At 43.2% G+C, this 63,688-nt stretch overlaps 1 protein-coding gene across 1 annotated transcript; it reads left to right on the plus strand.

Moving 5' to 3' along the window:
* Positions 1–11,796: 11,796 nt before the first annotated feature.
* Positions 11,797–60,319, plus strand: LOC138815467 (uncharacterized). Its single transcript, XM_070004895.1, has 7 exons — positions 11,797–12,079; positions 12,175–12,462; positions 30,991–31,030; positions 32,055–32,127; positions 57,522–57,635; positions 59,850–60,219; positions 60,279–60,319. The coding sequence occupies exons 1-5, from the start codon at positions 11,797–11,799 to the stop codon at positions 57,627–57,629; spliced, it is 792 nt and encodes a 263-aa protein (XP_069860996.1). The 3' UTR covers positions 57,630–57,635; positions 59,850–60,219; positions 60,279–60,319.
* Positions 60,320–63,688: the final 3,369 nt, after the last annotated feature.

The raw sequence follows: 63,688 nt of genomic DNA on the forward strand, positions 1-63,688 counted from the left end.
TTGGCGTTCTTGAAGGTAACTTTCTGATTGACAGGTCTCCTTTCTGTTTCCTGTAAGGCCCTGATGGCAAAGATTTACTGCCTAGCCCTTATTTCCTCAGTCTTTTGTCCTTACTTCCTTCTTTTTTGGTAGTCTCTGTCCCCCCATTTCTTTGCCTGGCTAGGTTTGGTTTATCAGCTCATCCTGCCATCTGCAAGCTGAATAGGCCACAATACCTGGCAAGCTTTTCTTCTACGCAGTATCACACTCTCCTCAGGCCCTTTTTCTTTCCTCCATACCCCCATCTTCTTTCTTTTATCCATTAAGTTTTTTCCAGTCCTAGGGATGGAACTCAGGGCTTGGGCCCTATCCCTGAGCTTCTTTTGCTCAAGGCTAGCACTCTACCACTTGAGTCACAGTGCCACTTGCACTGTCTATGTGCTACTGAGGAGTCAAACTCAGGGCTTCCTGTATGCTAAGCAAGCACTCTACCACAGTGGGAACCTCACTATTGTTAAGTCCAGGTTACCTATAAACTCAAAACCTAGGAAAGGTTTCCAAACTGAAGGTGTGTCATGTTCATCATTGCCCACGGTGGGCTGGGAGTGCTTCTCTGAATTAATAAGAGAATGCTTCTGGGTAGAATTAAGTGTCATTTCTTTTTTTTTTTTTTTTTAGAAATGAAAGACTTTATTTCAGCTTACTTTGTACCTAAACTTGTCTTCATAGACAAAGGCCTCACTTGAAATTATTAAAATGATGGTATATTACTCCAACGCAAATATAATTCCATATAAAATACACCAAGTATTTTGATATTCTTTTTTTTTTAATTGTATTTTATTTTATTTGGGAACATACTGTACAGAGGGGCTACAATTACATGGGCAGGATAATGCATACTTTTCTTACCAAGCATTGCAGCCTCCTCCTTTGTTTACCCTTCACTTCCCTTCCCCGCCTCCCCCCTCCCCCCACCCAATTTTACCCCCCTCCTCCCACCCAATTATACCCCCCTCCCCCCCCCACACCGACATTGTAAAGCTGGTTTTGACATGACATTTTGTACTTCTCATTGTTGCAACAGGTCCACCTGAATCCTTAAACGACTTGTTTGCCCCCATCTCCTCCACATGTTATACTGACATCAAATATAGTGAAAGCGGGGGTTACACTGTGGGGGAGGGACATACAAAGCAACAAAGAAATAATCTTATAAATGCGTTAGAAACATATGCATGAAAGAAACGAAAACATTAAAATACATATTTAAGGGTTCATTTTCCTAACATCACATTATCTGACCTTTTCTGCTTGACTCATACCTATACTAGATATTGCAAATAAGGGAAACCATGGGACCTATGCTTCTTTGGGCCTGGTTTACTTCACTTAATATAATTTTTTCCAAGCCTTTCCATTTCCTAACAAATGGGGCAATGTCATTCTTTCTGATGGAGGCATAGAATTCCATTGTGTATATATACCACATTTTCTTGATCCATTCATCTACTGAGGGGCATCTGGGTTGGTTCCATATCTTAGCTATGGTAAATAATGCTGCAATAAACATAGTTGTGCTGGTAGCTTTAGTGTGGTCTTGTTTGTAAACATTTGGGTAAATGCCCAAAAGTGGGATTGCTGGATCATAGGGGAGATCTATGTGAAGTCTTTTGAGGAACCTCCATACTGCTTTCCAAAGTGGTTGAACAAGTTTACATTCCCACCAACAATGAAGTAAGGTTCCTTTCTGTCCACATCCCCTCCAGCATCTGTTGTTGTTAGAGTTCTTGATTTTTGCCGTTCTAACTGGAGTGAGGTGATATCTGAATGTTGTTTTGATTTGCATTTCTTTTATGGCTAGGGATGTTGAACATTTCTTCATGTGTCTATTGGCCATCCTTCTTTCTTCTTCAGAGAAGCTTCTCTTTAAGTCTTTCGCCCACTTATTTATTGGGCAGTTGTTTCTTTGAGGATTTGTTGTTGGGTGGTTTAATTTTTTGAGTTCCAAGTATATTTTAGATATGAGACCCTTGTCCGTTGTATGGCTAGTAAAGATCTTCTCCCAATCGGTGGGCTTTCTATTGATCTTGCTAGCTATGTCATTTGCCCTGCAGAAGCTCTGCAACCTTATGCAATCCCATTTGTCCAACCTTTCTTTGATTTGTTGTGCTTCCGGGTCTCTATTCAGAAAATTTCGGCCTGAGCCAAGGAGACCTAAGGTTTCTCCTATTCCATCCTGTCATGTTTTCAGAGTGTCTGCTTTGAGTTCAAGGTCTTTGATCCATTTGGAGTTGATTCTGGTGCAGGGTGATATATAAGGATCTAGTTAAGCGTCATTTCTAACTCTTCACATACCAGAAAGATAACTTAGATCTGCTGATGACGGCAGGGGAGTTCTGTCCATCTGGTGGTGGAAATCCAGCCTGGTGTGTCACAGTTGTTCCTATTGATCGATGAAAACGCAGAGGCTTAGAGAGATGGGTGTGCAGGAAGTTATTTGCATGGTTGATATTACTGTTTTGGATATGAAGTCTTCCCTCAAAAGGTTCAAGTATGAAGTAGGTCATGAGACTGTGTCCTTGAGGGCTTGTCCTGGGGGGGCACTGGTCCTGGGAGGAGCTGACATCGGAGGGACTTGTCCTGGAGGGCCTTGTCTTTGAAGGGGGCTTGTTCTAGTGGGGGTAACGTCCTCAGCGATGCTTTCTCAGGACTCTTCTCCATCTGTTTCTCTACTTCCTGCTCTCCAGGTGGAGTGGACCACCATGGAGTCCAGGGGTCTAAACACAGTCCATGTGTGCACCAGCCAGCTTTCTTCCTTCCTCCCATGATGCACTGCCATGGCACAGACACAACAGAGCCAGCTGACTATAAACTACTACAGCCCCTGAAACCATGAATCCAAATTTCTCTCATCCTTTAACTTAGATAGCATTGACAAATAAAGTATAGAAAAAAACCCTGACATCAGTTTCTGGGTTCCCAAAACAGCAATTGCAAGCTTAGGAAAATTCAGTACAGATGAAAATGTGAGAGGAAGAGGGAATATTTGGCCTTGTCAAATAACAAGCTTTGTTATTGTCCCACTGGTACTGAAAACTTGCAAAATCTGGTTCTTTGTCTCTGTGGTCTCAAGGATTGATGGCCACAGACACAGAGGGAGAAGTAAAACCACCAAAATATAAAAAACCAGAAAAATATAAGCAGACCTCATTCTAGACAAGAGGGTCCCAAGGGCAGGCAAGGCCTGGGGTGTGTTGTGCAGGAGTGAATAAGGTACAAGGACTCTTGAGATCTGCATCCTTACTCCCTCTGACCAGGTGCTCGATCCTCGATAACTCTGGGGTTCCTTCAGTCTGCTGTTCACTTGCAGGTTTTCCAGGACAATGGGCCATGATGTGATGCCAAGTGGACTGCACATGTGACAGCTTAGAGCCATGGTGCTGTTGGGCCCACGGGCTTGCACCCAGAACTGCTCAGGACCATGGTGAGGGGTGTAGAACCTCAGGGGAGGGAGTTGTCCTGATGGTCCTAGATGCCCCCTTTTCTGCTCTCACTAGCTTTTAGAATACATCTCTTCATTCTCAAGCTGATGGGATTGGATAGGAGAACACCATTGTATTTCATCCAGCAAATTCTGGTTTGCTGTGAGCTTAAAAGAGATTTCTTCATCTGTATCCCTTTCTTCTCTAGTTGCTAAAACCCCTAGGAGTTTTGCACCCCCCCTCTCTCTCCCTTTTATTTTTGCCAGTCCTGGGGCTTGAATTCAAGGCCTGGGCACTGTCCCTGAGCTTCTTTTGCTCAACTTGAGCCACAGTGCCACTTCCAGCTTTTTCTGTGTATGTGGTACTGAGAAATCAAACCCATGTGAGGCAAGCACTCTAACACTAAGCCACATTCCCAAGCTGTACATCTCTTTTTTTCTCCATTATTTTGACAAGCAAAGTTAGATGTTAGCAACTGGCAACTGGAACAGAACAGAAACATATGAAGTAGGAAAGTAGAGAATAGAAGAATCAGATGCTAAAGGGGAAATGTGTGTTGAGGAAAGTACTCAAGAAAACATACAATTTTAGTCATAGAACTCCAAATCACAGCAATTATGGGGGGGACCCTGAAAATTCAGAAAATCAAATCAGTGCCCTTGAGGATGAGAGTAAGAAATGCTCAAGAACACAGACAAAGAATAACAGAATGGAAAATGTTGCACTGGAGATGATAAAAGTGGTAGATAGAGAGAATTGAGAATCCATTGCGGAATTCTCTGTGCACCTGGTGGATTCTTGCACGATCAAGAATCACACACAAATGTAGAATTTTTCTCAAACTGAAAAAAAAAATCACTGGGAAATGAATCTTAATAAGTCTCACCACATTACATCTTGACAAATCCTCAATTTATAAAAACTCCGAAGAGATTAAAGACAAGCCTGTAATGGGTAAGTGGGTTATGTGGGATAGGATTGAAAAAAAGAAACACTCAGATCTCTGTGACACTAAATGCCAAAGACACATCATTGGCAGAGTTCTTTTTGAGGGGAGAAAATTGTGCCATCAGTTTACCATATGCAAGATAATCTTCCAGTGTGAAATCAATAGAAAAATAGTCTCATATTTGCAACTATTTAAAAAATATATTAGCCCTTCACTCTTAATTTAGAAGATGTATCTGAGCTGGAGTGTGACTCAAGTGACACGGTGCCTGACTAGCAAATGCAAAGTTCTGAGTTCAAACCCTACCATAGTCAAAAGAATTGTTTTTGTTTGCTCTAAAAAATCATGTATTCCATTTAAATGAAAGTTTAGAAAGTGAAGACTCGATGATGTATTTATTTACTCATTTATTTATCTATTTATCTATTTGTGTTGGTCCTGGGGCTTGGGTTCTGGGACTGGGCATTTCCTCTGAACTTCTTTTGCTCAAGGATGGCACTTGAGCCACAGCTCTATTTCTGGTCTTCTGGAGATTAATTGGAGATGAGTCTCATATACTTTTCTGCCCTGGCTGGCTTTGAACCAGGATCCTCAGATCTCAGCCTCCGAAGTAGCAAGGATTACAGGTATGAGCCACTTTACCTTATAAGAATGTATATTTTTGTGCCCAAGAGAGGCTGCAAAAGGGGGTACCAATTAATTCAAACAACTGCAGAAGATTTACTTCAAAAAACAAATGTAAATCTTAATAAAAAAATTAAAATAATATTATTTGTAAGGAAGATACATACTCCAAGAAATATTTGGTTGTTTGTCAAAATCTTGGTCACAGGAGCTGGGAAGGTGGCTCAGTGGGAAAGTGCTTGCCTCCCATGCATGAAGCCCTGGGTTCGATTCTTCAGCACCACATAAGCAGAAAAAGCTGGAAGTAGTGCTGTGGCTCAAGTGGTGGAGCGCTCGCCTTGAGCTGAATTGGTCAGGGACAGTGCCCCAGGCCCAGAATTCAAGCCCCATGACCGCCAAAAAAAAAAAAAAATCGTAGTCACAAACAGAATTATGTTACAAAAGCCAGAAATTAGGGTGATTATAACAGAAAGCAAAAGCTTTTTAAATTTCACCTTTCATGTAAAAATGTTTCAATCAATTGGTTTTCATTCTGGATCTTGATAGAAGATGATTCTGTTGTTTTATTTTTAAAACATAAAGATAGCAACCCAGTGACAAAATCAGAACACAGCATGTAACCCTTAGTTTCGCGGTATCATTCTACTTTTACTTTTCAAAATGCCTGTTAAAGATTTATATGTAAAATATGGGACGTTACACATATGGGTGTTTTTTATTTTGTTTACTTTTAACTTTTAGTGTTTTCTACAATAAGCATATATTTATTCATTTAAAATATGAAGTTTAATGCAATGCCTCCATGAATGAAAAAAAAAGTTGGAAGCCAATTCCCAAAGAGCCACAGTTGTTTGCCCTGTGACACTCACTATCAGAAATCGTTCTTATTACATGCTGATTCAATTAAATATGCAACAGAAAATGAGTTTAAGGCAAACTTCCAGTTAAAGCTTTGGGGAAAGAAAAAGTAACATGCATTGCCTTGAACAAGTAGTCACATATTTACTGAGATGTAGAGATTCTTTTCCCCCCCTTTTTTTTTTAAATTGGTCATAGGACTTGAACTCATGTCCAGGGTGCTGTGCTGTCCCTAAACTCATTTGCTCAAGGCTAGTGCCCAGACTAGCTTTGAACCTCGATCCTCAGATCTCAGCCTCCTGAGTAGCTCAGAGCTACCAGCACCTGGCCCCTATTTTTTTTTTAAGTCTTAGGATAATAATTTTTCTAAATCCTAAAATGGCAGCTATTTGCATACCTTATCTGTATTTAATTAGATGATAGTTTCTTGGAAATCCAAGGTAATTTCTTTGTTATTTTCTCTCCTTAACTCAGAGGCAATGTATATGTTGGTCAAATGAAACTGCTATAAATAATATTATTTTCTCAGATGGTTGTCCATTGTCATTATTGGCTAAAAAGCATTAAACTCGCTGGGTGCTCATGGCTTACATCAGTAATCCTAGCTACACAGGAGGCTGAGATCTGAGGATCTGGCTTAAAAACCAGATTTTGGGGAAAAGTCTGTGAGACGCTTATCTCCAGTTAACCACTAAAAAGCTGGTAAAGAGCTAGCCTTGAGTGATAAAAGCTCACGGACAGCCCTCAGGCCCTGAGTTCAAGCCCTAGAACTATCACAACATACAATAAAAGAAAAGCATTGAACCCAGGTTTATTTCATTTTCAGTGGAGCCCTTTTAAAACGCACTTCCCTCCATGTATTTAAAGTTGACTCCCACCTGGAAAACCCAGGTTAGTATTTCTGTTTTTAATTCTCAGTAGCTTCAATGAACCATAGTTGTGAAACTGCATTTTCTACTTAAAATTTTAAACTCTCTCCATCAAGTGACTTTATCTAAGTCTTGACTCCCCACTCCCTCAAGTTTTATGAATCTGCATTCATCTTATTTTCATTGGAAAAGTTATTCAAGAGTATGCTTACTTTTTTTTTTGTGCACTGGTCCTGGGGCTTGAACTCAGAGCCTGATAATGCTTTTGAAGAATAGACCTGTTCCCAGTTCTCTTTCTCTCTCCCCCACTCTCTCTCTTTCCCTTCCTCCCTCTCCCTCTTTCTCTCCCCCATTTTTCCTTCCTCCCCCACCCCACCAGTCAGGAGGTAAACAACCTCCTGTCCACATGTGCCCCAATCCATGATGCTTGCCTTCACCTCAGCCCCAAAGAAATGGAGCTAGCCAACCAGTATAGGCTGAAGCCATGAGAGAAAAGAATCTATCTCCCCTCACTCTTCCCTAAAGTTGTTTGTGTCATGTATTTTGACACAAAGTCAAGCAATTACAGGAACATCAATGGACCAAGGAGTACTAGCTCTAAACAATGAATGAATCCTAATGGCTTGTGGGGGAGTGTGGGAGAGGCCTTCTGCTCATTATATTCTTGTTACCTTCTATACTATCCTACACAACAGAACTAAGAATAGCTGACATTTTTGTGAGCAATTTACTTTTACTATTTAAAATACATTATTTCATTCAACATTTGGAACTATCCTGTGAGACTAGTAATCTGGCTCTTCTGGTTTATAGAATGATTAGGGATTAGCAGAGAGCCAGTGGTTCATGCCTGTAATCCTGACTATTAGGATTTCTGATTATTAGGAGGCTGAGATCTGAAGATCTCAATTTACACTCAGACCAGACAGGAAAGTCTATAGGACTCTTATCTTTGGCTGTGGCTCAAGTGGTAGAGCACCAGCCTTGAGTGAAAAAGCTAAGCAAGGCCCTTGAGTACAAGCTCCAAATTTCAGTAATCTTCCCCCAAAGGGAAAGATTAGGGATCATGATGTGAAAGAATGAAAAGATTGCATCAAGATCTGGCTACTGGTGGCTCACGCTTATGATCATAGCTACTTGAGAGGCTGAGAATGGGAGGATTATGCATCAATTCCACCACTGGCAAGAAAGCTTGTGAGACCCCTTTAAACCTATGCCTGTCATCCCATGCTATATGGGAGGCTGAGATTGGATGGGTCTTGGTACCTGACCAGCCTGGGACAAGCAAATCCCTGAGAACTCCATCTCCATGGAGGAAATTGGATGCAGTGATGCATGCCTGTTATCCCAGACATGATGGGAAATCTGTAATAGGATAGATCACACTTCTACCCTAAAAGTGAGTAAGAGTAAGAAGCAAGACCCCATCCTGAAAATAATTAGTGAAAACCAGGGTGGACAGACTCAGCAAGACTCAGAGCACAACCTGAGAGAATGAGAGAGAGAGAGAGAGAGATACAGAGAGAGAGACAGAGACAGAGACAGAGACAGAGACAAAGAGACAGAGAGATACAGAGAGAGATACAGAGAGAGAGATTGCACCAGGCTCATGGCTAGTCCAATGGTTGAGGCAGGATTAGGATAATAAAATCTAACTTCACAGTCCACATTCCCATTCTTTGTGAAATAAGAACTAAGGATAAAAGACAAGGGAAGGAAGGACAGTATAAAAATTAGAATTTTAACAATGCCTATTTAAAGACATATTATTCTCATTTTGCTACTGATTTGGTAGCAAAAGTAATGTCTTGTTAAATAACTTTTAGCACTAATTTAGACAATCTTGCTGATAGATGAGAACAAATCACTTAAAAGTTATTTTTTATGCAAGTGGGAGGGGTACTGAAGAAATATAATCAACAACCTCCACTAAATCTGGAATATTTAAGACTAAATATTCTAAATAAGGTGTCTGACACTATGCTCAAGACATTCAAAAAGAAAGTAACTGAGAGTCATTTATTCCTGCATACTAGAATTATGAAAATGTGCATACTGCAATAGCTTGTTGAGATGGCTTAAATCATAAAAAAAAAAAACCCAGTGAGTTCAACATTTTCCTAACCTTTGAGCAATCCATTGCATCTGCCTTGAAGACACATTCTAATAAGAAAAGCTGAAATCCATCCTTTCCCTAAGAGATCACTCAATGTGCACTCAATGGGAAAAGAGAAAGGAAGTTAGGAGGTGAGGCTAGCTCAGAATAGTGACTTCCTCAAGGCAAACACCATTGAGCTCGTACCTGTAGCTGTTCTGTTCTGAGAGCAAAGGACATAACTCAGTCATGCAGAATGTTTAGACAGGCAGACAGGCAAGCCACCATCCACGCAAATAGTCTTTTTTTCTGGTAAATGATTTTGGGTTTTTATGAATCACATAGCATTGCACAAGAAGTTCTGGATGAATTTGTGGTTTTCATGGGGAGATGGTTGCATTGGCTTATTTACCAAGTGCCACTGGAATGACAGACACTCAAACAGGAAGTGCGGAGACTGAAAGGAAAGATATGTCCAGAAAGGCTCATGGCCAAAGTGTTATAGACAACGTTTTCAATTTTCAAGGAAAATATGTGCCCATTATTTCAGTTACAAAGGAAAGAAGTAAAACGAACACAATTCATATACAGAGCTTTGATGCTCTTGCGTATATATTTTTTCATTTGTCAAGTGATATCCAGACAGACTTCTGTTCAGAGCTGTTTAACATTTCATTATATGGATGCACTGAGAATGATTATACTTGTGTGGGAGACCAATGTAGCCAAAGTATGGAATCATACTGAAAAACCAAAGAGTTAAAGCCATAAGGGACAGGCTGGCCTAGGACTGGAAAGGAATGAGTGTTAGCCAGTGCTTGGAAACATTTGTAGATAGTGGGTGTCTTTTAAAGTTTTAGAAATTAATAAAATAACTGACAGGAAATATTGGCCTAAAATTGTGCAATGGGAATTTAGAAAGACAGATGTGAATAGGAAGTTCATTTATTAATTTATTGCTACAGTATTTCAAGAAGACAGTTTTGTGATATGTACCAAGTATCCAACACATCCACTTTTTGATTCAATAATATCACTCCACAGGACTTTCTTGTTGTTGTTGTTGTTGTTGCTGTTTTGCCAGTCACTGGGCTTGAACTCAGACCTTGGGCACTGTCTCTGAAATTTTTTGCTCAAGCTAGCACTCTACCACTTGAGCCACAGTGCCATTTCCAGTTTTTTTAGTTTATGTGATACAGAGGAATCAAATGACTTTCTGCATGCTAAACAAGCTCTCTACCACTAAGCCACCTTCCCTGCCTCAAAGGTTTTCTTCGTTTTGTTCTGTCTCGTTTTTGGTGGTTGTGGGGCTTGAGCTCTGTGCCTGGGTGCTGTCCCTGAGCTCTTCAACTCACGACTATAGCACTCTACCACTTGAGTCACAGCACCACTTCCAGTTTTCTGGTGGTTATGTGGAGATAAGAGTCACATAGAGGGGCTGGGAAGGTGGCTCAGTGGTAGAGCGCTTGCATTGCATGCATGAGGCCCTGCGTTTGATTCTTCAGCACCACATAAGCAAAAAGAAAAAAAAAAGCTGGAAGTGGCTCTGTGGCTCAAGTGGCAGAGTGCTAGCCTTGAGCTGAAGAGCTGAGGGACAGCACCCAGGCCCAGAGTTCAGGCCCCACGACCAGACCCCCCCCCCCCAAAAAAAAGGTCACATAGATTGTCCTGCCCAGGCTGGCTTTGAACCATGATCCTCAAATCTCAGTCTCCTGAGTAGTGAGGATTACAAGTGTGAGCCACCGGTGCCCAGCACTGAAGGTTCTTTAAAATAACATTTTAATGTTTTGGTATTGGATATTGAACCTGGGACCTCTCATGGTATACAAGTTCTCTATCACTGAGCTAAAGCCCAAATCAATTTAGGATATTTTTGGAAAAAATAGAGAATATGTAAATAAAATAATAGAAACGTGTTTAAGCTGTATATGCAAAGATGTTCATTGGATCATTATTGACAATAAAGAAGAAAATTTTAACTAATTGATGATATAAAATTCTGTGGAGTAGTTAATTCAGATTAAACAATTTATTAACTCTGAGATAGCTTTCATATGTCACTGAAAGCAGAGGCCAAGGAGCAGCATAATCAGAGATCTTTCGCCTTTACATTCATCTATACCTAACATCTCTGTCAGCTTTATGTGGCTGTGACAACGTACCTGAGATGAGTGAGTTAAAGTGAGAGCAGGTTTATTTTGGCTCATGGGTGCAGAGGCTTCTGTCCATGGTGCTTGGCTTTTACTGTTTCAGGGATTGTAGAATGGTGTGTGGAGTAGAGGAACAGAGCTGTTTACCTTATGGCAGCTGAGGACAAGAGAGGAGAGAGAGAGAGAGAGAGAGAAAGAGAGAGAGAGAGAGAGAGACAGAGACAGAGACAGAGACAGAGACAGAGAGACAGAGACAGAGAGAGAGAAACAGACAGAGACAGACAGAGGGCAGACAGAGAAACAGAGAGAGGCACACACACAGATGGCTTGGAGTCCCTCAGGGCTTGCCCCCAATTATCTAACTTCCTTTCATGAGGCCACACCTCTGAGAAGCTCTCAATAGCAGGGCAGACTCATGACCAAGCCTTGAAAACACTAGTCTTTGAGGGATGCACCACATCCAAACACCCCATCCCATCCCAGTGATTCTTACAAAACTGTCACCACAGTGGTGGTTTGTTTTACTCAAAAAGTAAGGTGGCTGGGCACCTATGGATCACACCTGCAATCCTAGCTACTCAAGAGCCCAAGATCGGCCGGGCTCCAGTGGCTCACGCCTGTAATCCCAGCTACTCAGGAGGCTGAGATCTGAGGATCCCGCTTTAAAGCCAGCCCGGGCAGGAAAGTCCTGAAATTTATCTCCAATAAACCACCTGAAAACGGGAAGTGGCGCGCTTGAGCTGAAGAGCTCAGGGACAGCGCCCAGGCCCAGAGTTCAATCCCCACGATGGACAAAAACATAAAAATAATGGAATGGAAGCCTGTGCAGAGCTGCAGGCGCTGCTGGCGGCCCCGGGGGCTGAGGTGGCCGGTGGCAGGCCTTCTCCCTGCGCCCTCGGTGCCTGAGCGCAGTCTGGGCGCGGGCTGTGGCTGTTCCCTCTGTGTGAGGTGGGGACGTGGGGAAGTCGGGCCGCCCTCGGCTCACGGGCGGCGGGCGGGGGCGCGAGCGCAGCGCGCGCGGGCTGGCGGTTGGCTGGAGTTCGCCGGGGAGCGCGCGGTGCTCTGCGCAGGTGCAGACGGAGGCTGCGGGGGGGGGGGGGGGGGGGGGGGACAGGCGGGAGGAAGAGGAGGTGAGAGAGCGGCGCCGCCCGAGCCGCAGAGTGAGTGCGAGCAGAGTTGGGGGACCCGCGTGGAGCAGCGATTTGCTTCCCGGCCGCGAGCCGCCCGCCCGGCCGCCCGCGGGGCCTCAATGCACTGCGGGGGAGGGGTCGTCGGGGCTCCGGATGCCGGGAACCCCCGCCGCCGCCGCCGCTGCTGTCCGGAGATCGGGGCCCGGGCAGGTTCCTAGTTTTCTGGCCCGCGCCGCGCGGGGTCGCTGACCTCGGGCCGGTGGAGAAGGGAAAGGGCTCCAGGGCCGCCTGGGAGGTGAGAGGGCTCCTGGGCCGGCGGGGAGGTGAGAGGGCTCCTGGGCTGGCGGTGGGGGGGGGGGGCTGGGACCGGGTGTGGGCGTGGAGGGCTCCGGGGTGCGCGGGAGGGGACCGGCGTGGGGCGGTGGGGATGGCGGACAGGGGGCTCCAGGGCCGACGGGGAGGGGGTCGGAGCCGGGCAGGGGCCGGGTGATCAGCGGAGAGGGCACCCGGGCCGGTGCGGCACCCCGCGACGCCTCAGGGCCGGAGACCCCAGCGAGACGTGTGCACCGGGACTGGCTCACGGGGGCGTCGGGACCGCGAGTCCGGAGCTCGGGGCAGCTGCTCCGGACCCGGCTGGCCGGGCCTGGGGCTGCGCTCGTGCTTGTGTGTAGCCGAGAAGCGCCCCGGGCAGCGGTACTGGGCCGGCCGCGATGGATGAGGCCGTGGGGGCGCAGGGGGCGCCGTGGACAGCTGCGATCCCCGCAAACTCCTGCCCGTGGGGATGCGACGGGGGTCCCGCTGGGGTCCGGGCGGGAGGCGTGGACCCGCCCTGCGGACCCCGCAGGACGAGGCAGAGGGGTCCCGCAGCCGGAACGCAGAGAGAGGCCCCGGTGGCCGTGGGGTGCCTTCCAGGGCTGAGGAAATAACGCCCTCTGCTTCTGGCTGAGCTTGGGGCTGGGAAAGTCCACACGGAGCCTTGGGCGGAGCGTGAGGCCAGAGTGCAAGTTTGGCTGAGCCTCAGAGCAGGTGCGTGCAGTGGGGACGGGGGCGGGGGCGGAGGAGGGGGGGAGTGCTCTGCCTCCAGGGCCTCCCCTCCCACTGATCCTGTCGCCCATGAAGTTGGTCAGGAGGGTCAGGGGCCTTTGGTTTCAGGAGCAACCCTGGTTTATTGCCAAAGGGCTTTCCTGCAGCAGGGCAGGTCCCCGCAGGGCCAGCCCAGGGCCCTGGACAGCTCCCCAGGCCTCAGCCTGCACAGGCCTCCCACCTCTGCTGGGGACTCTTGGATCTCACTGTCAGGGGTAGGATGTCCCAGAACACTGGGGGGGGGGGTGGAGGGGGCTTTGTGGCCCCAGAGGCAAAGGCACCTGCCTGTGGCTTGAGGTTAGGGACAGTGGAAAAATTTGAGAATTAAAAGAAGATTGCTAGAAAACAAGAGTAATTGAGAGTCTGCATTGAAAGAGCCAGTCTCTGAGAGCAATTTAGGGACCCGAGGGCCTGGTCCAGTCCTCTGCACTTGGAGATTGCAAAGGCTGCCAGCAGCTACTGAGGTCTTTTCTGCTCCAGGTTTGCATGTCTCCAAGGTTGTTTCAAGGGCTTTTGTCCCCTCATTTACAGAACTGGGGAGCCTGCTAAGTTAGCCGGCCAGAGCTTCAGCAGACATACAACACACTTAATTTTAAGTCTCAGCTCTTGACAGTAATACTGCTGTATGTATTGAAGTCTGGGATTGAAAAGTTTGTGTGGCCAGCTGCCTCTCCCATTACACATGTCCGCAGTTTCTGGTGTGCTTGTTGTTAATTAGATGAACTGCTAATGTGTGAAAGAATGAGGGTGGGATCTCCAGCTGGGGCTGGGGCTGGACTTGTGGGGAAATGTAGGAACCACACTCTTGGGTGGTATCAGCTAGGGGCAGGCTCAGGCAGACGTCTGGGGAAACTTAGGACCCGCAACTGGCTGCAGTATGGATGGTCCCCAGTGCTGGATGGCATGTGCCCCACAACACACATAGCCCTTGTCCAGTACAACCATGCAGAGCACATCCCATTTTTCTTGTTCACTGAGCTCTTAACCTAGGACCTTTGCAGATTTCATTTTCATGCATGAGTCACTTTCTCCCACAAGACCAGATGGCTCATTCCCTTAATTCCTTTACTTTGGTCTGCTGAATTGTGGGTTTACACGGTAAACCACCCCATCTGAAACAGCTACCAGAAGTCAGGTGTCTGTGGCTCATGCCTCCAATCCTAGCTAGTCAGGAGGCCAAATCTGAGGATCTCAGCTCAAAGCTAGCTTGAGGAAGAAAGTCCTTGAGGCTCTTACCTCCAATTAGCCACCAAAAAGCCTGAAGTGGAAGTGGGGCTCATATGGTAGATCACCAGCCGTTAGCAAATAAGCTAAGGAACAGTGCCCAGGCCTTGAGTGCAAGCCCTATTAGTGTCCATAAATAAATAATCAACTGAGTAAATAATAAATAAGCAGCCTTGCATAGTCCTCTGCTGTTCTCACTTTTCTTCTCTTAGCATTTTTCCCTTTTGGCATGATACATTTACTTGTTTCATTATTGTCTTTCTTCCATTAGAATGGATGTTTCTAGAGGAAAATACCTTAAAATGTTTACACACTGGATGGATTCCTAGCCCTTAGTTTAAGGAGCACCCTTAGTAGGTGCTCCTTAAATGTCTGACTGAAGAGATGCCTGTTTAGGGAGAGACTCACCAGGGAAAGAGACCCAGGGAAGACTGTAGCATCTGGAGCAGATGGAGAAGCCTGACCCTTGTCTGTTGGTGGCCACTGTTCTTTCAGACCCTCTACTGACTTGCCCCCTCCTCCCTTAGAATCTCAGACAAGAAAGGGGCCAGGAGGTGATTTCCTTGGAGAGTGAAAACACATACTACTCTTGGTCTGTTATTGCATCCTTTATTTAGTGGACAGCACTTCAAAGCCAAAATGTGTCATGATTGTTAATGCATCATACCATGGCCATTTACCCACTGTGTCACATGGTCTCCCAGCCATGGAAGGGAGCAGGGAGGCAGGTGTCCAGGCTAGGAGCAGACAACTCCAGAGGAGAAGACAGGAGAGACGCCCCAGGGAGAAGAAAAATGAAAAGGAGAAAGCAGATAAAGAGCTTTGACAAGTGCTTCAAAGTCATAATCTTTCTGAAATTACAGGATTGAAGATAAGACAGTTTGAGTGTTTTGCTTATTTTGCCCCCCTTTGAGTGTGTTGGGTGTGAGTGGATTGGGCAGGAGTGGCCGGAAGGGAAGACTTTGAAGCCCCTGCCCAGAGGCTGCTGCTGGGGGTGGGAGCTGCCTGGAGCAGACACTGTCATCTCCTTGCCTAACACTGAAATTGAGAGAGGGGCATTCTTACAGTGGGAACTTTTCCCCTGCTTCTGCTGAGACAGTAGGTCCATTCAGCTTTGTTACCAAAGCTCAAGCAAGCACATTTGAGTGCCCCCAGCCATCCAAGCAGACATTCTGTTGAATTTGGAAAAGGTTGGCTTAGCAGACATTCTGTTGAATTTGGAAAAGGTTGGGAATTGTTCAACCTGGCTGCCTTGCAGAGCAGAAAGTGCTTGAGGCAGCTGGGCACATTCAGTTTGGCTTCTGTCTAGTCTTATTAGGCTAGAGCTTGCACACTTAAGGAGGACCTGACATAATGATGCCCATTTTGTCTGTTCAGACCAGCCATTTAAAACATGCAGTAGGCCTGGCCTGGGTGGGTGCTCCTGTAATTCTATTCAGGAGGCTGAGATCTGAGGACCAAGGTTTGAGGCCAGCACAAGCAGGAGAGTCCAAGAGACCCTCATCTCTACTTAAACATCAAAAAGCCTAAAGTGGAGATGTGGCTCTCAAGGGTTAGAGCACCAACCTCAGGAACAGGGCCTGGGACCTGAATAAAGCCTCAGTTCTGGCACAGTAAGCAAACACAACTAAATGATAAAACCTGCAGTGGAGGTGAGCAGAGGAGAAATTGTTTCACAAAATATACACTGGGTTTTTAAAAAAAATATATTATTGTAAAGGTGATGTACAAAGGGGTCAAGTTACATAAGTCAGGTAATGAGTGCATTCCTTATTTGGACAAGGTCACCTCTTCCCTTGTGTTCTCCCCACTTTTTCCTTCAGTCCCAACCCACAAGTTGTACAGTCATTTTCAACATTGTATAGTGAATACCGCTGCTGCATTTGTTCACTCTTTGTCCCTCCATTTCTGTGCTCAACCTTACACTCCCCAAAAGAGATAAATGAGCAAGACAAGAGGAAAAGAAAACAAAAACAGCAACAAAGAAAAAGAACCCACTTTTCCTGGAGTTCATTTTGATAAATATTGTTTTATATGACCAACTGTACATAGCTATTGAGCCTCTGTGATCCTCTCCTAAGAATATCCTCATGGTCTCACTCTGTGCACACACTTGATCTTAATGAGTACTGTATAGCTTGATATGGTGTGTGTGTGTGTGTGTGTGTGTGTGTGTGTGATACCATACTGGGATTTAAACTCAGAGCCTTGTGATTTTGCTTGGGATTTGTGTGCTACTGCTGTTCTAGACCTCAATTCTCACCTCTTAGCTTCATTAGCAGCTAGAATTATACTTGTGACCAGCAGTGTGTCTTGTTCTTTTCTTTCTTTCCTTTTTTTTTCTTTTTGTTTTTGCCAGTCCCGGACTTGAACTCAGGGCCTAGGTACTGTCCCTGAGCTTCTTTTGCTCAAGGCTAACATTCTACCACTTGAGCCACAGCACCACTTCTGGCTCTTTCTGTTTATGTGGTACTGAGGAATCAAACCCAGGGCTTCATGCATGCTAAGCAAGCACTGTACCACAAAGGAACATTCTAGGCCCTTCTTTTCTAAAAAAGAATTTTAATAACCCAGGAAGTTCTAAGAATCTATACTTTGTAGAGTCACAACTTTGTAGTGACTCCGAGAATCTTGAAATAAGAAAGATATAGCTATTTCTGGTGGACCATGTGCTGTTGGTATAATCTGTAAAAGTTACTATTTCTAAAGCCTGAAGCAGGAGCAGTGTCAGTCATTGGCTTCACTTTAAAAAATGCCTCTTTTAAGGCAATTTTTTTCTTCTGTACTGGAGTTTGAACTCATGGCTTTGTGTTGCAAGGCAGGAACATTACCATGTGACCCAGGCCCTTAGTTGTCTATTTTCTGTAGTCATTTGTTGAGATAGGGTCTCACTCTTCCTCCCTGCTGGCGTGAATGGACTGCTGGTCCTGGGCTGGCAGGTGCACACTGCTGCTCCCTGCTGAATTTTCTGTTGATGTGGGGTCTCAACATCTTTTTGGGCTGGGCTGATCTGAAACCTAGATCCTCCCATTTTTTGTCTGCTTATGGAACTGCACTGTGCTAGGCCCAAACATCATCCTCCTGGAGGGATCAGAGACCAAGGACATGCTTTTCACTGTGGTGGTGCAGAATTACTTAGTTACTGTACTTAGAAGTAAATCTGTGTGCTAGATTAGAACTTTGAAGATCTTTGGAAATTTACTCTGGTATGCCTTCCTTTTCCTATTTTATGCTGAGCAGTTATCATCTGTTTGATTTTAATTAAGAGATTTGCGGAGACCCTGGCAGATCTCTTTTGCTAGCAGCCCCAGTGCTGCGGTATCTGATTCAATTAGGCATTTCAGCCAGTTGGGACTTGATACCCTTTATCTAAAGAAGGAGGTCAAGGGTTTCTAACTTCAGCACTGTCAAAATGTAAGGATGTGAAAGCCAGCCCTCCATCCAGAGTTCCAGTGTGACCTTGGACATTACCCATCTCCAAGCCTTCCAGTATGTCAGCATTTGTGTTTGCAGGCTACTAAGCAAAGCCAGCTCATGTGCAGCATGCACACAAGTTGCTCTGCTCAGTTCTGAGCATAATTTAGGCTGTGTGATTATTAGCTATCATGACTACCTGTCATAACCACAACTGAAGCCTGACAGGCTTCAATGAAATTAATGTTGTCTTTGCAGTATATCTTCTGATGTTTTGCAAAGTCAGTGCTCGGATAATTTGAGCACTTTTGTCACTGTCCTCAAGCCAAGGGAGGTGTGTGTGGGAGGTGATGGGAGAGTGGAGTCCAAGGAGTTAGAAGTGCATGTGGGCACAGGAACGCTAGCTCACCAAATGGACTCAACTGCAGGCACAACCTGATATAGTGGTGAGTGGAGAAATGAGTCACATGTATAAATAGAAGGAGATGCTGCTCAAGGTTTCTGAGGTCCTTTTCCCTCCCTCCCCCCACTTCTGCTAACTGTCTTCCAGAAATGAAGCAAGATTATTATTGGAACCACAATTTTAAGAATTGAGGCTACAGTTTGGGCTGTTTTAGTTGTAAGAGTTAATAATGTAGGAACAAAACTTTTCCTCAGTTGAAAGTGCTGGATTCTTGGTACTTGATCTGCTCCAGGGAGAACTGTATTTCTGTACAAAGAGCAGTATTTGGCGGGATGGTGGGTCGGTAAGCACTAGCACATGGGTTGGAGAACCAGAGTGGTGTTAGTTGATTCTTCCTGTGGGCAGGAACCCATTTCCCGCATGCAGTTTGGAAGCCCAAGGAGAGTCTGCACATAATCTATACCTAGCAGCCTTATACCTAGGGCTTGGAGGGGTGTAATGCCCCTGGGGTATTTGGAGAGCATATCTGAGCCTAAAGCCAATACATTTGATTCTTTTTTCTGCTACCCTTTTTCATCTTCTGTATCCTGATGTCTGCACGTACTGGTTGATTGCTTCTCTTGTTGGTTTTCCTGGACTTGGCAGCCTCAGAGACTAGGATGCTTGAGTAAGACTTTTCCTGCAGTAGCTTCTGGGGAGGATCATCATCATGCATGCTGATAGAATTGCTCAGAGGGCACGTGTAGTTGTTAGCACCTGTAATCCCAGGTACTCAAGAAGCTGCAGCACCAATTTCATGAGGGTGAAATTGGTGTGGTAAGTTGCATGCCACCTTGGCTTCAGTCCCCAGCATCATAAAAAATAAAATAAAAACAACACAAACAAAAAAAAGTGAATGCTGTTGCTTCTGAGGGATGGTTTCCGGGTTGCCATGGAAACCAGGGCTACCTGCTGCCACTGAGGCAGAGCTCTGCAGAGCTAACTCCTCTTTGGATGTGCCATTCTTCAGATGACCTTGGCTTTCACCTTCCCCTAGGGACAGTGTGCCCATCAACCTAGCCCAGGATAGATGTACTCTGGCATGTGAGCCAGAGTGCAATTTAATTCATCAAAAGGACTATTTGCCATGAAGAACGAGTGTGTGTGTGTGTGTGTGTGTGTGTGTGTGTGTGTGTGTGTGTGTGTGTGTGTGTGTGTGTGTTATTTTTGTGTGTGCCAGTACTGGGGCTTGAATTCAGGGCGAAGTCCTCTCTTAGGTTTTTACTGGTGCTGTACCAGTTGAGACACACCTCCACTTCTGGCTTTTTGGTGGTCAATTAGAGATAAAGAGTCTCATGGACTTTCCTGTCCAGGTTAGCTTGGAACAGGGATCCTCAGCTCTCAGCCTCCTGAGTAGCTAGGATTACAGGGCACTGAGTCATGGTGAAGAGAGGAGCATAGGCCCCAGGGTGCCTCTGGTGTTTTCCACCATAGATGAATACAGAGTCTGTTAGGCAGGATGGCTTTCCTCATGGGGGATGCTCAGGTCTCTGGTAGCCTTCTTTCTCTACTTGCAGAACTGCCCTTGAAATTGGCCCTCTATTTCACAAAGTCTGAGTCTCAATGCTATTGACATTTCAAGCTTTATAACCAAAATATTTCCCTCCCCACTTCAGGAGACTGGCTTGGTCATGTGTTGGGATAACCAAAAATGTGTCTACACTTTCCAGATTGTCTTCTCAGGGAGCAGTCTATTCCCTTTCCCACTCCTGCCTAGCTGAGAACCCCTGCTTTGTTCTGCCTAAGAAGTGAGAGCAGTTGTATGATATCAGAGCAACTAGACTTCTGCAGCAGGTGGAAGCTGGGTTTTCATTCTTTGAGCCTAGAAGTAGGACTCCCACGTAGAGGATTCCCACTTGGCTGTTTGTTCTTTGTGTTCCTTTAATTTTCCTTGGTTTCTTTGCCCTTTGTGTTGCTTTATTTTCCTTAGGTTCTCCACATTTCCTCCCCAGTTTCCTTCACTCCTAAAAGGCCATTCATTGTCTTCCTAATGCTCCCTAAATGCTTTGCAATTTCAACCTTCCTGTTTCTTTCTCTTATTTACCTACATGGTGGCAGGGAGAAGTGGTGACTGGTGACTTTGAGTCTTATTTTTCTAACAAGGTTTGGATTCTGAGTGCTGGTGACTGAGTTGATAGCCACCTTTAGAGGATAAGAAGAATAAGATGGATGGAGGAGGGTGGGTAACTGGGCCAGCATGGCTTACTTAGTGGTCTGAGTCAGAAAAGAAAGACATGTATAGGACAGGGACAGTGAGTAAAGGACCACACAGCTCTTTGTCTCTTGGCTAGCTGGGTAATAAAGGATATTGGTACTTGGTTAGTGTCCCCAAAATATTGCAGCAGGAGGCTAGAGATACTTGTTTACTTGATTAAATTATTTATTTGGGGTTCTCACTGGGACTTGAACTTTTTTCTTTCAGGCTGGGGCTTGAGCTTTTTTCCTTTCAAATCTGGAACTCTACCACTTGAGGTATACCTTTACTTCTGGCTCCTGGCTTTTTGCTGATTATTTGGAGCTAAGAGTTTCATGGACTTTTCTGTCCAGGCTGGCTTTGAACTGTGATTCTCAAACCTTACCTTCCTAAATAGTTAAGATTATAAGCATAAGGCACCAGCACCTGGTCCCCTGTTTGTATAAAATCTTTACCCAGTTTGCCTGAGGAGATTTGTGTCCTAACCCAGCCAAATTCTTTTCTTATGTAATGACATGCCTTTGTGTTTACCTGTGTCTCTGGCTCTTGCAACTGATGGCTTAAGCTGTACCCCTGGGCTGGTGATTAGCTGAGCTTCCCCAAGCAGGCTTCTCAAAAGTCACAGCCCCATACCCTCCCTCCCTCCTTTCCCTCCCTCCCTCCTTTCCCTCCCTCCCTCCTTTCCCTCCCTCCCTCCTTTCCCTCCCTCCCTCCTTTCCCTCCCTCCCTTCTTCCTTCCTTCCTTCCTTCCTTTCTTCCTTCCTTCCTTCTGTCCTCTGAACCTTTTCATTTTCGGTTCATTGGCATAGTTTAGGATTCTGGTGTTCAGTGGTTCTGAAGTCCTTTGTGAGCCATTTTTTTCCCCATGCTGCTACACACAATTAGCCTTGATTTTGAAGTGTAATGCATTTCCAAATAATTGTATATATGTGTGTATGTGTGTGTGTTTGCACGAGTATGCACGTGTGCACTAGTGTGTGTTTGGGCTCTTTAACCAAAATGTATAACCACAGGTGGCTTTTCCCTGGGCCCTTCATGAATCCTGTGGCTCGGGAATAGAGTCAGTTGAAAGGTTTGGGGCAGACTGCACATTTTTTGGTTAAGCAAGATGTGTGAGGGCTGGGAAGGCGGTTCAGTGGTAGAGTGCTTGCCTTGCATGCCTGAGGCCTGGGTTCGATTCCTCAGCATCACATAAGGAAAAAGAAAAAAAAGCCGAAGTGGCGGTGTGGCTCAAGTGATAGAGCGCTAGCCTTGAGCTGAAGAGCTGAGGGACAGTGCCCAGGCCCAGAATTCAGGCCCCACGACCGGACCCCCCTATCCCCCCCCCAGTAAGAATTCCAGTAAGCCTTGGTAGGATGGTTTCTCCATAAATCCTGCCCACCCTGATCCATGCTGCCTCACGATGGCCCAGACTTTTCCAGTGGATTCATGGTCTAGTTCTTTCAGTGGAAAGTCACCACTTAACTTCTTGAACATTTTTGACTTGGGGGAATGAGACTCTTTCTTCCATTGCTACATGATAAGTAGGTGCTGGCTGTGTCAGATGCACACATCTACACACATTCAAGCAGTTATACTTTCAATGGAAGGTGGTCAGCAGCAGAGAAACATTTCTGCTAGCCACTGAATCCCATTTTCTCTGGTGTGTGTCACTTTTACAGTAAGTTGGCTCAACTCTTATCCATCAAAGCTTTGGCCGAGAACTGGGTGTGTTGTTATCACGTCTGGCCTTCACTTATGTCCAGGGACAGACTCTTTAGAAGTGCTTTCTCAGTTTCATTCCTCAGCTGAACCTGTTCTAGAAACCTTCCCTCCATTCTGATGGGAGAAACACGACAATGCTTTATTTCTTCTAGGTGTTGGGGTTGTAGGTGATGATAATGTGCAAACCCAGCATGCATAAGGCCTTACTATTCCAGGCCCTCCAAGGCTATGGTAGGGAGGAAAAGGAAAACAAGAAAAAAGAATTGGGAAGCATATAGTGTATCTTGGCAGTACTTAAGGCTTGGACCTCACTGCTAATAGATTGATGCTCCACCAGTTGAGTCATGCCATTAGCCAAACTTTTTGCTGGTTATTTTGGGAGAAGGCATCTCCTAGACTTTTCTGCTTATGCTTGCTTTGACCTGGGATCCTCCAGCTCTCAGACTCCCACGTAGCAAAAATTCTTAGTCACTATTGGGTGACAGATGGTCTTAGAAGCTTCTTGTGGGTATGCTACAAGGAGGTTATGCCACACACACACACACACACACACACACACACACACACACACACATATCTAAAATGAAGAACAAAGACTAGTCTGCTGTAATCTGATCTTCATGTGGATAATGGCAGGGACAAGTGTGACTTGGGAACTACTGCTTAGATAGAAGCCTGGCCACTAACATGCTAGTCCTGCAAAACAAACTGTTTTGAGGCTGAAAACACGGCTTTGGAAACAGAAGGTTTAAGGATTAGCTATGGATTTTGTGAGTTATGAAAACTTACTGAAGCAGTTAAGTAATTTTGATACAATATTCTAAATCCAAATATTTTCCAATTGAATTCACTTTTTAGGTTTATGGAATACAGGGAATAGAGCCAGTTTGCTCATCGTAATCAAAATTTCTTTGAGGCCTTTTCTTTCCCCCAGGTGAAAGGCAAATTTCCCAGTGAGTCTACAGAAAGCTAGCTATGTATTATGCAGGGTGCCCCAGGCCTTGAAGAGCTGGCAAGGTAGGCAGGAATATTTTTGTGTGTGCTAGGCAAATGTTCACAAATATGATCACTGGGAAAGATTTCTGACTGAATTTACTGGTCAGACAATGAGCTCATGTCATCCTGAGGGCTTTATGCAGGCAGAGATAAAGCGGTGGGACTAGATGAGTGTGGTCTGTGTGGGAGCTTTGCTCAGGGTTGGCTCTTGGGCACAATAGCTCACCTATTTGGTACAACAGCCATGGAAATGGCTGTGGTACTGGTGTCTGGTTTATCATCTGCAGGCTACCCAGTATTCTTCCAAGTTGAACCTCCCATGATTCCCAGGAGACTGATTCTGTTCAGAGTGGAGTGACAGCTTTTGTGTGTCTGCCAGCTTGTGGCAGGAGCTGTTTAGAGCCACTGAAACATGGTACATGTGGTAGGAGATAGGGAATATGCTGATGGCTTCAAGCTCTCCTTAAAAATATTTTGCTTTATTATGTCAGGTGCTGTGGCTCATGCCTGTAATTGTAGATACTCAGGAGGGTGAGATTGGAGGATCATGGTTCAAAGCTGGCCAGGGCTATAGAGTCCATGAGACTATCATCTCCAATTAACCACCAGACAATTAGAAGTGGAGCTGTGGCTCCAAGTGGTGTAGATCGCTAGCCTTGAGTACAAAAGCTCAGGGGCAGTGCCTAGGCCCTGAGTTCAAGCCCAGGGACACTCTCCCCCCCACACACACATGAGTAAATCTAGACTTTTTTTGTTTATTTAACAGAGATCTACTGAGTCTCTGATTCGATTTGATTAGCCCCTACATACTGTGGTAGCCAAGACCAAAGGAAGGAAGGTGAGGAAGTCATTGAGATGAATTAAGATGCCTTGTTCTCAAGAAGAACAAGGACAAGAAGAAAAGGGAGAGATATAAAGTCCTCCTGGGTGAGTCAGTTATTGTACTAAGTACAGTTAGAACAGTTCCATCTCTCTGGGGAGGGCTGGGAGGATAGCTCTGCTATGAGCAATATCTCACTGTGGCAAGGGGGGCAGAAAGAAGGACAGGGACATTTCAGTCGAGCAAATGGCATAAGTATGGTGAAGGGACTTTTCCATTTTTTCTTTTTCTATGAGAAGTATGTATAAAACAGGATTTCTTGGGACCAAACGATACGAGGTTCTGGTCAAACTTAGAGATTTCAATGTTCTAATCTTCATTGAAAATCATGTTGAATTTTACAACAACAGAGAGGCATAAGCACAATTGGGGAGGGGGGGTGGGAGCATGGGATTGGAGCGAATGAGAGCAACAAGGTGCAAGGTTGTTTTCAGGGATCTGCTGCTGGAATCCTGAGAACAAAGGTGGTGGTAAGAGTCTGGGAGTGAGCATGGAAGATGCGCCTATGGAAGGAGTGATGAGGAGACTTGGTGTCTTGTAAATGTAAAACAAGAAATGTGCCTGGGTATCATCATTTGTAGGCGAGTTGAAAAGCTCATGGAAGTTAAGTTTGTGTTGATTGAACACTGTCATCAGCAACTTATGGAAGCCATTACTGGAGATGGGCTGGTGCTCAGAAAGGCCCTGGGGTTGGGGAAGCAGAAGAAAAGCTCCTGGTCTCCAGTGTGTGTGTGTGTGTACTGTAATGGTCATCCCATGTTGAGATGAGAGAGGCAGGAGATCAGATAACAAGACAAGGGATGGGGAGATTGAAGATAGAAGTAGAAGTCCATGCTTCTCTTGGGCTGCAGTGTAGACACAGAGAGCCAGCGAAGGTGTTGGGGTGGGGTGGGGAGGTGGGAGAACCTGCTGTACTACTGGGGCATATGGAGGCCCAGGGAACTGGGTGTGATGACTTATGCTTGTACATTTCATCAGTTAATGGAGGAGAGTTCAAATGCTCTAACAGTGAGATGTTTAAGAGTGTTGGGACCCAGAACCACAGACTTAGAATAATACAATGAGATCCACGACCTGATTGATGAAAGAAGACAAGAATGGATATCCAGGGTGAGATCTGAAAACATTGCTGGCATTAGGGTCTGGGTGGTTGAGGAACTCACATTGATTTGAGCAGATAGAAGTACCAGAAAATGGACCCTAAAGCCAAGCTCTGTCCGTACAGTCATTTTATTTTATATATATTTTGTCAGTAGTGGGGCTTGAACTCTGGGCCTGAGCGCTGTCCCTCAGCTCTTCAACTCAAGGCTAGCACTCTACCACTTGAGCTACAGTGCCATGGCTCATGCCTGTAATCCTAGCTACTCAGGAGGCTGAAATCTGAGGTTCACAGCCAGCCCCGGCAGGAAAGTCCATGAAACTCTTATCTCCAATAAACTGCCAGAAAACCGGAAGTGGCACTACAGTCATTTTAATTGGCTAGGCTCCATAGTCCTTATGTAATAGTCATTGGCTAGGTTGCAGGGTCCTTATATAACAGTCATTTTAATTGGCTAAGCTGATGGTGGACATTCAGGTAGCTGCCATTCCTTGTGGCCTTGAGTTTTTTCTTTAATCTTTCTATATTGAGTCTCTAAGCTTTGTATTTGGTGGTTTTTGTTCATGTCATATAACCACGCTCAGAATATTCTAGATACAATGGAACCCCAGAGATATCTGCCTCTTTTTTGGTACATTTTTATTGTAAAAATACTGTACAAAGGGGTTACAGTTACATGAGCAAGGTAATTAGTATATATTCTATTGAGCATTGTTGCCTCCTCCTTTGTTTTTCCCCTTCCATCCCTTTCCTCCAACCTCCCCAACTATTTCCCCCCCAACCCTGCTGAAGTTGTAAAGTTTGTTTTCAACATAGTGTCTCGTATATCTCATTGGTACAGTGGGTCAACCTGAATCCCTATTTAAGCATTTTGTTTTTTCCTTTCCCCTCCCCAAATTAGAGAAGTGTATATGCAAGACGCAGGGCACCGGAATCAAATACAGTGAAAACAGGAGTTATACCATGGGGAAGGAGCATACAAAAAACAAAAAAAAATCACATAGTACATTATAAATAGGTTAGGAACAATAGCAAGAAAGAAAGAAAAAATTTGTATCCCTATCTTGGGGTCCCTATTTCGCTTAACATCATCTCATGTGTTCATATGTATATAGTTTTTGATCTTTTCTGCTTGTCCTAGAAATGTATTAATTATTGCAAATAAGGGAAACCATGGGACCTATGGTTCTTTGTGCTTTATTATAATTTTTTCCAAGTCTTTCCATTTCCCCAAAAATGGGGAAATGTCATTCTTTCTGATGGAGGCATAGAATTCCATTGTGCATACACACACACACAGACACACACACACACACACACACACACAGACATACACACATATACATCTATATGTACATATAGATATATATCACATTTTCTTGATCTGTTCATCCACTGAGGGGCATCTGGGTTGGTTCCATATCTTAGTTATGGTAAATAATGCTGCAATAAACATAGTTGTGCTCGTAGCCTTAGTATGGCCTTGTTTGGGTAAATGCCCCAAAGTGGGATTGCTGGGTCATAGGGGAGCTCTATGTAGAGTCTTTTGAGGAACCTCCATACTGCTTTCCGCAGTGGTTGAAAATGTTTACTCTCCCACCAACAATGCAGTAGGGTTCCCTTCTAGCCACATCCCCTCCAGCATCTGTTGTTATTAGAGTTCTTGATTATAGCTATTCTAATTGGGTTAGGTGGAGTCTCAATGTTGTTTTGATTTGCATTTCTTTTATGGCTAGAGAAGTTGAGCATTTCTTCATGTGTCTATTGGCCATTCTTATTTCCTCTTCAGAGACGTTTATCTTTAAACCTTTTTTTTTTTGCCGGTCGTGGACCTGAACTCTGGGCCTAGCTGCTGTCCTTCAGCTCTTCAGCTCAAGGCTAGCGCTCCACCACTTGAGCCACAGTGCCACTTCTGGTTTTTTCTGTTTATGTGGTGCTGAGGAATCGAACCCAGGTCCTCATGCATGCAAGGCAAGCGCTCTACTACTGAGCCTCTTTCCCAGCTCTTTCTTTAAGTCTTTTTTTTTTGGGGGGGGGGGTCCGGTTGTAGGGCCTGAACTCTGGGCTTGGGCACTGTCCCTGAGCTCTTCAGCTCAAGGCTAGCGCTCTACCACTTGAGCCACAGTTCCACTTCCAGCTTTTTTCTATTTGCTTATGTGATGCTGAGGAATCGAACCCAGGGCCTCATGCATGCAAAGCAAGCGCTCTACCACTGAGCCACCTTCCCAGCTCCCTTTCTTTAAGTCTTTAGTCCCTGATTTATCAGACAGTTGTTTTTTGGTAGATTTGTTGTTGGGGGATTTACATCTGTCTTTTTTAAGTTGATTCTGTATCTCTGAATCAGACTTTAATTAAAACTCACAGTATGCCTGGGAAGCCTCACCTAAAAAACTAAATTGGGGAGAACAGTGGCGTTCAAACTTGCGTCCTACGTCAGTGACAGTCTCCTCTTCTGATCTGTGGCTTCCATGTAATTTAAGATTACACCCCAGCCTGCTTATTTATACCTTATTTTGAGGAACAAGAAGCCATATTTGGCAATGGGAGAGTCTCTGATGGACCTTACCAATACTGACATTCTGGAGAGGTGTGTGGCAGCTAGAAGCACAAAAGTGTTGTCTTTGCAAAATTGTTGTCTCCTGGGAGAGGTTTTGTTCCTAAAGCTTCTCTGACATTTAATTGTGAGAACTCATCTGCCACTTTGCTCTCAGTGAGAACCATGACCAGCTGACCAATCTTTGCTAAGACCAAGGACTTGTGCATGGAGTGTACCACTATAGGCCTCTGTCACCACTTCCATTCTTGTTCTAGAGGAAACCAACTCAGAATGTCAAGAACGCCCCCTCCAACCCTCAGTCCTGAATCTTCCCACTTACAGCGATTAGTTTTGAAGGACAGTATGTTAAACGACATAAATAATCCCCCTTAAAAACAAAAGGACACAACACATGTTTTCACTTAACCTGTAAAAGCTAAATGGTTAGTCTCGAGGTACTAGGGAATAGAATGATGATTAACAGACCATGAAAATGGGGTGTGGGGAGGAAGTGAAGAGAGCATGGTTGATGGGTACAAGAGTGAAGTTGGATAGAAGAGGTAACTTTTTTTGGTGCTGGGTTTTGAACACAGTACCACATACATATACAAGTGTATATTGTACCACTGAACAAAACCCCCAGTTTAGAAGGAATAACTATGAAAGTTAACCCATTATGTCAAAGGTAGTTGATGGTGGCACAGGGATATAAATGGGGACTGTGGAGTAATGTATAAGATGAAGAACAAATAGACATATAGATAGAGACAAACATATATACACACATGTACTTATGTATGCATTTAGTATATATATATGTATACATATACATATATACGGGATATAAGAAGCTAGAATAATGAAACCCACTCAACACTGCAAACGGGGTTAAGGGAATATGATTTAAAAAAAAAACAAAGGGGGGGAGTTCTGAAGTAGCTCAGTGGTAGAGTCCTTGCCTTGCATGTTGATGCCTTGGGTTCGATTCCTCAGTACCGCATAAGCACAAAAGACTGAAAGTGACACTGTGGCTTAAGCAGTAGTGCGCTAGCCTTGAGCTAAAGAGCTGAGGGACAGCGCCCAGGCAGAGTTCAGGCCCCACGACCAACAACATGAATGAATGAATGAATGAATGAATAAATAAATAAATATGTAAATAAAACAAGGGGTGAACTTGCTCAAAGTCCACTGTGTTGTCCATCTATGGAATATAGTAATGAAATCCCCCTGTATTATATACATGTGTGCTAATAAAAAGTAGCAAAAAGGATTAGTTAAATGTTTGAAAATAGCTAGCATAAATGTGCCAGTGAACAGGCCAGTTCTGTGAGTGGATAATTAAACATTAGACACTCATGTGCCTCTGGTCTGTACCGTGTCTGTGTCTTACCCCATGAATAGGTAAAGGCCTAGGCAACAACTAAAATAAACACAGACAAAAAATACTTAAATAAATTAAAAATGTGAAAACACAGATATTCTTGTTTTCTCTTCTCTCAGGAACTGTGTTTAGCAGAGTTCTGGGCAGAGGCAGATACTGTCTTGATCATGTTGAGGTAGCGAAGTGTAGGTCACCTGCTGCACAATGAGGTGAGGAATTGCACAGGAGCTACAGGAGTCCTGGGGGAAGACTCTATGGACAGTGCTCAAAATTCCCCAGTAGAGCAGATGGAGTGACATTGTTTCCACACAAGTATATTCTGGGGATAAAAAGCTCTTTGAGTATCAGGAGAGGAAAAAGGAGGCCTCTCCCTTTCTGGGATGTTTCACTTTGACAAATTAATTCCTATTTAATTTATAGCCATTTAAGTTCCCAACAGCCCTGAGCGATGCAGAAGTTCAGTCTGCATGACAGATACTGCTAGTGGGGCAAACTAAGGAAGTGCTGGATGACAATGCAGACAAGTTGACAGAGCTAGGAAGTGAACCAACCCTACTGTCAGAGAGGCAGGCATAGACTATGCTTCTACATTGATACATTCATACATATATACACATACAACACATATATATGTATACATAAGATTATGCATATATATAGTACATATGTAAATATGATTTTCTTGATGGGCATATCTGAAAATCCTGGATCATGAATTACATTTCTTGGTTTTCTCTTCCTGTCTTCACCATCCATTTCTCATCTGTGATTTGTTCTCTTGGTGGACACAGTCCTCTCTGATCTTGGAGACTGTGTCTGTCCACATCCCAAACAGAAAGAGTTTGGAGATCTTTGGGCAAGCGAATGTTTCCTCACTGCGTTCCTTCACTCGGGGGGACAGGCTGAGCACAAGTGTGGCTGTGAGGACCGGAGCACAGCTGTGGTCAGCGCCAGTTGACACGGTGGCACATGGAGTCCTGCTCACATTACTCCAGTGTATGAGCCCAAACATGCTGTGAGATTGACGTTTAATGGGGCCACACTTGGGAGAAGAATCCCGTGTACTTTGCAGGAACAATTTTGCAACATCTCATGTCCCATTTGCCACATTCTTCAAAGAATCTCATGAATCCAGCCTTGTCTTTATAAAGCCAGTTGGCTGCTTGCTTTATTCTGGTTATTCCTTGAACTTGCAGGTTTCTCCTTGCATGGTAGATCTTTGAATAAAGTGTATTTGTGTCTCAACTTTAACAAGGCAAAATTTAAATATGCTATATACTTTGTACAATTAATAATGTTAAGTATAGCCAGGTGCTGATGGCTCATGCCTGTAATCCTAGTAACTCAGGAGGCTGAGCTGTGAGGATCATGGTTCATAGCCAGCCTAGGCAGCAAAGCCCTTGAGATTCCCTTTTTTTGGGGGGGGGGGTCCGGTCGTGGAGCCTGAACTCTGGGCCTGGGCGCTGTCCCTCAGCTCTTCAGCTCAAGGTTAGCACTCTACAACTTGCACCAGAGCGCCACTTCCGGCTTTTTTCTTATGTGATGCTGAGGAATCGAACCCAGGGCCTTGAGCATGCAAGGCAAGTGCTCCACCACTGAGCCACCTTCCCAGCCCCGTCCTTGAGACTCTTATCTCCAATTAACCAACTGAAAACTGGAAGTGGCCCTGTGGTTCAAGTGGTAGATCACTCACCTTGAGTTAAAGAACTCAGGGACAGCGCCCAGGCCTAGAGTTCAAGCCCCTAAAAATGTAAGAGTTCACTCAGAACTAAGAATACTAAATGTAAATTTTCCTTGCCAAGAGGTTTTTTTTTTTTTTTAACTTAACGTGGCTTTATTTTATTCAGTTAAAATGATGGAATGAAACCACAATATTTCCTTTTTTTGTTATTTTGCAGGAAAAAACATGTCTGCAATAATCAAGGAAGTGTGTGATGGGTAAGTGTTGCAAAGATTCTTCTGAAGCATTTAGTCCATACATTGGCAGGAACATAGAGTATTTCCGCTGGAGGGATAGAATATTATCCATAATCCTATAAATAAATGATAACCATAAATCTTATTCGTAACTCTTCATGTGACCTACCTAGTCACAAAGAATTACCTTGTGAGAATTACCCTTCTTTCTCCACCAAAATCTTTCCCTTACTCCTTGAAGAATAGAAAGCATGGAATGTCTGGCTCCGTATGTGCAGAGGGTTGGTATTAATTCTTTTGAACACTCATGTTCCTTTCATCCTTCCAAGCAGGGAACCTTTAGACTAAATGTTCCTAAGAGTTAAATACACACTCCATCTGACATACACTGAAAGCATCCCACAGGCTCCTGTGGAAGAATTAACAGACAAGTCCGTGGGTTATTGTGTGTTTTGTGGAATTTTCCCACTGACTGACGCGCCTTTCCTCCCTCTGGGTTGTTCTGACCATCCTGAGGAAGGGCACATTGGAAAGTCACATGGTATTTCTTGACTTGTAAAGCAGAACTGTGAATAGAGTATTAGGGGATGTTAGAGAAGACTTGCCATACTTAGTGTGTTCCAATCTGTGTGGGGTGAACTGATTGTGAGTTAAAGAATTCAGTGACAATTGGCAATGTGCTAATTCTCACACGTTTAAATTGCTGCCATTTACCTTGCTATCATTTCTTTGCCTCAATTCTTCAAAATGAAGAATGTTGCCACTCACAATTTAAGTCCCTCCACCCCACCCCACCCCCCCCAAGCCTTGATGAAATGCTTAGAGGTGAGCAGTAGCCTTGGTCTAGGAACTTCAGAGAGGAAAGGACTGTTGGTCTTAGGGTAACAGGTGAGTTAAAGCCATTTTCTTTAGAGACCCCATTGTGCCTATTTGAGACTGACTCCATTCTAATCATAGTGAATGTAATTCACCTCACCCCTGTAGAACGAATAAAAATGAAGACGAGCACTTTTGTTTCTCTGATCACTTATGCTATGTTTTGTAGGTCATCTCTTGCCAACCATGAGTGCTTTGCCCTGCAACATGCTGACAGTTCAAACTTCTATATCACAGAAAAGGTAGGCCAGTCACATTGTTTAATCTGGGATACTTACACTGAAGGACAGTACACAGAGTAAGGGGTTTCTTCTGTGTAGGGCCTAGCATGCTACATTTTTTATGTCTTTACCATCCATGAAAATAGGTTCTACAAAAAAAAAATCAGGGCTGGGAAGGTGGCTCAGTGGTAGAGCGCTTGCCTTGCATGCATGAGGCCCTGGGTTTGATTCCTTAGCACCACATAAGTAAAAAGAAAAAAAGCCGGAAGTGGCGCTGTGGCTCAAGTGGTAGAGCGCTAGCCTTGAGCTGAAGAGCTGAAGGAAAGTTCAGGCCCCATGACCTGACCCCAAGAAAAATAAAATCAAAATAAAAACAGCAAAAAAAACCCTTCTACTACTTCTTATAAGAAAGTAGTTAATCTATTCAAGAGTAAAGACTAAGTATGTTTCTGAATCCTGCTACCAAATATATATTTCCTTTTTAACAATTAAATATTGCTGGGTTAGAGAATTTACTTTATACTGGATGACTTAAGTTTGTTCTCTTGCCTCAGATTTTTATTTTCTCCTTAATTTCTTTCCCCTGGTCTTGGCCCAGGTGCTGTCTTTGAGTTTCTTTGGCTCAATGCTAATGCTCTACAAATTGAGCTGCAGCTCCCTTTCTGGTTTTTTTGGTAGTTTATTGGAGGTAACACTCTCACTGACTTTACTGCCTGGGTTGGCTTTGAAATGTGATGTAACTAGGATTACAAGAGTGAGGTAGCAGCACTCAGTTTCCCCTGTGTTATTATTTTTTTAAATGCTTAGAACAGTGACAGGAAATCTTGTCACATGTGGCACTTTATAGTCACTTGCTTATGACTGTTGGAAACCAACTTTTTTCCTGGGTGATCTTCACACTCTTTAGGAAGCTTGAATTTGGAGTGATTTGTGAAGACAATAAATGGACCTAGAAGCAAGGAAACTTAGTACCCAAAAGATCTCTGATGGGCAAAGGGGAATCTAGCATTAATAGGTACCAGGCGCACTGAGCCAAGCAAATTTATGTTTGTTTATTGATTTTTTTTTTGTCGGTTGTGGGGCCTGAACTGTGGTCCTGGGTGCTGTCCCCCAGTTCTTCAGCTGTAGACCAGCACTCTATCACTTGAGTCTCAGCCCCCACATCTGGCTTTTTCTGCTTATATGGTGCTGAGGAATCGAACTGAGGGCCTCATGCATGCAAGGCAAATGCTCTACCACTGAGCCACCTTCCCAGCCCCTGTTTATTGATTTTTTGTTTCTCACAAGTTAATATAATGGATGAGAGGCCGGATCATTGAGATCACACAACTATACCAGTGTCACTTACTTGACTCAGCAGTCAAGAGTTGAGATTTGATTTTTGTGCTTCAAGGATTTTATGGAAATATCTAGAATGGATTAGCATTCAGCTCATATTTAGGACAAACTCACTGAAATGCAGAGGAGCCAGTACTGTATTTGTGGGTGATGACTATGTGGAGAGAGGAAGCCCCCAGGGAATGTCTTTGTAATATGGTAGCCTTCACTGGGAGGGATGTGAGTGCAAAGTACTCTGGGTAGAGGATGAATTAGGTAATCTAAGGCTTGGAAGGTGAGAACAGCAGAAAAAGATGTGACCCCTACTTGTGTTTTACTTTCTCCACCCTGAAGAGTGTGGGGAACATTTGATTAGCGTGTGGAAGGCTGGCCAGAGTCCTGGAAGTGCTTCTTAGCCATTGCTTTGTTCTTCCCAGATGCATACTAGACTGTTTGTAATTGATCATGTTTTTCTCTTTACCCTGATAGCTGGAAAGCTGAGAGTTAGAAGACTAGATTCCCTTGTTGCATTTAGATTTGCTGTTGATTCATTCCATCAGCCTTTAGTTTTCTGGCTTTACTTTCCGTTTGTACCACTTTCTCAGTCGTTTTCACTAATTTTATACTACATCTTATTTGTGAGATAGAGGCTATAAATAAACTAAACTGAGATCAATTTTCAGTTAGTGACAGGACTATAAAAATAGAATAACTAGTTCAGAGAATATATTACCTGTGTTGTTTGTGAAATATTTGTTTCACACACACAATCTGTGTAGTTTGACTTAGTTTTTATATTGAGTTGTGGTCAGATCAATCTTTCTTTTGACTGATGAATCCTGGCTTGCGTCTCCTCTCCCCTGCCTCCCCGCCCCATTGCCCTGTCTTCTGTCCTAGTGGTCTAGGGGCCTTAGTTTATCCTGGATTGCTAACTATGGGGTCCCCAGACTTCTGAACACAAGTATTACAATCTAGATTTTCAAATCTCAGCCCCAGAGATTCTGAGTGAGCAGGCCTGCACTCTAGATTTAGACATTGTTTATGTGTTAGGATTTTTAGTTTAGAGAATCCTCTAGGAGATTCTGTTGGAGGCAATCCAGACACTACTCAAAGAAAGTGTTTGCTCTGTGGTCTCTTTTCTGTGTAGCGGGGGCCCCTGTGTACAAGGGATGGTGTACGCTGGTCAGAAGTTATCACTGAATTTGATTTTGGGGCATATATATGCATTCCCATTCATTACCTTTACTATTGCAACGCTAAATAAATTCATACCTTCTTACAAAATCCAATCTATTCAGACGAAGAGAAAACATGCTTCTAAGGGATATCATAGTTATTTTTTGTAAAATCCTGTTTTTTACTGAGAAATTATCTCAAGGCATTACTGGGATTTGAACCTAGGGCTTGACACTTGATAGGCAGGTGCTATACCACTTGAACCATGTGCCCTGTGTCTAGCCTGAAAATTGTTTTGTTTAGTTTGAAAGGGACAGAGCATCTAAATGTGCTATCAGGTCTCAGCGGGAAGTAGCAGAGAAAGATTAGAGACTTGTGTTTCTAATTGTAACCCTGTGTTTGTAAATAAAATGTCATCACTTCCTTTGCAGCTGTTCCTGGTTCTAGCTTTGTGTGTGTTTGTGTGTGACAAAGAGCTGGACTCACACAGAGCAGGAGAGGCTGGTAAATCTTGCCTCTGTGCAGTGGAAGCTGGGCTATCTTGTAGTATTCTGTAGGTTCATATAGGCTCTTGCAAATATTCCTGAAAATAGAGACCTCGTTCCATTCCTGAATTTCCTCCTTGCTGTCTTCTTGGTTACTTACTGACCAGTGAGTTGTTAGGCAATATTTGCATCACCACGGAAACCAGTGATTCATGTTTGAAACTTGCGTGTGCCATTAGTTACTGATTTTGACGCATATATGAGGTGGTTTCCCTCCTTCTGTTGGAGAAAAAATTGCTCTAGTACCTCAAAGAGGTGATATTCTCCCACCTTATAGTTATTGATTCTCTTCTTCAATTCTCTTCTATTATTACCAGGAAGGCATCTCCCTTGCTTTTTTCATGTTATCCAAGCTCCTTTGCCAAAAACCTTCATTTGTGTATTGGTCCATGAACTGGAGCTTTTCAGTTCAATGAGAGAAATGGCATGTTAAGTAGCAGTCTACAGAAGTATAGATTGCAAGTAAAAGCCTCAGAGACCAGGAGCTGGTGGCTCATGCCTGTAATCCTAGCTACTCAGAAGGAAAGGATCTGAAGACTGCAGTTCAAAGCCAGCCTGGACAAGAAACTTCATGAGATCCTTATCTCCAATTAACCATCAAAAAGCCAGAAGGGGAGCTGTAGCTCAAGTAGTAAAACACTAGTCTTGAGCAAAAAGGCTAAGGGACAGAGCTCAGGCCCTGAGTTCAAGTCCCAGGCCCCTCCTCCCCCCACGCATGCATGCATTAGAGGAAGGTAAAATTTAGTTATATGTAAGTTCAAGTTCTGTTCCAGAAGCAAGGAGAAAGGATAAATGGAGCCTTTAAAGTCATCAGTTGATCAAGGCTAACACTCTACTTCTGGCTTTTTGTTAGTTAATTGGAGGTAAGAGTGTCTAGCTTGGAACCTGAATCCTCATATCTCAGCCTCCTGATTAGCTAGGATTATAGGTACATTATAGGCACTAGTATTCAACTAGGTAATAGTTTTGATTCTAAGGAAAAATGGGACCAAGTCATAGTCCTGCATTGTCTCCCTTTAAAAAACCTTTGACTTAGTTCTTTGATAGCTTGGCTTAGGGCTCTGGTAATACACTAATGTGAGGAAAAGTGTTTATTTCTTCCCACAGAGATATCTTCTTGATGAAGTGTTTTGCTCAAATGATGTAATGTTAATAAATAGTTATCTAACTTATATCTAATTATAACTTCCTCTTGACTTCTAACAGGATAAAGTTAGCCCTGATTTTAAATACCAAATGCTTCTAACATATTCACAGAAAAATAAGTTAAAAATGTCTGTCATGTTTGCAGATAGATCTGGTCAAGGCTGTAAAGGAGGAACAATTTATTTGCCAGATTTGACAAGTTCCTATGTGCTGGGATGAGAAAGAGAATTTAGGACACATTCTCACTACCTAGAGTTTTGAGTCTAGGGGTTGATTCATTGGTACTGCTGATTACTGAAGGCATCAGGATTGGCGAGATTATTGGGGCTATGGTTTTCAAATCACTTAGGTTTATACTTTGACCATTCTGATTCTACATATATTGAAAAATCTTCAGAATAGTCTTTAAACTCTTATTAAAGCAGGGTTGTTGAGACAGAATTCACACATCTTTTAATCTAGCCAGGTAGAGTATACACTGGTGGCTATTCATTTTTATTTTATCTTTTTTGATGGTGCTGGAATTTGAACTCCGCTTGGTAATAAGCAGGTGTTCTCTTACTTGAGTCATACTCCTAGCCCTTTTTCCTTTATTTATTTTCTGAGTAGGCTCTCACTTTTTGGCAAGGGCTTGCCTGGACCACACATTTATACTTAGCCAAGCATCCCATATAGCTGGGATGATGGCCACACACCACCCTGCACAGCTTTTTATTGGAAGAGTTGGGGGGGGGGTGGCTCAAGCTGGCCTTGAACTTTGAGTCTCTCAATTAGTTTCCGGAGTACCTGAGATTACAGATGATGAATGTTAGCCATTGTTCCTAATGTGTTTTCAGTTTCTGCAGTGCTTTATTTATTAATGATATTTTTACCAGTGTATTTCTTTATCTTCTAAGCACTAGCTCTCAGACTTAAAAGTAGAATAAGATCCCATTCAGGCCACTAAGCCCAGTGATGAGACATTTTAGGAGGTGTGGGCGGGGGTAGGTGTGTTTGAAGCCTTCTGGAAGGAGTTGTGACCAGCCTCTGGTTCTTTCCTCCAGTTCCTACAGGAAGTGAACAACCACATTGTGCTTCCTCACTGGATTCTAGGCACACCCTTCCTTTTTACTTCCTGAGCTGGGGACTCATTGTGATTGGTGTCCACTGTTGTAGGGAGACTGGAATCTAGCCTTCTTACGTAGGGTGGACATCACTGTCTAGCCCCAGTGAATCTCTTCAGGTTTATTCGCTGTTCACTTCAGCTTTCTCCAACCATGTTAATATTCTCCAAGTACACTTGCTTTGTCTCCCTGGTGTAGCTTTCCTAACTTGGAATTCAGTTCCACCTCCCTTCCTTCTTCCTCTCCTGTTCCATTTCAGACTAGGTACAGAGGATAAAGAGACAACAGACAGGAAAATAACCACATTTCAGGACAGCCATCTCCCTTTCCTGTCTTAATCTATTTTCTCCTGCTTAAGCAGGAGACCACAACTTCTGAATCATTTGTTTTTTGGAGGTCGGAGACTAGGAGGGTCAAGGTCAGGAGACCACATGTTTCAAGTGAGGGCTTTCTTGTTGCAGCAGTCATAGAAGTAGATGGAATTGCAGGAAAGCACATACAAGAAAAGGCTAGATTAGGGTGAACTGGCTTTTCCAGGAAGCCACTCACTCCACTACCTATGTGCACAGCCACTCCTGTTGTACCAACCTCCAGCACTCCTCAGATCAGGTCTCTGCACCTCATCATCCTGCTTTGGACCCCACCTTCCTGCCCCAGTCTGTTATTTGCAGATTATATTTCCCACATAGGAACTTTGGAGAACATGTTCAAACCATAGTATCCCTTTGGATCCTAGGTTGGCTAGGTTACCAGAAACCTTGCCTTTTTGTCTTTTGAATTATCTTTGCTCCAATTTGGCAATTATTTTTTTAAATTTATCATCTGCTAGATCTCTACCACTTTTCTCCGAGTCTGTGGGAATCATTGTTTTTTTTAGTCTTTTGTCTCTGGGGTTCCTGGTTAACTTAGCAGGACACACATGTCTTCATTATTATGCTGAATTACTGTGTCACTGTGTGATTTGTATTTTGTCCTCAATAGGATTCTGCCTGATGATTGAAAAATAAAACAAAATAAGAAGATATGACTTAAGTGGTAGAGTGGTAGCTTTGAGCACAAAAATCTCAGGAAAAGGGCCTAGGCCCTGAGTTCAGGCCTAGGACCAACACACACACACACACACACACACACACACACACACACACACACACACACACACACACACACACAAAACATAACAATAACAATAAAAGAAAACAGTAACCACAATGAAAAACAACCCTATATGTTCCTCCCTAATGTCTTACTTGGTTCCTTGTACATGCTATGTATGTGTTCAAAGATTATTGGTTGCATGCCTTGCCATTTCTTTGTAAGATAAAAAAGCACAATCAATTGCTTAATCAATTCTGTATGATGGTTAATTCAGTTATCATTCTCATTTGCACAGTGGAGGAGTTGGGGAGCATGCAAATCCATCTTAGGATTCCTCTTACATCCTAAATCAGTGCTTGGGAGTTAGTTTGCCTATACTTCTCACAACTGATGAAAAAAAATAACAGAAAAAATAAATACATTAGGATTCATGAACATATAAAATCCGTGCTGGACTGATATTGACTGCAGGTTTTTTTACTTATGTTATAACATCATAAGTAAATCTTGTCCCATGGATATAAACAGCTTTTATTTGAAATAAGCGATGTATTTTAGGAAACGTGGTCACTTGTGGAAACTTATCTCTTGTGGCAATAATGGTTGGTAGGGAAATAAATACAGAGATCACCTCATGCCTTAAAGTGTATATAAACCTATCACCAAACAAAACAAACAATGGGAACAGTTAACCAAGTTCAAAGGTAGCAAAGAATCTAATGTCTACTTTTAATATACAATCTCTTAGTTTTCATTGTTCACTCATCAGAGCTAGCCTCTATGGCCCACGTCCAGTTCTTTTGTTAATGCTAGAGACCAAATTGTGATTGGGGGAGAGAGAATTTCCTCCCAACTTCTGTGCTTGCACAATTCTGTGAAAGTGAGTTTTTCTCTCTTTCACCCTGGTCTAGGGTCCATTAGTATTCGTGTGGCTTACCTTCCTTCAGTTCTTGATTTCACACAGTGGGCTCTGAGAATCAGTAGACACAGAGAAACAGATTTGTGAGTTTACAAAAATACTTCAGAGTTTCCACCAAGGAAAACATAGGCACTGGCTTAGAAACCTTGATTGTATTCCCCCTGACCCCTAACACTGTTGAAGAGAAATGTTCTAATTGCCTTACTTATATAACTGTAACCCCTCTATATATCACCTTTACAATAAAATAAAATTTTAGAAAAGGCACTCTATTCACCTGACACATTTTCCAATAACTAAGAAACAACTGGACTTGTACGTGGGTTTGGAAGGGCACAAATTCAGATTAGCAACCATTTTCCAAACAGGAAAGATACTGAGCTAAGTCACTACAACCTACATTGGCATTTTTCTTATCAGAAATTCAAAAGATATTTAGTAGTATATAATCTTTCAGAAGATACTGGATTTTCCCCAGCCAAGGGCAGGATAATGAATCATTGGCTTCTAGTTCTCAGAGCGTGCGCAGGATAGAATGGTACATATTTCTTCTAGGCTTCCTTTACTCAGTCTTAATCCATCAAGTACACTTTGTGAAAATCGAACACATGCATACACATGTGCACATGTGTGTGCACGTGCCCCCCCTTCAATTGTCCTGACTTCCCCAGGTGCTATCCAGCCCTGACTTTGGCCTTCAGCTGCCATTCCCTATCCCATCCATGCTACCCTATCATTATCCTGCTGAAGCTGCTTGTAGTGACTCAAACTGGCAGTGGACTTTCTGAAGTCTCTGAAAACATTTCCAGAATTTTCTAATGAAGAGTTTGAGGAAGGGATGGAGGCTATAATTTTCGTTGGGTGCTTTTGCTTCAGAGAGGAGTTGGAAGCCTATGTGCTTATTTCAGAGTGAAGCTAGAAGCTAGACATCAGTTGAGGGGGGAGAAGAAGGGCAGTGACCGCCACCAGCATTACTCAGATGTCAGTGGGTTTTATGACATGTTATTTAATGTTGACCACTGTCTGTTGGGTACAAGCTATAACAGAATGATTACACAGGCAGCTGACTTTGCTTGGTTGGGCTTCCTTGCTAGTGTTTGGTAAGATAGGGCTGCTTCTAGAATTGCAAGTAAAGATAAATGCCAGAGGTCATGATAATTCCATGTTCTCCAGTTCAGCTATTAAACCAATGAATACATTGACTCAGCTACTAAAACATTGAGGCTCAGGGTGCATAAAGAGTGACACGTAGGCTGCTCTCAAAGACAGGCTCTTGTTTTTCTGCAATGATGCTAGCAACTAACAAGGTGGGGGGGGACTAAAAGTTGCTATCAGTATACAAGATTAGTTTTAAGCTTGGCTCTGCTACTCCTCACAAATGTTTAGAAACTTACTTGCAAATCTTCAAAGCACAATTCTGGTCATTTTTATGCTTTGTTGTATTTTTTTTTTTTTGGGTCCCGGTCGTGGGGCCTGAACTCTGGGCCTGGGTGCTGTCCCTCAGCTCTTCAGCTCAAGGCTAGCGCTCTACCACTTGAGCCACGGCGCCACTTCCGGCTTTTTTCTTTTTGTTTATGTGGTGCTGAGGAATCAAACCCAGGGCCTCATGCATGCAAGGCAAGCGCTCTACCACTGAACCAACTTCCCAGCCCCTGTTGTATTTTTTTTAAAGGAACTGTTAGCCTCTGCTTTTCAAGTTTTGGACTGATGACACAATGTGTACATTGTGAGTGTGTACACGTGCACATATGTGTGTGGATGTGTGTATAGGGTCAAGATTATGTGTAAGGAAACATTAAAGATTGATGAAACTATTGTTGTAGATATTTTTAGTCTGTATTGTATTTTATTCTCTGTTTTGACAATGTGTGTTAGAACCCATCATGGTTTGATGAAGGGTAAAGGATGTCTTTCTACTTTGAAAAGAATTACTCTGCTCCTCAAGGTCAAAATCACATGTAGATCTTCTCTCCTTTGTCCTTCAGTTGCCCTACAATAATCATTTAATGGCTAGTACAACACCCCGAGGTCAGACACAAGAGATAGACATGAGAAAAAAATCCTAAAGGAAGAGGAGGGATGAAAGAAAGTAATCAGTTAGGTGGGTGGAGTGAGGAGAGAGCCAAGGGTGGAGATCTTGCTCCACCTTGAAAAGAGGTACTGTATGTCCATGACTGTGCAGACAGGTACTCTGCCACTTAAGCCATGCTTCTCATCCCTTTTGTTCTAGTTACTTCTAGCATAAGGCCTCTCTTTTGGCCTGGGCCAGCCTGGGCCATGATCCTCCTGTTTATACTTCCCATAGTAGATGGGGTGACAAGCATGCATCAACACACCAGATTTTTCTGTTGAGATAGAATCTTAGTAACATGTTTTTCCCAGACTGTCAAAAATGCTATCCTCCTGATCTATGCCTCCAGCATAGCTAGGATCACAGGAGTGAGATACTGGTGCCTAGCTTGATGAATATGATTCTCATGAATGTTTGATAGGTTTTATACATAGGTACATATTCATTGATACTATATAGAATTGTTTGGGCTTTCAAATTTATATCATTAGCTGGATGCTGGTGTTGTAATCCTCGCTACTTAGGAAGCTGAGATCTGAGGATCCTAGTCTGAAGCCAGCCTCTATAGGATAGTCTGTGAAACTCTTATCTCTAGTTAACCGCCAGAATACACAGCAGTAGAGCTGGAACAGTGCCCAGGCCCTGAGTTCAAACCCCACAGCAGATGAGAGAGACAGAGATTCAGACAGAGAGAGGGGAGGGGGAGATTTACATAATCGGTAGCCTAATGTAGGAAACCCTTTGTAATGTGATTTTTCCCCTCTGAGAACTATTTTGGAGATGGATTTGTGTGGTGTCCCCATGGCATGATTAACCCATTTTCTTACAGATAATCCCTTGTTTTCTTAACTTTGTCATTACAATAATGCTGTGTTGTGTGTGTGTGCTTGTATGTATTGTAGAATGTAATCTAGAATAGATGTGAAAAGCCTTGCTGGAGAAGTGACACCCATCACCCCTTCGGTGGACACTGCCTTTCCCTGCCAGCTTCAGAGCCTCCCACAGAGGGCAGGGCATTCAGATGCCTGCTTGTCGTATGGGTATGGCTGATCTTTGCACCTGGGCAGGGCTGCCACTGGCTTCTCTTGGCTGCCGTCTGTCTTTTTCCATTTACGGAGGAGGAGCATCTTTTCCTGTGCTTACTTCCTCTTCAGCTTTCCCTTCCGAGCCAGGCTGCTTGTGCAATCTCAGTTTAATTGTGCAGAGGCCTCCTCTGTGCTTGCAGATTTGCAGGATGGATTCATGGGAGGTGGACATATATTTTGTTGTATGTATTGCCACATGGGCCATAGCTGTTTTATTAAGAAGTATTTTTCAATGGTGGCTCTTATGAAGACATTTTAATATGATCAGACATCCTAATTGAATTAGCTAGTTCCCTTCCCTTCCCTCTTCCCCCCTCCTTAGACCCTCCTTCTCTTCTCTTCCTTTTCTTTCTCCTCTTCCATCTTCTCTTCAGTCTCCTCCTCTTTGTCCTCTTCCTCTTCCTCCTCCTCCTCCTCCTCCTCCTCCTCCTCCTCCTCCTCCTCCTCCTCCTCTTATTCTGCCAGTACCAAGATTTGAACTTAGCCTTGTACTTGCTCCACTTATTTGCTCATGGCAGATGCTCTACTATATGAGCCACACCTCTAACTTGTTTTTTTTTTTTTTTTTTTTTTTGCAGGTTAATTGGAGACAGAGTCTCACAGACTTTTCTGCTCAGGCTGACTTCAAACTTGGTTCCTCTAGATTGTCTCCTGAATAGCTGGCAATCCAGGCATGAGCTCTTGGTATCCAGCTGCATTTTTTTACTGGGTACTAGGTGCTTAATGGCTGTGTTTCTGTGTAGGTTCTTATACTTGTTCCCCTCTCATTCACAAATCTGTGCCGAATAAAAACAAAGCAAACAAAAAAATGCATAGCTTTATGATTTACTGTGACTTAAGCTCCTAAAAAATATATACAGAGAGTTACAGTTACATTAGTGAGATAATGAGTGCACTTCCTCTTGAACATTGTTACCCCCTCCATTGTTTTCCCCCTACTATCCCCTCCCTCCGTCCCTTCCCTGAGGTTTTTCCGGAATTTCACAGTATTGTGGAATAATGATGCTCATTTAAAATCACAAGTTCATTCTAACTTTTCCGGAGCAAATTGTCTATCACAGTCTGTAACATATAACGGTGTTCACATGTTATATACCATATATGTGATCAGCAGCATGGGGATATTTAGTAGTGGTTCAACCAGATGAGTGGGAGTTCTTTGTTTCTTAAGTCCTGTTAGTTTTGTCATATCACCTAACATTTTGGATTTAGCATCCACTTATCAGGGAGACCATGTACCGTTTGTCTCTTCGTTCTTGGCTTACCTCGCTCAACATTCCTTCTAGCTCCATCCATTTCCCTGCAAATGCCATTATTTTGTCATTTCTAATGGCTGCATAATATTCCATTGTGTATAGATACCACAATTTTTGGATCCATTCATCTGTGGTGGGGCATCTGGGTTGTTTCCATATCCTAGCTATTGTGAACAGTGCTGAAATAAACATGGAAGTACACGTGTCCTTGTATATTGGTTTCTGTTGTTCAGGGTAGATGCCTAGAAGTGGTATGACTGGGTCATAAGGGAGGTCAATCTTTAGCTTTCTAAGGACCCTCTAGACTGCTTTCCAAAGTGGTTGTATAAGTGTACATTCCCACCAGCAGTGTAATAGGGTTCCTCTTTCTCCACATCCCCTCCAGCATTTGTCGTTGGTCCAGCTGCATTTTTGTTCCATACTGATTTTTTTTTTCAAATAAGCTTTTTATTGTGAAAATACTGTACAGAGGGGTTACAATTACATGAGCAAGGTAATGAGTACATTTCTTATGAAGCGTTGTTGCCTCCTCCTTTGTTTTTCCCCTATCATCCCTTCCTTCCCATCTCCACAACTACTTTCCCCCCCTCCCATACTGATTTCTTTCCTTTGGACACAGACTCAATACGGAATTGCTGGACCAGATGGTAACTCCCTTTCTAGCGTTATGAGGAACATTTAAACTGTTGTCCCAAATGTCTGTAGTAATACTGCATTCTCACTACTTGTGTCTAGCTTCCTTTCTGTGAATCCTCATCAGGATTTGTTGTTGTTATTTGTCTTTTTGCAATAGCTATCACGACTGGTAAGATAGTATCTCATTATGATCTTGATTTGCATGTGGTTTCTCAACACTTTTGAAAGTATTGGTTGTTTAACTCTCTTCTCACACATAGTGTGCTTGCTACCCACTTATTTAGGAAAATCTCCTTAGATTGCATTTTCTCTTCTGGCAAAAGGAGAGGAAAGAGAAAAGGTAGAACAGTGGGATTCAAGTGGCAGTCCATCTATTTACTACCCTGTGCTGTTGAGTTGGTTACCTTCCGGCTGAGAGTCTAGACCTTGTTTTCTGAAGGGCCCTGTCCAGTCTCTCATACAGGGACCCTTCTTCTTGGGACTCTGAAGGCTGGATTTCTGAGTGTGGTTCTGGACTTTGGGCCTCAGATGTTGGGAGCTGTCCCAGCAGGAGTCAGCTGATGGCTCATTACACTTGAGACTCATCTCACACACATAGTCTGATAGTGGAACTTGAGCAATGTTCTCGCTTCTCTCTCTTAAAAGATGTGTAGAGACACATGCACCTTGGAATAGTCATGAAGTAGACAGGGAGGAAAAGGAAAGATAGTTTGAGATTTGTTTGTAGATGGGAAGAGAAAGGGCAATTCTATTCTTTTTTAAAAATTATTTTCATTTGAAAATGCTCAAAACAGAGTACATTTCTTTTTCGACATTGTCAGCCCTCCCTGTCTCTGTTTTTCCCTCCTATCCCCACCCACAAGTTGTATAGTTCATTTTCAACAGAGTGTCTAGTGAGTATCATTGCTGCGTTTGTTCATCCTTTGTCCCTCCATTTCTTTGCCTCCCCTTACATTCCAAAGACATATAAGAGAACAAACAGAACAAAAAGAAAAGAAAACAAAAACAGCAGAAAAGAAAAAATGCTCTTGTTTTCATATCCTGAAGTTAATTTCAATAAATATTATTTTATATGCACCTTTTTAGATGCACATAGGCATTATGCCTTTCTCTTCCCCTCCAGAGTGTCCCCTTTGGTCTCACTGTGTGTACATTCCTAGAGACCTGTATAATATATTATGCCCCAGTGTAATTTAGATCCAGCTTCTGCATATGAGAAAATAATGTGCTGTTTCTCTCTCTGAGCTTGACTTCACTTAACATGATTTGTTCTAGGTCCATCCATTTCCCTGCAAATGACATAATACTGTTCTTTCCTAACAGCTGTGTACAATTCCATTGTGTATAGGTATTACGTTTTTTGGATCCCCTCATCTATTGTAGGGCATTTGGGCTGTTTCTACACTTGGCTATTGCGAATCGTACAGCATTGAACATGGCTGTGTAGGTGTCTTTAGGCTTATGGTGTTCTGGGTAGATGCTCAGGAGTGGTATTGCTGGGTTGTAGAGAAGATCTATATTTAATTTTTTGAGGAACCTCCAGACTTCCATCCAGAGTGGTTACATTTCTACCAATAGCAATAAGGTTCCTTTCCCCCCACATGTCCTCTCACATTTGTTGTTTGAATTCATGATGTTGGCCAGTCTAACTGGGGTGAATTTCAGAGTTGTTTTGATGTGCATTTCCTTTATGACCAGGGATGTTGAGCATTTCCTCATGTGTTTCTTTACCATTCTTACCTCTTCTTCTGAGAAGTGTCTCCTTAGCTCTTTTGCCCATTTAGTGTGTGGTTTATTAGCTTTGGGAGGAGTTAGTTTCTTGAGCTCCTTGTATATTTAGGATATTAAGCCTTTGTCTGATGTACTGCTGTTAAAGATCTTCTCCCAGTCTGTTGTCTGTTTTTCTAGTTTAGTAACTGTGTCCTTTGCTGTGCAGAAAGTTTTTAGTTTGGTGTAGTCCCATTTGTCAAGTCTCTCTCCTATCTGCTGTGCCCCTGGGACTCTTTCCAAAAATTGTTTCTGCCTATGTCTATGAGTTCCAGTGTTTCTTCTACTCCCTCTTGCAGTAATTTCAAAGTTTCAGTTGATCTACTTTGAGTTGATATTTGTGCATGGTGACAATTAGGGACTCATTTTTAGTTTTTTTTTGCATATGGATGCCTAGTTTTCCCAACAGCAATTATTGAAAAGTCTATCTTTTTCCACTCTATATTTTTGGCTCCCTTATCAAATATCAGATAACTGTAAGTATATGGTTTTATTTCTGGTTATTTCTGTTCTTGAAGATGTAAGTGGCCTCTTAGCTTTAGTGTGTAATATATTTTGATTATTTTTCCAGGCTCCACTAGGATTAAAACAACTATTCCATTCATTTGAAAGCATTGGTTGACTGCTCTAGGCACTGGTGATGAACAAAAGTTGATGTCCACTATTCTGCGTGTGTGTGTGTGTGTGTGTGTGTGTGTGTGTGTGTGTGTTTGTACTGGCACTTGAACTCAGGCCCTCACACTCACTTGTTTTTTCACACAAAGCTGGCTCTTTACCACTTAAGCCACACCTCCACTTTTTAACATTTTGCTGTTTACTTGGAGATAAGATTTGGATTTGTATGGGTAGTGTAAAAAAAGGAGGAGGCTACAATGCTTGATAAGAAATGTACTCATTATCTTGCCCATGTAATTGTAACCCCTCTGTACAGTATTTTCATTATAAAAAATAAAATATAAAAAAAAACATTTGGATTGTTTGTACTGATTGGCTTTGAAACTCAGTCGTCAGATCTCAGGCTCCTGAATAATTAGGATTATGTGCATGAGCCACTGGTGCCTGGCTAATGGCCACTCTCCTTTGAATATATATTCTGGTGAGTGTGGAAAAAGACAGGACATTTTTAGAAAATGAACAAAATATTTGTTTATTTGTTTGTTTATTGGGTGCTGGTGCCTGTCTTGGGACTTGAACTGAGGACCTAGACACTGTCCCTGAGGTTTTTTGCCCAAGGCTAGTGCTCTACCACTTGAGTTCCAGCTCCACTTCATCTTTTTGGTGATTCTTGGAGAGAAGAGTTTCGTGTACTTTCCTGCCTGGTTTTGAACCCTAGTCCACAGATCTCAGCCTGCTGAGAATCTAGGATTACAGGTGTGAGCCACAGGCACCTGGCGAGGTATTTATTTTTTAAAAGTGAGTAACATGATAAAGCTACAGAATCACAGTATGGTGGCTGTTACTATTTTGGTTTATTCTGAAAGGCTGACCTGGAATATAGGTTTAAGAATGGGCTAGAAATATGATCTGGCTGGGTTCAGGTTTATAATCAGCTGGATAGAAACAAATAAGGCCATTGGCAGAGGGATCTGACAGCCAAACTGGAGATGTAAGGGGCTTAGTCTTCCAACCGTGTGAATCCCCACAAACTAGGCAGGAGTGCTATTGAAGGTCAGTGTCAATGTCAAGGCTGTGCATCCATACATTTTGTCTTTTCTCCCTGAGACTATCTGCATTTCCATGCAAAGCCCTGGCTGTCCATCCTGGCCGTGGTACTCTCTGTAAGGATTGTCTCTCTAAGATTGACCTGGAGCCAGATCCTAACATTCCCAGGAAGGGGACAGCTTGTGCCATCCCTGAAGCGTGTCAAAGCACCCTGTGTGATAGAACAAAGGACAGGACAGTGAGCTGGGTGGGAGAAGGCTCCAGAGAGAACTTGGCCACGGCCACCCCAGTCTGAGTTTCTAAACCATGAGAGGAATCTGGGTTTTTTTGTAACTGTGATGAAAGGCCATTGTTGTAACATCTTGTCCTTGAACTTGTAAGAGAATAGAGTTGCAGTTGTATGAAAATGTTACTATGGCAAGAAACTGTGACAATATAAGTAGTATCTGTGCCCCTATGTCACTGAGAGAGATGAGAGGTATTTGCTGCTTTCATTACAGTTAACCTTAAAATGTTACTTGTTTTTCAAGTTATCTTTCAGTAATCTACAGAGCTTTCTAGTCAACATATAGGTTTATGAGTACAATGCATCTTGATCAGTGGCTCCCTATCTATTGTTTTCCCCTTTCTCCCCATCTTTCCTAGCCCTGTTCATCCCTTCAAGGTACCTGGTTCCATTTTCACATCTAAAATGTCATTTATGACCATTACATTTGATTAGGGATCATGCTGATTACTAGAATTCCTAACAAATCTTGTTATTTAATCTTGTTTATTAATGAAGAAGTCAGCAACAACAGCCTTGAACCACATCTGAGGTGCCACCTGTTTCCGCATATTAAGTGCCCTGGAATGCGGCCATATCCATTCATCCATGTGTCACTGTTGTAGCTGATCCCTCTTGTCCCAGTACACTTAAAATACTGTCTGGCTCACACAGAAGACATTGTCTCAGTCCTGCATTGATTATATATCACTATGAACCCATTAAAATATTGGAATGGCTCTTTGGTTTCTTAGCAAGCATCCACATTTTATTTTATGTACTTACAAACATTTTGAGAAGAGAACCAGAGATTTCAACAGATTCCCTAAACACCCAGGACCAGAAAGGGAAAAGCAAAGAGAACCCTAAAAGTCTACTGTCTCAGGCCTGGACATCATCAAGTATGCCTCCCTGGTCTTCTTCCTCAGAGATTCTCTTTCTCAACCTGGGGCAGATTTTCCTCTTGTGTGGCTGCAGAATCTGCCTCTTCTTATGAGTGATAATTGGGCCTTTGCATATTTCATGAGCATGTCAAGCAGAGCCCTTATTTGCACTGTCTAGTTTAATCCCCATCGTGACAGTGTGGGAACTGTCTTCAGGTAGCAGTGTGGGAAGGGAGGCCCAGAGACACTGTGCTCAGGTACAGTCGCCCTTCTGCATTTGTGGTCTCTGCTTAGACGAATACAACTCAACTCACCCTGGGTCGAAAATGATTTTTAAAAAGGCCTCCAGACTGAGTATGCACTGATTTTTTTCCCCTTGTTGTTATTACACACAATCCAGTCTAACAACCTAGCCTTGACACTGTATTAATTAGGGAGTATAAGCAATCTAGAGATAATTTAAAGGACATGAGAAGATCACATGGTTCTATTCAAGTACTACACCTTTTTTGTTGGTGTTGGGGCTTGAACTCAGGGCCTGGATGCTGTCCCTGAGCTTTTCTGCACAAGGCTATAGTGTACTAACACTTAAAGCCACAGCTCTACTTATACCTTTTTTGAACAATGGGCTTGAACATCTGTGGGCTTTGGCACTGAGGGGCAATTATATCCATTTACTATATGCCAGGTACTCAGATTATGAGTATATGTTGTGTCTCAGGAATGGCACATGCCCACATGACCAAGAGTCATTGAAACTTTTGGGTTTGCCCTAGGCCCACCTAACACTTGGTGTTGCTACTTAGTGTTGCTAGGTTACTTCTGTTCTGTGGGCCATGTGGCCCTATGTAACTTCATCCTGGCCATGCTCCCCTGGGTGCTTCACATACTAAGTCCCTTAGCTCTCAGCTGCAAGTGCTTGCCACTTGTTGTGTTGTTGTTTTGGTGTTACCTGGGTCTGGCCATGGAGGTGGCATTTTCCTAGCTGAAGTAAATGTCCTTGGCAATCCCTGCCAATGACCCTTTACAACTTTTTAATTTATTATTTTTCAAGCATAAACATCTCCCCTGTCAGTACAGTTTTTGCCTCCAGACTTGGTGGCTTTCTGAGACTATAGGCATTACCTTATCCACTGAAACTCAAAAGTAGATATTTGCACCTTGCCCTTTGATTGGTGGCTCGGTTAAAGTTGACCATAGTGGGAGGGGCTGGCCAGCAGGGCTCTATCCCCAAGAATAAATGAAGCAGTTCAGTGTGATTCACTTAGCTTGGGCAAGTTTGTCTAGAACTTGCCAGAAGTTACTTTCTGTCTTAATCATGTAGGCCATCTTTTGGGCTTCTTCCCCTCCCCCCTTCCTCCCTCCCTCCCTCCCTCCCTCGCTCCCTCCCTCTCTCCATTCCTTCCTTCCTTCCTTCCTTCCTTCCTTCCTTCCTTCCTGCCTTCCTTCCTGCCTTCCTTCCTTCCTTCCTTCTGTCCTTCCTTCCTTCCTTCCTTCCTTCCTTCCTTCCTTCCTTCCTTCCTTCCTTCCTTCTTTCTGTCCTTCCTTTCTTCTGTCCTTCCTATCATTAGTAGCATTATACAGGGATTACCTCGGTGCCGGTATCTCCCAGTGCACACACTCATTGTATTCTGAACTCTTGCTTCTGTGTAGTTTTGTAACCTGACTCAGTGACTTTGCAATGTGATGACCTATGTTTCCATAATACAAACCATTTTTTTAATACCAGTATATCATTGGCCTGCTTTAGTATAATTACTTTAAATTTTCCTTTGTATGGGGACCATCTGGAACACTTGATATATCAGTCAGGGTCCAACCAGAAATTATACCATTATTTATTTAAACAGGGGATGTTCAACTTAAAGAACTGGCCACTAGTCAAAGCTGGTTAACAGAATAAAGGGGCTGAAATGGCTCTAGTAGGTCTAGATGAAACAGATGCAGAAAAGAGCCTATGTGGCCTGTCTGAGGACAGGCAGCATTGATGTTAAAGTCCCTGAGAGTCTTACCTCCAATTAACCATCAAGAAGCAGAAGTAGAGCTAGCCTAGACAAAATGCTCATGCCCTGTTTGAAGCCCTAGGACCAGAACAAACAAAAAGTGTGAGGTAGTGGGGGTGGGGAGCAGACCCTGCTTCTCCCCTGGGGTCCTCGCCACCTCCCTGTGATGCAAAAACTGGTCTGAGGACATAAACTTGACCAGATGACCTGTGCTGGGGACCTTAGAATTGACTCCTAGGTGACCTTAGAATTGACTCCCAGAAGGGGGAACAGGATCTAGGGGTGCAGGAGACCTGAGGTCTTCTGTGTGGATTCTTCTATGGTGGGAGCATTCTTCTTGCCCCTGGGGGAAATTTTTCCAGTACATTCTCCTGGTGCAGGTTCAATTTCCCCAGCTGGAAAGTAGGGTAAGCCCTAGGTCCATCTTCTGTGTACCAAAGCACATACAAAGGGAGATGAATTTTGGGTTAAGAAGCAGCAAGCATGTAACTTGAATCCTAAAGCGTACATTCAACTCCAGTGTTTCTACAAGATAAAAATTTAAATTCTGGCCCTATGACTGTTAAGATAGTCATATTACTCACAATCTGACTTAGGGAATTGTAACCTCTTTGTACAACTACTTAATAATAAAAAATTTAAAAGATGTGCAGAATTAAAAAAATTGCAAATGCAATTTGAATTTGGCCTTTTTTTTTTTTAAAAGGATCTTTGTTACACAAAACAAAGTCATCCACCAACAATGCATCTCTAAACACAGTCTAAGAGTTATGAAAGGAAAGGTGGACATCTTCACCATAGACCTCACTCCTTACTAACTTCCTAGGTCTGGCTTTCTCTTCTGGATTGTTTAATTTGAGATACGAGTGCCCAGAGCCAACACTTGCAAGGTCAGGACCTGTGCAGTTGCTCAAAGCCTCCCTCCCCTGCCTCAGTCTCCTCAAGTTATTTCTTATGACAGATTTATTTCCCTATCACCCTTTCATTCTATCAGCAGTATTGCTCAAGAGCCTCAAATATTTCCTCTTTCTTTATTGTACTAGAAATACAATAAAATAGAAAAGAATTGACCTTTAGCAAGGGTTTCCTAGCCTCCATTCTGTTGATAAGGAAGCCAAAGTTCATTGACATGTTCAAGGTCATACAAGAAGGCAGTTGGCTCAGGCCCAATCTGCAGCTTCCTTCCTCCTACTCTGTCAGGCTTTCCAGCCACAATGGGCCCACCATCCTTACCCCATAAAAATAGCCCAGCCCAGCACCTGGTCAGAAATCCAGTTATACTTGACCTCCTCTCCTGCTGTGCAAGGGTGCCCAGCCACTGGCTAGATCCAAGGCCAAGACTCAAATCTAAATAATTACCTCATGTCACTTCAAAAAAAATGGAGTCAATACATCTTTTAATGTTAGTGGGATCTGGACGTCAATCAGGTTCTGTTTTGGCTTTTGGATCATGGACCTAAGCACCAAGCACAAGGGGTGATAATTATTCAGTCCTGTCATGCGAGGTTGGCTAAGGGAGTAATTAGTAGGTGGTTCTGTCTTTTTAGCTGTAGAAGACATATGAATATGCATGTTCCTTTAAGGGAAACTGGTTTGTCTCCAGAAAAACATTTCTCTGCCTTCAGAAGGATGTGATCAAAACCCAGAAGGGGACAGTCTCCTGATGGTCTTTGGGTCAGCCTTGTGAGATGCTGGTACATTCCTGGACTCCTGGGAGCTGCCTACCCCTTCCGTCCCTTCATCCTGAACTTGATCTTGTTACAGAGTGAGAGAGATCATCCATTCATTGGGGAGCAAGCACATTCCTGTTCTGGGTTCACAGACCATAGTGGTTGGTTAACAGATAGCGTTTAATACCTGTCTCGTTCTTTTCTTTTTTCTTTTTAGAATTGAGCACAGGATTTTTCAGAGCTCTCTGCAGTAAAACCATTAAAAGAGATGGACAACTGAGAACAAAATCTAGTGGAGAGGGTGAAAGAAAAATTAGGAAAGAAGTCAAACCATATTTCCTTCCACTGATAGATAGACTATGATGGGAAGATCTTGCCCCCAAAAGGTCCAGTGTTAGTTACAGGAAAAGTATTTACAAGAGTTGACCTCATTTCCTCTTTCCTTCTCCTACACACTCACCTCTCTGCCTTTTTCCCCTTCCTGGTTCTTTGGGGAAATCAGATTTTATTTTAGGGTATTTTTAACATTCCTCCTTAAATGTCAGCTCTGTGGTCCTCTGTCTTGAGGCTTTGCTCTGTATCCTAGCAACTGGTTATCATACAAGGTCCTCAACTGCTTCATTAGCCTGAAGGGTGAAGATCAAGCAAATGGGACCCCGAAGGGGTGAACAGGAGCAGATTTGCAATCAAAGCCAGTCTCTGGAATGATTAAGTAATGTGGCTGAAGAATACTTACTGGATAGCAGTGCCTCCAAACTAAAAGGCTTCTCTCAGCCCAGAGATAGGGGGAGGCCAGGATGGTGGAAGGGATGGGGTGGTGAGGAGAAGTAGAGAGTTGCATCCTTGAAATCATAGGCATGTCCTTTGCCTGGAAATTTCTGTTGTAATTGCTAAATCACAGTAAGGGGAGTAGAAATTGAATTTTGGACCAGGTCACCATTCTTCATTTGTCTGATGAGGTAGAAAGTTGGCATATGGAAGAACAAACTTCAGAGGGGGAGAAATTGGACAGAGGTGACGATTTTCTGCAGGACGTTATTATATACTATCTACATGGATGCTGAGTGGATGGGTTGCTTCTGTAAAGAAATGCAGAGCCCCTGTGGATGGCTGGGGAAGGTGGGGGCGGTGGAAGGGGTACAGTGGGCAGTGTGAGGATGACAGCAGGCCTTGGGTGCCTTTCCCTGGATTGCTTGTCATCCTTCTGCATAATGTGCAGGAAGATATTTCTCTGCATAAGTATTCTTTCTACTTTTTTCTTCATTTTTGAAGAGCTAAAATGAGTTTTGTTTACTGCGGACTTTATCACCTCAACATTTAGAATACTTATTCTGTGTGGGGGGGAATATCTTAAGACAGATTTTTAAGATTTAAATTAAAATTTTCATCTTTTAATTGATACATAAAACATCAAAATTGTATGTGTTTATGGGGTATAGGATGATGTCTCTATATGTATATACATAACATGATGTTTAAAGTAGGCTAGTTATATTTACCTTCTTATATTTTTCTTTCCTTTCCCTTTTCTTTTTCTCTTTCCTTGCCTTTTTTTTGTGCCAGTACTGTAGCTTGAACTCAGGGTCTTGTGCTGTTCCTTACCTTTCCTCATCCACTTAAGATTAGTGTTCTACTGCTTGAGCCATACCTCCATTTCTGGAGTTTTGGTGGTTAATTGGAGATGAGTCTCTCAGAGTCTTTGGCTTAAACTTTTATCCTCAGATATCAACCACTGAGTAGCTGGGATTACAGATGTCAGCTACCAGCACCCAACTCATATTTATCATTTCTTTATGATAAAAAATACTCAGATCCTTTCTTCTATCTATTCTTGTGAAATATTCGCCCTACCATGCATTAGCACACAGGGACTTCTAGCTGTTATCCAAGTGTAACAGTACTTACTGATTGATCATTCTTCTTCTTCCCTTCAGCACTGCTGTCCCTGGCCTATGGGATCCACCATTCTATGCACACTTCCAAGAGATGAGTTGTTTTAGGTTCTACAGGTGAATGGGACCATGTACTATAGTCCTGTGCCTGCCTCATTCAGTTAACATAATGACCTCCAGTTCTATCTATGTTGTGCCACATGGCAGAATTTCATTCTTTGTTTGGGTGAATAGTATTCCATTGATATATAATGATGTATTTGGCCTTTCCTGTGTAGTAGTGCTTCTTCCTCTCTCTCTGGGAAGTGTTGTGTGTGGCCGGGAAGAGACTTCCTTGAATACTGCCTGCACTAAAAGCGTTTGATCTATGTTTTCTCCTCCTTCACATCTCTTCATTACACGCCTGGCCTGGTATATTACTGATTACTTTCTCTTTTATACTGATCACTTTTTCTTTTGCTGACCCCTTCATGGTACAGATGCAATGATTACATGACAGTTTCTCTTACTTTATTGAATGTCCAGAAGATAGAACTTAGTCCTGTCTGTCTATAGCCTGATGTGGAGACTTTGCCATTTATTTACCAATGCTTATTGCATGTTGACTGGGTCATACAAGTTCACCATTCTCCATAGATATAACAATGGAGTGGGATAAACTATCAGCTCACAGAGGTGACATTCTGAGGTTGAGGGAAGATGGCTAATAAGCAAAATAAATAAGTAAAATCATATGCACAGAGTTGCATGTGTGGATATGTGTGCACGTGCACACACAGAGCACAATGCTTGGAGGACTAAATTAGCAAATGCACCCCTAGAAGGGACAAAGAGGATGGGGTAAAATTAATTGAGAATGGCAGGTTCTGATGTAAAGCAGCTCTACAGAATGTCATTCTGGCCATGCTGTTCTGCATACAGAAGAGGGGTGTGTGTGTGTGTGTGTGTGTGTGTGTGTGTGTGTGTGTGTGTGTGTGTGTGTGTGTGTGTGTGTGTGTGTGTGTGTGTGTGTGTGTGTGTGTGTGTGTGTGTGTGTGTGTGTGTGTGTGTAGTGTGTAGTGTGTGTATATGTGTGGCTCTTTGTAGGGTAGCAGAGATTGTATCCTCATTCTTGTTTACCACATTACAAGAATGATTTAGTTGCAAACATACAAGGCTACAGCATTGTACTTTTCTAATGGATGTTAGTTTGTGCTTAGTAATAAAGTTATTTTTCCCCCTGAGTATTTGCAGTGTGCCAGGCACTGCTTTGAACTTTTCTCCTCACATGGAGATGGGGAAGGCCCAGCCATACCAACTTTCCAAAGGGGAGGGCCAGGCCAGAGGCCGCTTCTGCTGCTTATGGCAGTGTTATGCAGCTAGAAGATGACAAGTGGTCCAACCCCAGTATCTCTGCTGTGATTCTGGTGTAGAATCTACAAAATCAGAACCACCTCCTTTTTCTCATCTTCTTCTTTTTGGCAGTACTAGGATTGAAACTCAGGGGTCTTGTGCTAGCTAGGCAGCATGATACCACTGAACCATGACCCTAGTCTGGTTTTCACTGGTTATTTTTAGGCTAGGGTCCTGCTATTCCAAACAAAAACCTTCAGTTCAAGCTGTGAGTTCTCTGCTGGAAGACAGTGTCATTGCTGGTCACCCTGACCATAAAGATGTGCAGGTCTGCCATCCCAGCTACGTCCTAGGGCTCTGGGCTTATAAAAAAAAAGACCCTATGTTGGAAATGAGCAGTATAGAAAGGACCTGGCAGTGTAGCTCACATGGTAAAGCACCTGCTTAGCAAGCATGAACCCTGAGTACCTCCAATAAAGAAATAAAAATTACAACTTTATTGAGATATGTTCCAAGGCCGCCAGAATATACTTTTAAAGTGTACTTTACTTGCCGGGCGCTGGTGGCTCACACCTGTAATCCTAGCTACTCAGAAGGCTGAGATCTGAGGATCTTGGTTCAAAGCCAGGAACGTCCCTGAGACTCTTATCTCCAATAAACCACCAGAAAACCAGAAGTGGTGCTGTGGCTCAAGTGGTAGTCGCCTTGAGCTGAAAAGCTGAGAGACAGTGCCCAGACCCAGAGTTCAAGCCCCACAACCGACAAAAAATAAAAAAGTACTTTATTTTTTGTTTTTTTTTTTTGTTTTTTGGTGGAAAAAGTATTTATGGAATTGTGCAACCAGAAACACAATTAATTTAAGAACATTATCATCATCCCATTATAAAAAAACAACAACTTGTACCCATTAGCAGTAGCTCCCCATTTCTCCTTCTTATCTGTCATGCATCTACTTCCTGTTTTTATGTATTTATTTGTCTTTTCTGGACATTTCCTGTATGTGGGTCCGCACAACATGGGCTCTTTCATGTTTGGCTTTTTTTTACTGAGTGTAATACATTCAAGGGACATCTATACTATAGCACACACCAATGCTTCTTGCTTTGCATTTCCTAGTGAATGGATGAACAGGCCTCATTTTGTATGGCCACTTATTCTTAGAGATGGGCATGGGTCTACTTGTAGATTGTTAATAAACAATGTTTCTGTATACATGTATATACATGTTCTTCATATGGCATATGTTTTCAGTTCTTTGGGCATGTTTTCAGTTCTCTTGGCTATAAACATAGGAATGGAATTTCTGGGTCCTATCCACTGAGTTTAGTGTTTAAATTGACTTCTTTTTACTTGTGGGATCTGCATCCTTACTTTTTGCAAGTGAAAATAAATTTACTTCCTTGGTGCTGAGTGTTGTCAACAGCTTGATATAACATGAACACATCTGGGGCCCAGGTTAAGATTCTGTAGTGAATCATGTAATCATAAGTATGTTTATTGTATAGAGTTGATGCTTGACTATATTTGTTTTGTTCTCTTCCTAGCTTCTTCTTACTCTAATATTCACCCATTTTTTTCTTTTCTTTTCCAGAATTGGGGCTTGAATTCAAGGTCTGGGTGCTGTCCCTTAGCCTTTTCACTCAATGCTAGTTTTCTACCACTTGAGCCAGAGCTCCAAATCCAACTTTTTAGTGATTAATTGGAGGTAAGAGTCTCATGGACTTTCCTGCCCAGGCTGGCTTTGAACTGAGATCATCTGATCCCAGTCACCTGCATAGCTAGGATGAAAGGCATGAACAGTTGGTACCTGGTTAATTCATTATTATTATTATTTTTTGTGCTTACCTGGGGGCTTGACCTCAGGGCCTGGGTACTATCCTTAAACACTCTTTTGCTTAAGGCTAGTGCTCTACCATTTGCACCACAGTTTAGCTATTGGAGATGAGTCTCATGGATTTTCCTGACTAGGCTGGCTTAGAACTGTGATCTCCAGATCTCAGCCTTCTGAGTAGTGAGGATTACAGGTGTGAGCCACCTGTGCCCATAGACAATAAAAATGAATTAAAAGTGAATTTATCCATCCATTTTAAGAAAAGATTACTGGGAAGAACACAGAAGAAGGTCTTTTGCTACTTCAGGATTACAGGCATGGGCCACCAATGCTCAGCTGTGCTAATATTTAAAGTTCATGCACCTAGCAAGCTGAGTTCCCCCTCCTGGGAGATAAGACACTAGCATGCATACTCCAGTACACACACACACACACACACACACACACACACACACACACACACACGCATACACTGGTACACACACACACACACACACACACACAATCTTAGGTAACGTGGCCATGCTGAGTTGTGCTTCTATTCTGTGGAGGTGGTATTTCCATTTAAGCATTTTTTTCCCTTTTAAAGTATTTGTTTCCTTTTAAGTAAGTGTTTCCGTTGGTCGGTCTCCCATTGAAGTGGAATGAATTAGGTTTAAATTCTGTCTACCTAGCTTCCTCTTCGTTTATTGACATTTTTCTTAGCAAAAGTTCATTTGGAAAGGTACATATATAGAAGAACCAACAAAATGTCCTTTGCACACTAGACCAGGCAGGACTTATTGTACCCCAGCTGGGAAGTCTAGGTAGTGATTCGGAGGGAGACAGAACTGGGGTTCTTCCAGTCTTCACACAGAGAGGGTACATTCAAAGTGATTTAGAAGCCAGGTTCTGGTGGCTCAAGCCTATCTATAATCCTAGCTACTCAGGAGGCTGAGATCTGAGGATCACAGGTCACAGCTTGAAGCTAACCCTGGCAGGACAGTCCATGAGACTATCTCCCCCCCACCTTCGGTCCATTATGGGGCTAAAACTCTGGGCCTGGGTGCTGTCCCTGAGCTCTTTTTTTTCCCCCCCTCAAGGCTAGTGCTCTACCACTTTGAACCACAGCTCCATGTCCAGTTTTCTGGTGGTTAATTGGAGATAAGAGTCTTATGGACTTTCCTACCTGGATTAGCTTTGAAACCACCATTCTCAGATTTCAGTCTCCTGAGTAGCTAGGATTATAGGTGTGAGCCACCAGTGCCTGGCCTCCAGAAGTGGAGCTGTGACTCAAGTGGTATAGAACACGAGCTTTGAGCCAAAGCAGCTCAGGGATAGTGCCTGGACTCTGAGTTCATGCCCTAGGACTGGCACCAAAACAAGCAAACAAAACAAAAATGTAAAAAGCAAAATTATTTAGAGCCCTGGACTTCTGCATATAATTAGAGACATGCTTCAAGGGCATGCTTTCTGGGACCTCACCCAGGCTTTGGACACAGGAAACCCTTGAGATGGCCTAGGCTTGTGTCTTAAAAAGCCACATAGGGTTCTAGTGTATGTGCAGCCATTAAGATCATAGTGAGTTCTATAATAAAATAATTTTCAGTATTTTCTGTCTTATTCTTTAAATACATATGGGAAAAATATATACTTGGGAAAAATGGGAATGAAGCTCTCAGACATAATGTGTAGGCTGTGATTACTCAAAGTATTGGCTGAAGAGATGGGTACGCGGTCTGCACTTATGTGATTGCTTAACAAAGCAAGTAGCTTTTAGTTACTTCTAGATAAATGATTGGGCTTCAAAAGTAAATATCTGCCTCACCCCTTATCCTATCCCCCCACCCTGATCAGTTTCTGGGGCTTCAGTGTTCTTCTGACCTCACTTTGCTTTTCTTTGAAATAGAAGGTGAAATGGACGGTCAGTGTGCTAGCCCTTACTCTCACACCTGTCCGTGAGAGACGCAGGCTATCAGGTATTCTCAGACACATTGTCCGCTTCTGGATGCTGGCCTTTATTTTTCAGGGATGCTGTCATTTCTGTGATGTTGTAATTTTCCTTTTGAACACTGTTGTCTTTTTTATACCACCTCCACCCCTCATAAGGCTCAGAATGCCCAGAATGCCCAGGATGCTCCATGAACGCATCCAGTCCTCAAGTCTGGATGCCAAGCTGGAGGCCCTGAAGGACTTGGCCAGCCTGTCCCGGGATATCACGTTCGCCCAGGAATTCATCAACCTGGATGGCATCTCTCTCCTCACCCAGATGGTGGACAGCGGCACTGAGTAAGTAGCTGGTGTCCAGCTGGTGTCCACACAGGCAGGTACACTGGCAGGTACACTGGTGTTTCTTGCACTCCTTACTCCTACGTTTCTCAGTTTTGAAGAACAGAGTCTTGCCTAGATCAAGATACCATCCCTGGAATAATTTTTGGAAAAAGAAAATGGGCCAGGCACCAATGGCTCATGTGTATAGGTATAGCCTAGCTACTTAGGCAGCTGAGATCTGAGCATCATGATTCAAAGTTCAACCAGGAAGAAAAGTCTCTGAGACTCTTATTTCTAGTTAACCACCCAAACCCCCCCAAAATGGAGCTGTAAACGTCATACAGTGCTAGCCTTGAGCAAAAATGCCCAGGAAAATAGTGCCCAGGCCCTGAGTTCAAGCCCCAGGAAGAGCACACACACAAAAATAAGGCAAAACACATGTTTTAAAAATGCATAGTATGGTTTAAACTTAAACACAGTAAGCATTTATAGAGTACCTAACTTTATAGTAAGGAGTAGGAAGTGGTAAAATTGTCAAAGATAAGGGTCATACCTTGCAAACATGGATAGAGACTGTTTTATGGGCAGAACCCAGTTGGTCAGTGTTGAGGAACTGGAGGCAAAAGACTGAACACGTGGGCCTCCCCGGGACTTAGAGCCTGTGACAGTGGCTAGGGAGTGGGGGGAGCAAATTCTTTTGTGTTCAAGGAAGGGACTGGCATTTGTGGTATGGGAGCCCACCTTCTCATGACAGCTCTGGTTCTCTGGTGTGAGTGGGCAGTAAGGAGGCAGGTGGGCCCGAGGATGCAGCTCTGGCTTGTGTGGGGGCCCTGGCCACTGAAGGCCGGGGTGGTATGGAGAGCATACAATCAGTAGGTGAGACTGCAGAAACAGTTAATGACTTTCTAACAGTGAAGTCATAATGGGAGGGTTCTCCGTAGATCTGTATTGGAAAAGGGTAAATCTCATCAGGGATGGTAGTTTTGGCGTGGGTCCTTTACAGCTCTCTTCAGCATTCCAGGGACACAAAGAATGAATAACTTGCATAATGCATTCTCTCATGTCCCTCTCTCCCCATCCTACCACTGGGCAGATTTAAATTGCAGTTTTATTTTTCTCACTCAAAGATGGCACATTTTACAACAGTAGGACTCTTTCCAATCTGAGAATGTTCCATGGAATTTGGAATCTGGAGTCTGTCTTCACAGACAAGTAGAGAAAAGTCTCTAAAATGAAATCCAAGACCACTGACAAGCTTGGGCTATCTGGAGAAGGCCAGTGGAAGACATAGCCATTGGGATTTGTGTGTGCCAATCCTGGGACTTGAACTCAAGGCATGGGCACTGTTTTTAAGCTTCTTTTAAAAATATTTTATTATATAGAAGCTGTACAGAGGGGTTACAGTTACATGAGTAAGGTAATGAGTACATTTCTTGTCAAGCATTGTTACTCCCTCCTTTGTTGTTCTCCCAATCTCCCTTCCTTCCCCTCCTCCCTCACCCCCCCCCACCAAAGTTGTTGCAATGGGTCATCCTGTGTCCTTGTTTCAGTGTTTTGTTATTCCCATCCCCTCCCCAAATTAGATAAATGTATATATAAGATGCAGGGTACCAAAATCAAGTGCAGTGACAACAAGGGATATACCATAGGGAGAAGAACATACAGAGGAAACCAAAAAAATCACCAATACATTAAAAACAACAACAACAAAGAACGACCTAGTACATAAAAGCAACAACAAAGAAAGACCTTGTGTGTCCATATCTTGGGGTTCATTTCACTTAGCATCATCTTATATGGTCATATGTACCTAGCTTTCCTAGATGTATACTAATTATTGTAAATGAGGGAAACCTTGGGACCTATATTTCTTTGGGTCTGGCTTACTTCACCTAATAGGATTTTTTTCCCAAGTCTTTCCATTTCCCAACAAGTGGGGGCAATGTCATTCTTTCTGATGGAAGCACAGAATTCCATTATATATACATATATGTTATATAAATATATACATATATATTATATATCACATTTTTGATCCATTCATCTAATGAGGGGCATCTGGGTTGGTTCCATATCTTAGCTATGGTAAATAATGCTGCAATAAACAAAGTTGTGCTGGTAGCTTTAGTATGGCCTTGTTGGTGATCATTTGGGTAAATGCCCAGAAGTGGGATTGCTGGGTCATAGGGGAGATCTATGTGGAGTCTTTTGAGGAACCTCCATACTGCTTTCCAAAGTGGTTGAACAAATTTACATTCCCACCAACAATGCAGTCGCATTCCCTTTTGGCCACATCCTTTCCAGCATCTGTTGTTATTAGATTTCTTGATTATAGCCATTCTTTCTGGGATGAGGTGGAATCTCAGTGTTGTTTTGATTTGCATTTCTTTTATGGCCAGAGAAGTTGAGCATTTCTTCATGTGTCTATTGGCCATTCTTACTTCTTCTTCAGAGAAGTCACTCTTTAAGTCTTTAGCCTACTTATTAAGGGGCTGTTGTTTCTTTGAGGATTTGTTTTTGGAGGATTTAATATTTTGAGTTCTAAGTATATTTAAATATGAAATCCTTAAGCTTTTTTTTCCCCCTTAAGGTTACTTGAGGCATAGCTCTACTTCCAGCTTGGATATAAGAGTCTTAGGGATTTCCCTGCCTGGGATGACTTTGAATCTCAGATCTCAGCTTCTTGAGTAACTAGGATTACAGGTGTGAGCCACCTGCATCCAGCACCTAGCACCATTTGGAGTTCTAATGAATGATGACTGAAGTTAATTGTAGCAGTTCTCCAGCACATCATCTGACAGTGGGACAAAGAAACACAATGTCTGGATGTTACTAGACGTGGAAACAGCTGGAAGTAAGCCCAGTGAGAATGAGTTCAGAGAAAGGAGAGACTGCTTCCTCTGGGACAGAAGTGGGGGCAGTAGGGACAGGGTTCTGTAACCACCAACACTTCACCTTCAACCTGGGGTCACTGCGCATTGCCACCTCCTGTGGTCAGCATGTGCCACATGGTGACACTACTGCTACCTAAGGGACAGAAATATGTGGGGCTTGTCACCTCAGTGATTGTGTTAAGTGAAATCAAATGCACACCTGCAGGAGTCTATTCACTTAATTGCTGGCTGTCTACTTACCCAGGGCAGTGCAGTGCTGGCTGCTGAGTGTAGGGGTTGTGCACAGGCACTCCCTGCTCACAGCCATGCACAAGGATCTTGTATAAATACTTTGTTTCTTCTTTTAGAGTTTTGGCAGTACTGGGGTTTTGAATTCAAGGCTCATGCTTGCTAGGCACGTACTCTACCACTTACGCCACACTCTCATCTTTTTTTTTTTTTTTTTTTGTCTTACTTCTGTGTCTCCTTCAGTTCTTCCTTCACTGTTTTATATAAGTTCAAAGCCAAGCTGCTTTGGAGATGGGGGAAGGAGGAGCTGAGCCTCAGGTTACCTTTCTTGTCTTTTGCAGTCCTCAGAGGTGGCTCATTTGATCCAAAGCGATTTATCAGAACTTTTGCTCAGATGTAAAGACAAAAAAAGAGCCAGAATGAAACATATTTTTTCTTATAAGGCAACCTGCCTTTTCAGTTAAATTAAATAGCAAGACTTTAATTAATTGCCAAGAATCCTTTGGAACAGACACCACAGATTCTAAATCACTCTTGGATTTGGAGAGGTCTTTA

This window comes from Dipodomys merriami, unplaced genomic scaffold (assembly GCF_024711535.1).
Source record: "Dipodomys merriami isolate MVZ:Mamm:240054 unplaced genomic scaffold, mDipMer1.0.p SCAF_1098, whole genome shotgun sequence".
Lineage (NCBI taxonomy): Eukaryota > Metazoa > Chordata > Mammalia > Rodentia > Heteromyidae > Dipodomys > Dipodomys merriami.

Excerpts from the sequence above, each read along its gene's own strand:
- LOC138815467 (XM_070004895.1), top strand. The coding sequence starts at position 11,797 with ATGGACAAAAACATAAAAATAATGGAATGGAAGCCTGTGCAGAGCTGC. Across the intron at positions 12,080-12,174 it reads GCGCGCGGTGCTCTGCGCAG|TGCGAGCAGAGTTGGGGGAC; the intron begins GTGCAGACGGAG and ends CCGCAGAGTGAG. Across the intron at positions 31,031-32,054 it reads ATCAAGGAAGTGTGTGATGG|GTCATCTCTTGCCAACCATG; the intron begins GTAAGTGTTGCA and ends TATGTTTTGTAG.